Source organism: Micromys minutus, assembly GCF_963924665.1.
Source record: "Micromys minutus genome assembly, chromosome: 19".
Taxonomy (NCBI): Eukaryota; Metazoa; Chordata; class Mammalia; order Rodentia; family Muridae; genus Micromys; species Micromys minutus.
The window spans coordinates 6,466,442-6,538,530 of record NC_137954.1 but is presented as its reverse complement, the minus strand read 5'-3'; the positions used below and the strand labels follow the sequence as shown (position 1 = coordinate 6,538,530).

General features: G+C 40.5%; 1 protein-coding gene across 1 annotated transcript; it reads left to right on the top strand.

Moving 5' to 3' along the window:
- Positions 1 to 24,509: 24,509 nt before the first annotated feature.
- Positions 24,510 to 53,840, top strand: STK17B (serine/threonine kinase 17b). The gene is made up of 8 exons (XM_080932957.1): positions 24,510 to 24,635; positions 33,313 to 33,477; positions 38,018 to 38,230; positions 43,537 to 43,681; positions 45,400 to 45,526; positions 47,054 to 47,102; positions 48,278 to 48,457; positions 51,691 to 53,840. Exons 2-8 carry the CDS (start codon positions 33,356 to 33,358, stop codon positions 51,968 to 51,970), a joined length of 1,116 nt encoding a protein of 371 aa, XP_080789083.1. The 5' UTR covers positions 24,510 to 24,635; positions 33,313 to 33,355; the 3' UTR covers positions 51,971 to 53,840.
- The last annotated feature ends 18,249 nt before the right edge of the window (positions 53,841 to 72,089 follow it).

Here is a 72,089-nt window from a genome sequence, read left to right as displayed (position 1 = left end):
ATGAAGTCTGGAGACTTCCTTCAGTCTCTATGCTACAACCTGCATTCCATTTTCAGTGCGAAATGTCACAGTTCCTGAGCCCGAGCCACATATGGGATCACAGCATTTTCCTTGTGCACAGAATGAATGGAAGTCGTAGTTTTCTAGTCTATGTAGTATTTATAATTTAACGGCCTTTCTGTACTAAGTAGATGCAAAAGCCACCGTTGAACTAGAGAGGGGGTGCAGCTTGTGAAATGAAAGGATAGCACTTCCAGACACTCCCATTAAATTAGACTCCAGTCTTAAAAAAGAATGATGACTGAAATCTATTCGCCACTACCTCGAGGACAGTGCCTACAAAGGTGGGAGACATGGAGACCGAGTGCTTATTGCTGAGGAGTTTCACGGTGCTCCTCTGGGGAGAAGTATCAAGTCCTCCCTGGGCTCAGGCTGATTTCATGAGTAGCTGGTGAGATGATTCATGCTCTGTCGTCAAGATCCTCTTTAGTCTCAGGAAATATAGAGACTAATAATCGTGTCGATATACTCAGCTTTCCAATGTGCCGGTTTCCCAAATTCTTACTTTATTAAGCACCCTTCAAATGTGACACTCCTGCAGAGGGCACGGAGAAAGGAGCACATTCGTGGGAAAGGCTTCTCGCAGATGCATTGTTTCCGTTTGCTGCCTGTGGGAGGAATTTAAGACAAATCTAATTGTGGATTTGCACAGCACAGGAATTTGGCCCCCTTGGGGATTATGTAGAAGCAAGAGTATGAAAAAGACACCAACCAGCGGCCTGGCTTCCATTATTACTTTTTGATAGCTCCAAGTCTTCAGAGGCCTGGAAAGCTGAACCCCCATGATGTCGAGGGACCACAGCAGCTTCTGTTTTTCTTTGTCTTCCTAAGATTTGTTAAATGACCTTTATATCCTTTTTTTTTTTTTTTTTTTTTTTTTTTTTTTTTTTTTGCACACAGCTACTTCTAACAGGGCATACATCTTATAATGAAGAGTCTAGAATTTTATTCACTTGAACTTCATTCAGGAAATTCCAGGGGTGGGAAATGAGGCCATTTTATCATTAAAAGGCATCGTTAACTGCACATAAGAAGCAACATGCAATTGAAGAATTCGGCCCAACCTCCCAGGTTCAGTGAGATTCAGGCCAGCAGCTGAGGAGTGGTATCCTGAATCAGCTACCCTACTTCCACATGACCTGGCTTTATATTAATGGGAATGCCCCTTGGAAACATATCCCCATTGCCGGGAGATGTTTGCTTTGTAGTTCTGTTGGATTTCCAGGTAATTTGTCTCGTGCAGAAGCAAGGGAATGCCAGAGACATTAAAGGTTTCTGAGCTGTCACTTACGGTCAACTGTTACCATTACAGGGGTAATTAGAAATAAAAAGTACAAAAGTGGATGCCTGGAAATTGTACCATCTTGGTAATGTGATGCCAACTACTGTCAAGATTCAGGAGTAGCAACTGCATCCCAAGGAACTGGCCTTGTGGATACAATGATCGCCTTCTGCCCTGTAGGAGCAATCTGGCTTAGCAGTGAAGGCACTTTTACAGTCGCAGAGGAGCTAAGGGGACAATGAAACAATGGTACAAACATCACCAGACTTGGACCTTGCCGGTGGGAGAAGGAGCCTGTTCCATTTTGGTTTCTGAGTTTTGAGAACAATGTGTTTGTGTTTAGTGAAGGCGTTGACTGGCCATCGACCTGGTGGGAAATACCCTTGTTGTATGACTTCAGTTGGTTAGTATTTCCTGTTTAACAAAATGTCATTTAGTCCCAGAGTATTAAGGATAGCCATAGCTCAATCAGGAAGCCCAATAATTTGCATTAAGTTATTATAGTTTTTTTTTAAAAAGTTGAAAGTTATTGTTGTCACTATCAGACACTATCTGTGAAATAAAACGTAATCTTATTTTCACCCTGCTCAATTTGCTTTCATAGTTGACATCAGCATAGCTTTGGAGACATGCTCACACCATCGAATGCTGATTTAAACAATCCTACTTGATCTGGAAAGCAAAAATCCTAAGTGTGAGTTTACTAAATTGCAAAAGGAGGCCTAGCAAGGGTTTCATATTGAAGAAGTTAAACAAGACAGCAGACATGTTTGCTTAGATTTCGGTCTTCAAGGTACTTTAGTCTCATTTCATGATCAAACAACTCAACAGAAGAGGAGGGCTTTAGCTGTATCTGAGTTTTATGTCTAGTGACCTTGGGCAGGTGATATCTTCATATCCAATATTCTTTTAAGATATTGCAACCTTGAGGAGTGTTGGTAGGTATGATGTATGATTCAAACTGAATCAGCTATTACTGGTGTAAGAAAGCATCAGTAAATTCTGGTAATTATCACCTTCTGTAAAAAGGGATGTGTAATGTTCAAGAAACACCTTGGAAGGGTGAACCAGAGAATACACAGAACAGAATGTTCTTTAGGAACCTAATGCCCTAAAAGATGTGATTACAACTTATTTTTCTTTATGTGATATCGTAAGTAAGATACAGGGGCTTTTAGCACATCAGAAAGTGCATAAGATTATGTTTTTATAATAGGGATGCAGGCATTCCAAAAAAAAAAAAAAAAAAAATAGAAGAAAAACACATGCATCTCTCTTGCCTCTTACTGAAGTATTAATCTAATTTTATAATAATGCTTACTTTTTAATATTAAGGCTCTGTAAAAAACCATTTTATTTCTAAGATTTCAGTAGAGTACAGGTGATGCATTTTTAAGCCTTTCCACTTCTCTTCATCAGCCCCCCCACATTACATCAACTCTTCACCAGCCCCGCCCACACATTACATCAACTCTTCACCAGCCCCGCCCACACATTACATCAACTCTTCACCAGCCCCGCCCACACATTACATCAACTCTTCACCAGCGCCCCCCCCCATTACATCCACTGTACCATAGATCACAGTTAACAGGTATACTTCCGATTTTGTTGAGTTGATTCAAGCTTTGTATTTATTCAGTGTAACTTTTAGTAGACAAAAATAATGGGAGGTATTTGCTATTAGACTTAAGATTATACAGGCCTCATTTTACCACACATTTACATTTTTTAAGGCACATAACATACGTTGGTGATAGGCATCCTAGAAGTACTTCACGAGTGGTGTTACACACACTTAGGACTGGGTTATGGACCAGTTATTCATTTTCTGGGAAGTCTGCATTCTTATTCTCACCCGAGCCTCCAACTCTTGTGTTGTATTTTTTATGATTATGAAATGCTTTGATGGGAAGATATTTTAATGTGTACAATTTATTTTATTTTCATACTGATCTCTATTTTTGTTTAAAACCATGTTACATCATGAAATCACTTAATCAAAAATAAATCTTTTAAAAAATGAATTATGACTTTTCTGTTATAGTTTGGGGGAAGAATAAATTTGGAAACATAAATAAGATGAAATGCTTGGGATTAGTATACAGCTCTGCAGGTGTGTTAATTTCCCCTTTCATTGTATTTGTAATCAGGAATCTACTTTGTTTACCTTTACAAGGATATCTGATTCCCAATGGTACATCAATGGGCATTACAGGAATGAATTAATGCAAGTCTTAGTAATTTAACTCATATGACATATTGAATCTTTAATTCATAATCATATGAACATTACATCCACTACTATTACTCATATCAATTTAATGTGAGGGTCATTATTCACATCTGGGGAAAGCAGATGGGAAAAATATCTAAGTATGAGCAACAGAGACTAGCGGGGCTTTAAAATATTGTGTTCCATCAGACCCTGTCTGTATGAAATCCTGGCATTGAAAATCCATTGATTTATAGAGAGAAACTCAGAAATCTAAATGTTGGTACAATATTTCCATTTTTTATCTGTTGTGTAGATCAAACCCACCATGTCCACAGGTCTAATTTGCCTTCATAGGTCAAGAGTCTGGAACCCCACTCCCCATTTACTAAGTTAACCCTTTCTGTTTGACTTATCAGCAACATAAGTGAACTGCTTGAAGAAAGAAAATGCTAGCAGGACACAGCAGTTAAGAGGAGAAGCTGAGGAAAGGAGAAAAGTGAATATACAGTGTACTGGTCATCCATTAGTAACAAGGAAGAGGAGGCTCCATAGTGTGAAAGTGGCAAGTAGTCACTGATGTTTGCATTTGACAATGATCTCTCTACTGGGGTCTTTCTGAGAACCAGCTTGTGTAAGTTCTTAGGGTCCTTGTCAAGATGACGTGAGTCTTGAGTTGCTGTTAAACTCTTTAGTTGATATTCTAGATTGGAAATCCACACGAGCTGTGAAAACGGAAGAGTCCACTCTAACTTTGTGCTGTCTCGAAAAGACTAGTGGTTTCTACTGGCTTCTTCCATGTTGTAGTGCTTCCATGTTGAAGCCTTGGGCTTCACTGGGGGTTTGTCGTGATCAAGTCAGCTGCTTTCATCATGTGAAGCTTAAACCCACTATTTATAACAGCCACCATCCGCCACCCCAGGGAATAAATATGTCACACTGTTGTGGAGCTCTTTGTTTGGCTGGTTGGTTGGCCGTGGTGTTTTGTTTTCCCACTCGATGTGAAGGGATAAAGGTTTTCTCTTCGTCCTTTCTTTTCCTTATTCCTAAACGTCCACCTATGAGTTACTTAACCTTTTCTGATAGAAACTTCCCTTCTGCTATTCTTGTCAGTCAAGTAAAAGTTTGGAGTCACACAACAGATAGAGCCATGCTTGCTGAGATGCTTCCCATTCACTCTGTCTGCTGGACGTAAACAAGGTCCTCACACGATCTCAAAGATGCTCAGGCCAGGCTTTACACACAGGGAGTGCCAGAGACTTCCAGAGGACCACTGGAGCAGCGTACACTTTTTCATACTTTATAAAAGTGCTGTGGAGTGCCACCTCACTACACAACATACTTACAGTACTCACATCTCGGTTGGTGTCAGGCTCACAAGTCTGTGATCTTCAGTGCTGTCACAGTATTGTCAACCCCTACTCCCCAGCCTTTCGTGCCCACTCAAAGTTAAATCCTGAGGTTAAGTCCATAAAGGCCTGCCTCTCCTTACTGACATTTTTGTGTGTGTGTCTCAGTTTTCAAGTCAGTGTTTTGAGACTTTGACCAAACCCAATGGATGACATTTTAAATTAAGCAGACCGAGTCTAAAGAAACGCAGTGTGGTCTTACCATCTAATTGTGGTGCATAGCCAGGGGCAATGGCAATAGCCTGTGTTGTTTGGGGAGCCTCTGGGACTTTCCTGGTCGGTGCACATATGGAGGGTTCTTATACCCAGCATGGAGATTTTCATTTATAAACCATGGCATCTCAGAGAAGAACTATTCACTCATGCAGGGCACCTCCATGCAAACTCTTATTTTTAATTATCTATTTTGAAAAATACTAGGTTTCCGAATAGCTTCTTCATGTATCCTTGGTTTGGGTTCATCTTGTCTGCCTTCTCCTCATGCCCCTATCTTCACCCATTCAATACTTCCTCACCCTCAGTATTCCTGCCTCTGCTTTCCTTCACAAGTTCTCTGCTATTCCTAACCCTGTGGTGACCTTGTTCTCTCACCTAAGGCCCCTTTCTTGCTGCCATGTCTCTGCAGACATTTCAAGTTAAATGCATAAATTTAAGACTCAAAACTATAATGAACTCATGCAAGAGACACAAGATTCTTTGGCTCCAGGACACAGAAACCAAACTGGAACTGAGCTGGAATCTTCCACCTGCTGTTTAGCTTTCATAGTACTGGAAGGCGCTATGTAGGCAGCTGGAGGAGAAAGGCTATTAACGTCACAGTCATAATCAACTGTGGACTTGGCATAGAAGTGCATGCCTTTAAACCCAGGACTCAGGAGGTAGAGGCAAATGGATCTCTGCATTTGAGGCTAGCCTAGTTATAGAATGAGTTCAGGACAGCCAGGCTAACACTGAGAAGCCCAACAAAGTGCCAGACAAACAGACAGACAGAAGTAGGGCTTGAAAGACTTGATTAAGTTATGAATGCCATTAAAATAGATGTCCCAGAAGACTACTTAACTTCTTCAGGGTAAGGACATAGCTAAAAGAGAGCCTTGTGTGTCATGAAGCTGGCCTAACTTTATTTGGGCTTGCTAGTTTATAGAACTGTAAGAAATCAAGTTTTGTTGTTTATAAGCTACCATCTGTGAGACTCTGTTATGGAAACCCAAATGGATTGAGTTACCAAAAGAAACTAAAATGTTTCATTTGTCTCTTTCTTCCTAAGATCCATCCTAATTGTAGGGTCAGGCAATTCCAGGAAGAGGAGGCCAGCCAATAAAAAAATAAAGCAAAACAGATTTAAATTGCCACTCCAGGCCTGAAGAATTCAAGAGCCCAGTAGGCAGAGCTGGAACTGTCGGAACAGCACAGCTGAGTTAGACTATTAGAATATGAAGTCTGTGAGATGGCTCAGCAGGTAATGACAGTTGCCACCAAATCTGAGATCCACGTGGTGGAAGGGGAAAACTGGCTGTACACAGTTTTCCTCTGACCTTCACATGCATGTCACATGTGTCAAAACACATGATTTGTAAAAATGGGAAAAGTGAATTAAATATAACTGAAGTTTTAAAAATTATAACAAGTAATTATCAAGTAAATAAATACCTATAACTCCATACTGACCAATGGCTGAATAGCCAATGAAGCAAACCATTCCCCAAGCAGAAAGATCCGTACAGAATTTACACCGGCCTCGAGTGTGGGCTCCCATAATGATTTCCCTTCAGCGAGAACAGTAAGGAGGTTAAAGAAGAAATACTTTCTCTGTGCTCTCCAAAACTATCCAGGTCGTCAAAATCAAGAAGCTGAGAAATGGTTTCTTAGATAAGAGGAGGCTAAAAAACACCATAAATAAATAAAACACAGCAATCAGGATAGGTCCCTGGAAAAATATAACAAAATCTGAATGAAAGCATATAGTTCAATTCATAATGTATCAGTGTTGCTTTATGAGTTATAATTAATGTATTAGTGTATGTTTGCTTGGGAGTATGAGTCCTGTGGGAACTCTACTCCTTTCTCAACTTTTCTATAAATATGAAACCACTTAAAAATAAATTGAGAATAAATAGCTTCATTCATGTTAAAAAAATTAGAAGTGAAGCAAACTGATAAACCAATCCAAGGCAGATTAGATTATATTGAGTGCAGGTTTATTGGGAAGGTGCTCTTCAGTGAGTTCGCTGGCTCCAGGAAAGGAGGCCAGGGACATCACCAAGGGAAGGGAAGAGAGAGGAGACCAGAAGAGAAAGAAAGAAAGAAAGAAAGAAAGAAAGAAAGAAAGAAAGAAAGAAAGAAAGAAAGGAAGGAAGGAAGGAAGGAAGGAAGGAAGGAAGAAAGAGCATGTGCAGTAGGAAGGGGAAGGGCAGCCCAGTCTCCAGTTGGAAAAGCCAGGTAGGCACTGAGGGATGCTGGGAGAACCTGGAGGCCAGGTCTGCTTTGGTTCATAAAATATGCACCTCAGTCTCTTGTCTCAGGGTCTGAAACCAAACACCAGACCGTGTGACAAAACCAGAAAATCAGTGTAATGGTGGTTGTCACAAGCTGGCCACAGGCCAGTTCTTAAGTATAATTTGACAGCAACTATGAAAATGAATATAATTTGGACATGGTTCCCTGCCTTTGAGCCCAAGCATCACAAAGAGTACAGTGAGAGCAGAGTATCCGCTATGGAAACTGCTTTTGCTCTACGCAATCTATTATGCTACAAAGAGTAATCCTGATATTCTTATTAAAAGTAAATAGTTGGGGTTTATTTTGTTGTTGTTATTGTTGTTTTTCTTTTCTGTTTAAATACACAATAGACTCAAGGATGGACATATCTCAGTTGGTAGAGTGCTTTCCTTACATAAGGCCTGGATTCAGTCCCTGACATAAACCAGTCACAGTAGCACATGCCTGTCATTTGGACAGACAGGACATAGAAGCAGGAGAACCAGGAATTCAAAGTCACTTATATAGAGAATTTGAGCTATGTGGAGATTCAAGGGAAAAGGAAAAAAAAACTCCAAGCAGGCAAGAGAATTATAAATTATCAATTAATGCAAAACACTTCAGCAAGAGAGCCTAACTCTTGAAACACAAGAGGCTCCAAGCCAGTTCTGATGGTGCTGTGCCTGGAATGACTTTTATTATTCTACTTTTTACTTTCAAAACCACTATGTATTTTAAAACTTCCCAATTAAAAAAAAAATCATTGCAAGTAAGAATAAAATCACACACTGAAATTGACCAGACCCAAAGACTATAGAACTTAAATCTTCCATATAGTGAGAGTGGCCACTGGGAGTGCAAGCTTGGAGCGTCACTTTGGATTTCACACTTTCGTGATCAAATACATTTCTGTGAACTTATTTACCACCCAAAATGGAAAAAAACAAAGCATGACAGAATCAGAACGAAAGGAAGAATTCATTTTATATCCTCTTTCATAGCTCATTTCCATTACCTGCATTCAGTCCTTCTCCACCCTCAACAGTGAGCCTTTCTTGTTTTCTTCTCTACATGCTGTACTCATGTGTGCACTTGGATATATATGTGTATATATATAAAATGTATAATATTAAATACATATATAATATTACTTCCATGATATACATCATACTCATATTTGATTATAAAATATATGTTATATTTCTTTGGCAAGGTAAGGGAGAACATTGTCGAAATAGTTGGGATACCGTCTGTAGAATTAAATATTTATATTAATAAATCCCACCTCAGTGGTACAGGTTCCTGAATGAAAGACACACACTCAGCCTTTACATTTTAATATGACTCAAACAGCTGGGCCACCACCTAACCTCCGTGCAGTTAATCTGCCTCCCGCCGATAATCCCGAGTTATTACTCACTAATTCTGTGTTCTATCTTGGCTGCTCTGGACCCAGTCTGAGCTGGGCTCTCCCGGCTCCTTCCCACGGCAGCTACGCCTCTCTGTCCTGCACCCTTCTCAGGCATGGCGGATTGCCTCTCCTCCACATTCTCCTGATATGGCAGATCTTCCTGCTTCTCCTCTCAGTCTCTAGCCCAGGAATCCTAAAATCCCACCTCTGTCTGTCCTCCCCAGCCATTGGCTGTTGACATCTTTATTTACCATTCAGAACCACTTGGGATCAGGTTCTCAGAAGCTACATGCAGATGTAAGCAATTTGGGGCCGGGAGGGGGAATAATTAACATTTGTCATACAAGCAACTACAGAATGTGAGTTTTTCTTTCTTCAATTATGGGCCCTCACTTAATATTATACATTCTAAATCCATCCAGCTTCCTGAAATTTTAATGATTATTTTTCTTTAGAGATGAATAGTACTAACACACACACACACACACACACACACACACACACACACACTCCCATACACAAGTGCCTACCCCAAGTTTTCATTATCCATTCATTTGACAAGTGACAACTGGGTTGATTCTGATTCCTTCCTATAGTGAATGAAGCAGCAGTTGACAGAGGTGCAAGTACTTCTGCGGTACAGTAGAATTATATATGTGTGTGTATTTGTTTATGCAGAATCTATACTTAATTATATATACCTTAAAAGGGAGAAAAGTTTCTAATGGCCAAAGGGGAATAAGCTAGTGTTACAAATCTTGACCTTATGTGTGGATAAAAGAGCATTTCACCATCTAACTCTTATGATTATTACATACAAAGGAAAATATTTTAACACACACACAATGAATAGGAAAATTCTGACAAGAAATAGTTATTCTTCAAGTAAATTAATCTTCATTAATTAGCTTAGTAAAATTGGCTTTGGATTCTTAGTAAAATTGGTTTTGGATTCAGTTATTTAAAACCCAAAAGTCCTAACATCTTCATTCTGTAAAGCATGACTTACCCTGCCCAGCTAGCATGGAATAATTGCTCAAAAGTATACCTGAGCATTGATGGTCTAATAGCTCACCTGAGCAGCGATGGTCTAATAGCTCACCTCCTGCATAAGGCAGCCTCTGCTTCACCTAACCTCTAACCTCTTTTGTTGACAAGGCCATCTTTTTTCTGGAGGATTGATGTCTTTCTCTCTTTACCAGAAGTGAAGTCCTCCCTCAGCATTCTGGTCTGTTTACATCTAAATGGATCCACTTGCCTAGGTGACATATTCCAGCCATGTACAAGATGAAGCCTGCTGTTAGTCTGTTCTAGCCTTTGTTGGAGGTTCTGATGCTACCATTAGAAGATGGCCAGATGTGAGAGCCTTGTTTTTTTGAACCAGAAACCACGGAGTCAATTGCAATAGCTTTATTAAAAAAAACAGATGTGTTGTTTTGCCTATTCTGAGGACTCGTGATGCCTGCCAAGACACCACGGTTTAAGTCTATAAAACTAGGGACTTCTTACTGGAATGAGGACTGTGACATCCGCAGTGGGCAAGAGTGGAGAACAGTGAGCGTTGTCTCTACTGCCTAGTAGAGTGTAACTTGAAATATACAAGGCTCTCATAATTAAAGACACATGTAGTTGATATGCAGGTGAGGGCAGGCACAAGATAAGGCAAGGCCTGTGATTGGACATTGAAAAATGGGGAGAGAGTTTTGGAAAGACGAGAGAGATAGGAGAGGAGGGAGAAGAAGCCAAGATGGGAGGAGGAAGAAGATGATCCACCCCCATGTGACTTTAAATAGCCACAGGTAGCTTTAAGTATCTTATGAGGGATGGCTTATTGTATGACAAATTGTCTTACCTAGGTGGGCAGATATATCAATATCAATTGGTTCTGAGTTTATTGTGTGTCTGTTTTGTGGAGTGAGAATTTACTGATATAAATCTGATTGATAAATTGTAAGTTTCTAGAGTTTCTTTTTTTGTTTTTTGTTTTTTATCAGGCTAGTGGGAATTGTGACGATAACCACAGGGGGATGATTTCTGGGAATGTGAGCAGGGTCCACAGCAGAGAGACTGCCAGGGCAGAGAGCCAAGAAGGCTGCCGCTGCTGGTAACAGCAAGTCACAGGAAGGCAACAGACTGGGATGGAAATTGGGAACTTAGCAAGTCAGTGGAGATGTTTGGCAATTTGAGATGAAAATACCCTGCAGATGCCATGTGGCTCTGGCTCTATGGTGCTGGCCATAAGGAGTGTTAGTGGTTCTTCTTCTTCTTCTTCTTCTTCTTCTTCTTCTTCTTCTTCTTCTTCTTCTTCTTCTTCTTCTTCTTCTTCTTCTTCTTCTTCTTCTTCTAATATTTACTGCTGCAGATACACTTCTTTAAACTTTATCAATTCTATGCTTAAAATATGAACATATTTTACGTGTGTAAGAAAGAATAATCTAAAAGTGAAGTTTTAAAAATCATGGCCTTTGATAACAAATCTATATCCTAGTGCTGTCGTGTGTGTGTGTGTGTGTGTGTGTGTGTGATGGAGTGCATGCAAACATATGTAGAGACCACAAGGTGATGTTGAATGATATTCCTCGGGGCTGTCTACCTTTTTTGGAGATAGTATCACTCACTAACCTGGAACTTGCCAAGTAGACTCAGCTGGTTGACCAATAAGCCCCAGGGATTGGCTTGCTTCCCAAAGCACTGGAATTACATACCTCCCAAGTGCTGAGATATAAGTTCATGTTATTATACTGGCTTTTTTATTTGGGTTCTGGGGATCAACCTTGGGCTTTTAAGCATATTAGCCAGGCTAAGCCATCATCTCCCCCAAGTCCGTCATTTGTTATATAGCTTCAGGCAACCTCAGCAACCCAAGTCTCACATTTTTATTTGTCAAATATGGGTAATTCCTTTCTCCAATCTTGCTCTTTATATTAAGACAGCGCATATGTATTACAGTGCATCATGCTTGACAAATACTTTGTAGCTACTTTCTATCCCTCTCTGTCCCAACATACCAATCTCAGAGTTCCTGAATGTTGCCTTTGAGAGACTGTCTACCTCATTTCTATTTTAGGGATTAGTGATTGACTTACTCTAATGTAAAATGTGATCCATCTTATTCTAGATTATATGATGTATCTACCTACTTCCTCAGGTCCCCTTGGGAACTTCTAGAAGTGATCTGCCATCCATCCATCCATCCATCCATCCAATGAACATTTATTGAGTTGCCATTTTATGCAAATAGCATGCATGATAAATGCTTGGGAAACTGCTGAGTAAAGTAGTCATATGCTTACGTTGGGACTCCCTTCGGGGAGTTTATAGTCTCCCAAGGATGACAGACAATAACGAACTGTTCATATGATCACTAATTGTGATTTTTTTAAAGTGCTATAAAGAAAAGAGAGCAGCACTGGACAGAAGAAAAAAGAAACCACCTCTCAGAGGAGCAACATTTGGGATGGGGATGGAAGGGGGAGGATCAGAGGGAAAGCTTCTGCAGCACCCTATCATTGCCATCTCATAAACATCCACGATGATTACAGAGCACACATGAAAGGCAGAGTCTCTTCCAGGGAGCATCTTCTCATGAAGACTGAACAGAGTAACATCCATGCTGCTCCTCGGCGCTGTTTCCTCACCCCACCCCCGTGCCCGCCCCTTTTAGACCTGACACAACCAGTTCAGTAGCTCTTCACCACCATAATACAAGTCTTTTATGTAATGAGTTTGGAGATAGGACACAATGGGAAGGGAAAAGTGAGAACACATAACTTGTACTTAGTGCATACTCTAGAATGGGAAGGAGTTGAGATTGGAAGCCTGAAGTGAAAAACCTGTCTCCATTGACTGGCTCTGGCTCTGTTTGTCCAGACAGGTTAGTGGGCCTGAATTCCCCTATCTGAGGCTACTTCAAATCTATGCTCCAAGAATCAATAAAATGGCATATCTTGTGTGAGAAAGTACAGCATTTTTTAAATTGTATTACAAAAGTTTTTTTTTTAATTTAATATTACTGTAGAAATGCTAGTTTTTAAGAACAAGTAGATTCTTTTGCTGTAACTACATTCCTCTAACCTTGGCTGCTGGTTTACAATTCTCTTTTATGCTTAATATGACTGTTGCAAAGGTAGATCATTCTTGACCTTCCAAATTCTCCCTCATGAACTCTCAGGTGATCTGGGACAGGAGAGGGGAGTAAGTATGGCCTTACTAGTAGAGAATGTGTGACCAGTAAGGGGCCAAGGCTCAGGACTTCTGCTTCTACAGGAGCCAGCCAGCCACACCTTCTTCCTTTGCTTGCAGCTGCTGACAAATTATGTTTTTTTCTTTTCTTCTCTGCCTGTGGCTGATGTGTCGACTTCTCTGTATGATTCAGGGAAGGATGAGAGGGAAAGGAAAGCTGCTCAGACATTTTACCTCTGTCTGCCCCTCTCTTAGGTGTACCCCCCAAAGGACCTATGGTCTTCATCTGGAGACAGAACCCTAAGTTCTGATGGGCAGCCCACTTCTCATTCTCTTCCTCATCTGTGGAATGGGATGTTAGGATGCAATCATCCTAGAGACTCTGCCAAGGCCCTGCCATCAGAGGCTCAATCTATGGTAACTCTAAAATGTGAAGTAGATGCCAGGCGCTATTAATACTAATATATTCTATGCTGCATTCAGCGCATATGTGGCTGGCCTAGAAGCAGTTAGACCCTTTCAGGGCTCAGCTACTCAATGAGGATTTTTCTAGGTCAGTAAGTAATGGGAAATGTCTCAGAGGTACTGCCTATTTTTACGCTAATAGAACAGCCTTCTTTGAGGCCAGTTAATAGCACTGAGAACCCAAGGGCTAGAAGGATGAGCTAATTAAATACTAACCAAATAAGCCTATTCTGATCATTTATATAACACTGAAAAATACGTGTATGATGTTGCCTAGGTTAAACTGAAAAATGCTCACAAAAGTAATAAGAACAAACCAAAAATCATTATTTACTTATTTTTTGCCGTTTCCTGTTCTTCAGCGAGCAGAGGAGAAAGGCAGACATCCTGGGTGAGAGACAGGAAGAGGTAGAGACAAGTGATCTTTGCCCTAGCAGCTTCAGGTGCAAAGAGATAAGAAGCCACAAAGCGCTCCCATTTAGTGAGAAGCACCCATAACCTAAATTAGCAGGAAGCTGGTTATCGCTGGTCCCTATAAAAGCCTGCTTTTAAACATGTCAACCTGTTCTATCTCTCTGCTGTGTTGTGTGCTGTCTTCTGAGAACACAGGGATGGCCCCCAACCTCAAACCCAATAATCACAGTGTACCAGGTGAAAAGAAAGCAGTGTTCGCTTCGATCCCCGTGCTTTCTCTGAATAATTTTAAGACTTCAGAGAAGTGTTAGTTTGCAGTAGTATTTCAGTTTCAGGCAGTCCTTCTGCTTATAAAAGAGGATGGATGCCCTGTTCAGTCAAAATTAAATTTAAATCCCCAGCAATCTGAGTTAGGATGAGACGGAAACATCGAAGGACTTAAACAGGCCGCGTTCTCCTCACCCTTCATGTCTAGCAGGAAGGTAATTTGAATTAAAAAGGAAAACTTTAAAATATATTTGCACAATCAAAGAAGGCAGAACCATTCCAGGCCCAAGCAGTTCAAACAGTAGTATTATATTGTATATAACACATTAGATAGTAACCAGAAAGAAACCTAATAGAAGCCAGGTCTTGAATCCTTTCTGGGTAGTTCACTGCATTTAAAATCTAGTGTGGTTTTCATGGCTCTCATAAGCACTCTGTAAAATGACAGAGACTTTTTTCAAACGTGTTAGGACATCTCTGTTTTGATTGGCCCAGGAAGCCTGGAGGCTCTTGAAATGGTCTCTAACAAACTACACCCATGGCCCGGCATCACCGGCTCTCCTCAGAGCCTCTCTCATTTATAGAAACAGCACAGCTGACAAGTAACACAATGAAAACCGAAAACTGTTCTCTCTGCTGGATCAAAGTTGGATCCTGGTTCCAAAGCCTGGCTTAAACGTTTACTGCTGAATAATATGCCAGCTTTTTTTTTTTCAGCTCTTGAGAATGTAAATGTTTTAATTCGCTTAAACATTTTTTTGTTTTGTTTTGTTTTTCAGTCTTACTTATAGACTTGCAAAAAGACTGATTGATATAAAAGAGATCAAGACTGGTGATTACTGTTGTTTGTAGAATCAGTCCAGGTCCTTAGATGCAGTGCTTGAGCACCCCCGGATGGGTACTGGGATGGGGATTCGGTCAAGAGAGACACAATTGAGGTGAACGGCTATGAACAGTATCCAAAAGTCCTGTTTGCGGATGTTGACTCTACCATTACCAAACACAGGACTACAAGCTGCCGCCTGTGCCACAGATGCCACTCCCAGGGGATGCAGACGGTGGCCTGGGAACCTCTGCCCCTCGGGTTGGAGTCCTCTGCCACTCCTGTCTTCTCAGAGCTGCTCATGGCCCTATTTCCGCCCCGATTCAAAGGTCAAATGAACACACGTGGCTGGCAGGTCAAGCCCGCTGCAGGGAAGGCAGGGATTGGCCCTTTTGCTATTACTTTTATTTAGGCTCTAAAGGGGTCTCTAAACAACCGACCACTGTAATTAGAGCCCAGTTTTTCAATCATTTTGACTCTCATACTTGCTACCCTCAACAATTACTAAGTATCTTGAAGAATTTTTGTTTATATATGCTATGTTTATCGATACTAACCATGTTAAAAATGAAAAGATAGTTTAAAAATATCAAGTCATTTAAGATTATGTATTAGCATAAGTAATGTATGTTATGAAAATAGCTGTATGATCCAAAAGAAGGTGGTGATGTGCAAAAGGCTTCACAGAGAGCCGTGGTCGTTCGTGGAGGTGTTGTCTTAACTTATTATAATGTTGTATGTTCTGCAGTTTCTGGAAACACCACAATATGCTGAGAGATTAAGAATAAGAAGAGATCAATATCTTAGCATCATTATGAAAGTAACTTTGCCATCAGTGTCTCTGAAAAGGACTTCATGTCTCCTCCTAGTTCTAAAGCTGCTAGCTGAAATGTGCATTTTGTGAGCGGAATTAGATGGGGGGAGTCTATTAAATATAAGCACACACAGCTGTTTGAACATCTTTATTCATTCTCGACCAGTGTTTTTTTAATGGAGGTGGACAGGACTGAGTCTCCACCAAGTTATTAAAATGATCATGTTTTGAATAAGTAACAAAACCAACTACTGAACTCTTGGTTATTTGATTGAGCTTTTCCACTCTCTCCTTTACTCTTAGAGATCAGTTACTTCCACTAATTTCTGACTCTATAGTTCTTATATATGTCTTAAGAAATGGCATACAAAAAGATGTTTTAAACAAGCAATTTTAGAGTTACATAGTTCTAGAATTATTGCAAATGCAGTATAAAAGGTTCTGTGTGCTTGGGACCAAGTTCTGTTGTGCTCACATCTGGCACAATACAAATTCATGGTTGTTAACTACAGCATACTGTTTATTCAGAGTCCCTCGTGGTCCCATCTCATTCCCCCATCCCAGGACCCTGTGCAGAAGGTCAGTTAGTTCAGCCTGCTCAGCTCCTCAGCCTCTCCTTGCCAGTGACTATTTCTCAGATGTCCCCTGCTTCTGGTGGCTTTAACCATTCTGAGGACCATCACACGGGTGTATTACAAAACACTCACCAGCAGGGGCCGTGGAGTTTCAGGTGAAAGGTTGTAGAGGTGAGGGGTCGTTGTCATCATGTAATAAGGGTCACAGGTTATCACCCTCACTCCACAGGCGTTCTTGACCTTGACCATCACTTGCTTGACTTGAAGTGCTGTTATCGGTTTTCTCCACTGTTAATGCTGTACTGACTTCTCTCTTCCATCATGTCTCTCTGGAAGAAAGTCCCAGACAGGTCATAGCTAAAGAGTGACAGGCTACATTCCACTAGCCTGGAACTACGGTATCTACATATGTCACTCACAATTCTCCTGGCCGGAAGATACTGTTTCTCTTTTTCCATTTCTTTATCTATTTATTCATTTATATTAATATCAGCCCACAGAAATGTACCTTCTATTGGTCATGTTACTAAGATTTCCCCAGCTTCTACCACTCAGAACACTTTTGCTTAGCTCACAGGTGCCTTGAACACTTTCCACTATTGTGCAAGGACACTCATCTATCCATCCTTCCTAGACCATAATAGCTCAGTTTTATGCAGTTACCTCTGTCCTCTGTACAGAACCAGCCATACTCATCATGAGCTTTGGCTCTTATTGCTGGAGAACAGAATTAGAAGCCAAGACCTGAAAGCTGTTTCTTCTTGGGTATATTATTTTCAGGCATTGTTAGCTGACAGTCCAAGGAGAGACATGTGCATAACAATCCATTGGTCTATGAGTATCAACAAACATCTATAGAAGTGAACATCTACGTGGGCAACGATGAATTAATGCTTAAATGTGTCTGATCCATGCCACAGGGAATATTCTAACCCCTAGCCCCCTCTCTTTGCTTTTTATATAGTTGCGACATTATTTTAATGATGGAGCAGTCTGAGAAGGGTAGTAGTCAGAGCATAAGAAAAGCAGGGGCCCCAGGGATCCTTGTGAATTATTTATTTGCAGTGGTGGGGATGGAACCTAGAGTCCTGCATCTGTTAGGAGAGCACCGTACCACCAGCTACATTCACAGCACTAAGGAGAGCTCAATACCCCAGGAATTATACTATTTTTGTGTTAGTAGCTACTGTTAGCAGATGTCCACACAAAAAGGCTGTGCAGTAGTGATGAGAATGAATCCTAGATCCACGTTCTGCTACTTGAATCATGTGGGTAGAACAGAATCCTCCCATTCCTTATCTTCAAAGAAGTATAGGACTCTTGAGAACATGTGAGAGGCTCAGTGAATTAACACAGGCTACACATTTGGAATTGCCAGGCTCCTTGTTTGTGAGCTGTTGTGATACACACTACGGGGCAAGTGTATTATTATCTCCATTTTACAGATGAAAACACAGAGACACCAAAAGTTTTAATCTTGCTCAAGGTCTCCCAACTTGTAAATTAGAGAGCTGCTTTCCCATAAACTGTGACCTTTAAGGAGTTGGGGAACTTGTCTCAACTTAGTTCTCCTTCTATAAAGCTAACGTGATGATCTGCTGCTCTGTGTCTCAGAGTGGAATTCACCACTGAGACCATCTGGACATTCTTCATGCCACAGGTACCATGACAATGGCACCAAGGGACTCAGCATGTAGACTGCCTTCCTGGATGTCTGTGACATCGCCTTAGACCAGATGAGACAGAGGACACTCCTAAGAAGGAACTTGGTTAGAGGTAGCTTCAGCTCAGCTATACCTGTTACTGCTTATTGTATGAAAATGTATCCCATATGCAGCCACCAAACCCAGTCACTATTGCTGATGTCAAATAGTGCTTCCTGACAGGAGACTGACGGGGATGCCTCCTCAGAGGCTCGGCCAGAGCCATCATGCTGATACAGATGAGGATGCTTGCAGCTCACCATTGGACTGAGCACTGGGACCCCAATGGAGGAGCTAGAGAAAGGACTGAAGGAGCTGAAAGGGTCTGCAACCCCATGGGAAGAACAACAATATCAACCCTCCCCTCTCCCCCTCCCCCAGAGCTCCCAACCAATGAGTACACATGGAGGGACCCATGGCTTCAGCCACATATGTTGAAGAGGATGGTATATTCTGACATCAGTGGGAGGAGAGGCCTTTGGTCCAGGGAACGCTCATTTCCCCAGAGTAGGGGAATGCCAGGGCAATGAAGTGGGAGTGGGTGGTTAGGAGTGGGAGCATCTTCATGGAAGCAAGGGATTGGGAGAAGGGGGATGGGGGAGGGGGTAAGGGGATACCATTTAAAATGTAAATACATAGAATGTCTAATAAAATGATTTAAAAAAGGAACACACACACACACACACACACACACACACACAAAGGAAATGTAGTGAAGAAAGATTAATATTTCTTACCTGGTATTCACCCCAAGAAACAGGACACCACGCCATGGCACATGTGTCTAGCTGATGGAGTCTCTTGGGAAAGCAAAACAGAAGATCCGCTGGGGAAGGCTGCTAGGCGTGCTCTAGCTCCTCAAATCAGAACGATGACAGCTATACACTCCCCGTTCACAGCTCTGATCCACTCACACCCACTTCCCTTAAATCCCAGTCTAATTTCTTCAACGCACACGGCCCCTGGGCTTCACCATTTATTGAGTTTAGAGCTTCATTTTCAATATGGTACCTCAGTCAGGCAAACACTGAAAGCGAACCCCCTTGCCTGTCCCCTTCACTTCCCAGGGAGTCATTTCAGTGTGCGATTCTCTTGTCAGACCCCCATCCCCGCCCTGGTGATCAATCATTGCTAGATGTACAGTTACTTAGCCCCTTCTGTGTCTCCAGCGCACCAGGTACACACGGCCTTTCCCTGCAGGGAGCTGCCGGACCTTGTGGAAACTCTCAGGGGTGCCATGTTTAATCTTGTCAGGCAATGCGCTTCAGTCTTACAGAGGTAGCTAGCTGTTCCTTTCATTTCCATTTTACTAAGAAAACCGAGGACTTTCAGAAGTCATAGAGGAGTTGGCAGATGACGCCACACCCCGAGCCATGTCAAGGCTACATCCCCTTTCTTTCTCGCAGGTCTCCGAGGTAGGACCATGGGGTCCGATGCCTTTGTGGCTGGGATGGCAGCTCTTCGGCTGCTTTGCTGCAGTTTCTACTAAGTACTTTGGTTTGCAAAGGCTCTGGAGCATGACCTTAAACAAAGTGTGGCCGACAGCTGGGAAAGACAGCTGCGGAGAGAAAAATGTGGCCGGATGCTCTGAGGGTGGGTGGGATGCATGTGCAGTCAGGTGACTCCCAGAAGAGGAAGCAGTGACAGACGGGCTGAGGAAAGGGGAGCGGTGAGGCTCAGACACCCAAACCTCAGTGTGAGCAGGTACCTTTCGTGCTACACGCAGCAGTGACCTTTATCCAGCTATAAGAATGTGTTTAGGATATATACACGGCGTTCCTTTGCCCGCATTATTTGATCATTTGTCCAAAGAATTTTGATATTTTTCCCCCCTGAGGCATAGATCAGATAAAAGAAAGACAAAATATCCTGAGATTAAGAAGCAGAAGAAAATTAAAAAGAAAAAGAAGAAGAAGAAGAAGAAGAAGCAGGAGATATAGGACCAGTGTGTACAACTTGAGCATAGGGCTTGCACAAGGCTGAGTTTGATCTTTAAAGATACAGAAAACTATTATCTAAAAACTTGTTCGGGTATGTACAATTGGTGAATTTAGGGTTGAGTCTTTTCAAACCCATACCTTCTCTTGCTCCATTATTTTCTCTTTCTAAGCCAAGGAAAGTGGGCTGTTGAACTTAATTGAATTACAAACTTTTTCAGATACTATGACTTTTGAAAGTGTCTATTTCCTCTACTGCTAAATTAGACAATCTGAGGTATAGACCAATTTAAAAAGTGCATTTCCAACCTTGCAGACCTCTGCAGCCATCAGGTGTCTACAGAACATTGAGGCAAGGCCAGCATGACAGACCTTCCTCTGTTTGTCTCCTGATTCAAGTTTAAATAAAAAATGGGTTCTGTGGTATTTGTTTTAAAAATTAATATACTCAAAACAACTTATACATGTGAGTCCTTTTATTCCACAATAAATATTGTGAGCTATAAACACATTCAGTGGTTGAACTGGAAAATGCTATAGAGTATAAAATAAAGATAAAATAAAAACAAGAGCAAAAATAGTCATTCCATGTTGAAATGGCAACACTTTAGATCTACTAAATTTGAAGACTGTGTTATGGAAATTAACTGAATTTATTTGTTAAACACAGCCAGTCGAACACTTGGAACTACTAATGTGCATGGTATTCCTTTCAAATGGCTTTGGAGGTTCTCACCAATAAATTGTAGGTGGTTGGATTAGGATAATGGCTCTGGTTCATTATGAATTCTGTCACAGTTAGAGGAAGTCTCCTGAATCATTCTGAGTCACTTCTTAGCTAAAGAGACTTGCCCTAATTACTTTTGCTAACAGGGTATAGGAGAGCTGGGGGTAGGGGGGGGGTTTGAGGGGTTGACCCATTTGTGGTGTGCATAGAACTGTGGATAAAGGTGCTCTGATGTCTTCATCTGAGAGTGACATCCTGTCCTTCAGAGAAGATATGTCTTTCGAGGCCTGATCTCCATCCAGCGTGAGTCCCTCTGTTGGGAGGTTTATGTCACAGTCTACAAAAATGGTTGACTCTTCTTGAGTCTGGCTATCTTCAGTGTGGCTGAAAATGTCTGGAGTATTTGGCTGTAGACAGTTTTGCTAGCTAATTTCATGTTATCTTGACAAGAGCTAGAGTCATTATGGAGGAGAGAACCTCAATTGAGGAAAAAGCTCCCACCAGATTGGCCTATGGAACATCTCCTTGATTGATGATTGATGTGGGCATGCCCAGATCACCTTGAGTTGTGCCACCCTTGGTACATGTACTGTAATGTAATTACAGTAATGTAAGAGAGTAGGCTGAGCAAACCATGAGCGAGTAATCTAGCAAGAAGCATCCCTCACTGGCTTCTCCATCAGCTTCTGCTTCCAGGTTCCTGTATTGAGTTCCTGCCTTGACTTCCTTCAGTGGTAGATGATGGTATGGAAGTGTAAGATGGAATAAACCCTTTCCTCCCCAAGTTGCTTCTGCTCATGGTGTTTAATCACCTTGTAACAGTTAAGCTGTTTTTTTCCTCTTTCTGCATGGATTTAACTCTAAGCTCTTGGTATATAAATGCTGGTAGGCATTCTAGGCATTCTTTTTAAGGCAGCAGGAGCTTGAGTTTGCAGTCTTCTCTGTGAAGAACACCATCTTCCACTCCATCTGGAGGCATTTAACATGATAGGCCATGTCTCCAAATTCGGTCAGTATTGGCTGCTTTTGTGTGTTCACTTGACACAAGTTAAAGTCATCAGAGAGCAAGGAGCTTCAGTTGAGGAAATGCCTCCATGAGATCCAGTTGTAAGCATTTTCTCAATTAGAGATCAATGGGAAAAGGGCGCAGCCCATTGGGGTTGGTGCCATCCCTGGCCTAGGGTTCCTGGGTTCTATAAGAAAGCAGGTTAAGGAACCCACAGTAAGCAGCGCCCTCCATGACCTCTGCATCAGGTTCTGCCTCTGGGTTCCTGTCCCGACTTCCTCCAGTGGCGTACTGTGACCTGCAAGTATAAGTAGGATAAACCCTTTCCTCCCCAGTTTGCTTTTTGGTCATGGTGTTTCATCACAGCAATAAAACGTTGATGAAGACACAACTCTGTTTTAATGTTCATATAAGGTGCAAATAAACTGGCAGAATCCAATCACTCTTCTACCACGGTTTCTGTTCAGTGGCATTCGAGGATATCAGCTGGATAAAAAGGACAGAGGTCACGACAGCAGAATGGCCATCTCGCTACATGAGGATTTCCTCTTCGAGGAATAACAATAGGAATGGGCATGAGTTTGAGTGCACTGGATCCTGAGTTTCCTTGAGAGACCACACTGATACAGTGTTCTCCCCAGAATACGAAATTCCTTGTTGCATCAATCACAGTACCAGAGACCAAGCAAATTTGGTGGAATGTTTCTGGAAGGTTGTAAGTCTTGACACCAGGCACAAGGTGATAGGACAATCATAGTTAACTTTGTTCATTTGACCTAGCATCTCCTAAGATGTTAACAAGAGATTCTCTACACTGGGTTGGCCAGTGGACATGCCTGTGGGAATTACCTTACCATTAACAGATGTGGAATGCCAGACCACTGTGGGCAGCACTATCCCCTAGGCAGGGGTTCCCAAACTGCTTCAGAGCAGTGAGTGGAGCCTAAGCAAACAAGCGGGCATGTATGAGCTAGTTTCTTTCTGTTCATGGTAGTGGATGTGATATAACTAGCTGTTTGAAGTTCCTGCCTCGATTTCCTCGAAATGATGTGAACTGTCTATCTGGCATTATAAGTGAAATTAACCTCTTTCCTCCCTAAGTTGCTCGGGCAGTTGTCGGGATATTTTAGCACAGCAACAATGAATCTGGAACAGGAGCATTAAAGTAGCACATAGGTCAGTGTCTGTCATGCATCAGGGAACACCGGGGGAACATGCTGGAGCGGCCATGAGTTTGATTGCTGGGGAAGGCAACCTGCTTACAAAATTAAACGTAAAGTTAACTTAAATTAAAAATAAAATAAAATAGGCTTAAATCAAAATTAAATGACTGCTCAAAAGCCAGTGATGAGAAATTACTCATTGGTTGAGAGCACTTGCTGCTTTTGTAGGGAACCAGACAGTTTCTAGTGCCCACGTCAGGTAGCTGAAGACGCCTAACCCCAGCTCCAGCTGGGTGTTGGGGACAACACCCTCCACCTCTTCTGGCACACCCATGCACGGTGCCTGGCCCCGCTACTGAAAGCCCAGCGCTGGGAAGGCAGACACAGGTGGATGGATCCGTGGAGGTCAAGGTCAGCAGGCCAAGCTCAACTGGTGGACTACAGGTTCAGTGAGAGACTGTCATCTGAAAACTTAAGGGGGGAGGTAATGACACCTGACATTAACGTCTGGCCTCCACATGACATACACAGATGTACAGAACCCCACATAAACACACCCAACACACCATCCATACACAAACACTGGTAATCAAGGGATTGTTTAAATTATAAAGGTACAGTTACACACACATGTACACACCAAAAACCATCACAAGCAACCCCAAGAGCATACTGGCCCAGCCTTCCTGCTGAGGCTTTGGGGTGCAGCTGCTGCTTCCTGAAAAAAAAAAAATAATGGGAACAGTTTCATTAGCTTGTGGACACCAGACAAACGTATTTCAGGAGGCGTGTTTGTTTCCACCTGAACATTTATGTTTCGCTGGCAAAAAAGATGCAATATTCTCCGTTTGACAATGCTTAAAGAATCAATACATCGTACTGAGGTCTAAGCAACAGACAGACCTCATGAAATGGCTGTGATGTTTTAAATGCACGTGTCTTGGGACATACGCTGCTTGGAACAGCAAGCAGATGGCTTGAGGGAACCTTGGTTAAATGTGTCAGAGGAAATCAAAACTGTTGCTAAGATGTTTAAAAGCAAGAGGATTCCACTCAGTGTTTTCTTTCTCCCCCCATAGTTTCCCACACCTACTAAAAACGTACTACGGGAATCCTAGATTCTGTGTAAACACTACATATGAGTAACCTAGGATCCTGTTTGTATGTAAACCTACTAAGGCTAGCACGGGACTTTCAATTTTTAAACTGTCTTCAATAGGTAACACATGGGGGGGGGCTGAAGGTGGAACTTAGTGGTGGAACCCTTGCTTAGTATGTGAAAGGCCCTGGGTTCTAACACTGCTTAAGAAAAAAGTTAGACGTAATGCAGATGGAAAAGGTAGAAAAAGTCGCGCGAGGAAACCGCCTGCACCCTGTCCAGTCCTAGACTAAGGCCAGCAGCCAAGTCTTCAGGCGTCAGGCGGCCCCGCCCACTCCCCCGCTGCGGCCCCGCCCCACAGCACGCGCCGCCGGCCGGCGCCCCGCCCCGCGCCCCCACGTGACGACCCCACCTTCCACGAGCGCTGCGATTGGCTCTTCGGCACTAGCGGGCGGAGTCTCAGGAAGTACAGTGTCCCAGACGCGGCTGCACTTTTCAAACCTCAACTGTAAGAAGCGTCGGTCAGCGTCTGTGCGGTCGCCGCCGGGAGTCGCCTCACAGGGGCCTGGCTGACGGGGACCAGCCGCTGTGGGGACGAGTGTGAGGTGAGCCCGTGTAGCCGCGGCCCCGTCGGAGGGAGGGCAGAGCCTGCGGCCGCGTGGAGCTGCGGTGTGGGGGCGCGGGGACCCCGAGGCGAGCCCGAAGGCCGGAGCCGGCGTCTCCGGGTGGCCTCCCGGACTCGCGTGCCGTGGGCGCGGGGCGTCTTCACGTCGGGGCGGGTGGACGCTCCGGCCGGCAGCCCGGGAGAAACTTTGCGGCCATCGCGTGGGCCGCTGTCAGCCCAGGCGTGGGGGAGCCACAGCTGTTACCGTGACTCTCGGACTTTGCTTTAAAGGCGTGGGAATCCCTCTGTGCTGTGACCCATCCTCAGACCAGACAGCCACATCATGGCCACGGTTTGGATCTTTATCCTGGCCCGGCCTTACCGTGGGAAGAGCGCTTACTTTTTGCTTCCCCTCTCGGGATGCGGATGAGCCGAGGCAGAGTTGAAAGAAACTTTCACGGGCCAGCTGGTGGCTAGCGTCCGTGGCTTGTGCTGGAACTAGAGGCGCGCTGGCTTCAGCTTGCAAGTTGGAATTAGGAAATGACTTGTGAAAGCCTAGGAATTTCAATCATACTCGGCCATTAGCTCGGTGTATGACATTCACTGAGTGTTTGGCTGACGTCATGTTTACATCCAGGGCGCCGATAACACCCGAACCTTGCCAGCAGCTTTGATACCGCGTGGACTTTCTAAGTTTTCAAGTCTAGGAGAGAGACTGTCTTGGGCAGCGAGGTCTGCCAGAGATAACGAGGCAAGCGGAGGCATATGAAACATGGAATTTTGAGCTCAAGGAGCACAGTTTTATTACAGAGAGATAGAAACTCACTTTCTCGTTGGTAGTCTTCACGGGGAGATGCCCAGAAATGGTTTTCAACAATTTAATAAAAATAGAATCACATTGCTTTAAAATTGTGTATATTAAAAAAAAAAAAAAGTCCGTAGAAATAGTGACCAAATTTTAGACCTGTCTTTTTTCCCAATCTTTTTTGATATTTAATTTTTGGTAGTTTTAATATTTCAAGTAATCTTTTTTTTAGATACACCTACATTTTTTATAATTTTCTGGAACGAAGGTTTACTCTTAAAGTTCATTTACTTACATAACAGTATGTTTAAGTTAGAAAAGTAACATTTCTGCAATTTCAGAATCTTTTTTTGTATGTGGATAGAATGGTAATAGTTTTTCTTGGATTTTTTTAAAGTAAGAAATTAGTTTCAGGAGATGGCTCTGCTGGGACTTAAGGTTCTTGCCACCAACTCAAATGTCCTGATCCCCAGGACCTACATGGTAAAAGAGAAAACATGCTTACAGCTTACCATCTGACCCCTCAACCTTCATGCAATTAAATATTTTTTAAAATTACGTTTTGGTTAAGGTAGAAGTGACATTTTAGTAGAGATTTATAAATGAACATAATGTCTATAGACATTGTAGGTGTTTAATGGCAGACACTTTTGATTTCATTGTTAAGTTTGTATTGACAATGAACAGCTTATTGGTGTTAAGTGACCGTATGACCATGCTTTCAATGTTTTGTCGCTGCTTGACAATTATAAGGAAGGACTTCTGTGTCAGAATCACCCAGTTTGTTTTAGAGACTCAATTTAAAAATAAATTTTCTCAAGGTATGATATATTATAATGCTTATTTCCTGTGTCTAGAATTCTTACTCCTGCGTCTTGACATTTACTCTACTGTTGAGCCATATCTGAGTCTTGCTTACCAGTTTAAAGGATTTTTGTCTTTTTGCCTCACTGTATAGACTTAGCTGGCTTTGAACTCGAGATCTGCCTGGCTCTCTCTCCTGAGCACCACATTAAAGGCCCACACTACTGGCTCAATTTGGATCATTTGTTTATTTATATAGCAGTGTTGGGATTGACCTATGCCTCATGCTTGCAGGGTTGATATTCTACCAAAAGAGCTTTATACCATACAAAGTTATATTTTCTAAACCAGAGTATTTCGAAAAATACATGTTTTTGAACTGAGTTCAAGACAGAAATATGGGATGGAGCGATGGCTCAGCAGTTAAGAGCACTGACTACTCTTCCTGAGGTCCTGAGTTCAATTCCCAGCAACCACATGGTGGCTCACAACCATCTGTAATGGGATCTGATGCCCTCTTCTGGTGTGTCTGAAGACAGTCACAGTGTAATCATATACATAAATAAGTAATTCTTTAAAAAAAAAAAAAACCTACTTCTGGATTTAAAGACCGTAATCTGTCTTTAAACACTATTAACATGATAAATAGTAAGTACTTTCAATACCCCACTTTTTCCAATAGACAATTCATCTTACAAAAAATAAACAGAAAAACATCAGCATTAATTTGTCATATATCAAATGGACTTACTATCTAACAGTGTATTCTAGTCAGACACCAAAGAATACACATTTTATTCAGTAGCACATAGGAGCTTTTCTTCTGGTGTGTCTGAAGACAGCTACAGTGTACTCATACAAACATAAAATAAATAAATCTAAAAACAGAGAAATAATCTTTTCAATTATCTTGTTCATGTAAATGAGCCCCCTTTTCTAATATTTATACATGATATGTTTTGATTGATCATTTTGCTTTTCCAACTAGTCCAAAAGAGGATACTTTAAGCACTGAGAAATTTTAATAGTAAAATGGTAGTTCTTTTTTAACATTAGATTTTAGTTTACATTGTAACAGTTACTGAACAAACATTGTTTCAGAGGTGTTATTAGTAAAGGGTATGGTAATTTATTTTACAATAGAAACCCAATTTTCCATCTGATGAGTGATAGGCTCTGTGTAATCGTTGGCCCGCCATTATTTCCGTATGTCAACATCTTCTCATCCTACATTACAATTACAGGATCCATTTCTTTTTCTGAAGGTGGGAGGGGATGGCATCAGGCCTTACTGTTTTGGCCCAGTGTCAGGCTGAGGTTCTTTTTCTGGGACGTAACCCTGCTGTAACCTATACTTCAGTTGTTGGACTAGAGTCAGTTGGCTTCCTATTGTGATTTTCAGGGAATTAAATTACTGGATTTTGCTTGCTGCTCAGTATTTGAAAACAAACATAACAGTGCTGTGCTGTGAGTAGAGTACATAGAACATAGTAGTAATCTGTCAGCACTAATGCTGTCTTCCAGTCCCCGGCCAACTACAACACATCCTTCCTGAAGGTGCAGAGAGACCTTATTTCTTATAAATGCTAGATAAGTAAACCTTCAGTTTATCTGTTTCATAGATACAGCTCAGTCTTGTTGATGCCCATGTAGAAGAGAGAAGTTGCTTGGCTGCCATATTTATTCACATTTACTTCCTTCATGAAGTTCTAGATTTGTCAGTCTTTGGATAGTATGTGACTTTCAGGATGTTCTTAGCTAACACAGATATTTACATGAAAAGAAGTGGTCACCTAGTCTGGAACAACTAGAGCAGACTAAATGTTTTTTATTAAATTTTACATTATAGATGATAAAAGTAATTTTATTCACATTTCTGAATGATGGGACTGCCTTGTTTTAAAAGATGTTCTGTAAGAGCAGTTTTAAATACTTCTTATTTATCCAACTACTGAAATAAGCAGAGACTGTGTTGAAAGTTTTAGTACTCCAATTTCAAGATGAATCTCAGTTCAGCTAATCCCTTTAGATATACCTAAAAAGGCAATTTACTGTGTTTTATCATTTATAGCCATTGTTGAAACATTTTTTAATTCTTACTATGTACATCATGCTCAGTTGCTCAAGCTCAAGTAAAAGGTTATTGTCCTTTAGACGCAAAATATGATTGTAATTTAATGTTAAGTCTTCAGGTAAAGTGGTACGTCAGGAGTTCTCTTGTTTGAGGCGTAAAGAAAAGACATTTAAGTCAGTCTGTGGGTTTGAGGCAAGGCTTCCTGGGGCAGAGCATGAATGAGAAGTAGCCATTTAAGGGATGGTAGGAAGGATGTTGCAGGCAGAGCAGCAGAGATGAAATGTGAGATTGAACTGTGGTAGGGAATGAAGCTGTTGTGTGCTCTTCCGGCGTCTTTGTGCACCATGCTACAAAGATTTTAAGTTTTAGTTCCTGGGGCTAGAAAAGGAGTCAAAGCAGGCAGTTTACGTCTGCTTTCTTTATTGTACTCTGTAATTTCTACTTTCATAAGCCTTTTATTTGATAACCTTGAAAGATGTTTAATGTTCGTCATACATGCGCCCTCCATCCAATCAAAGGCATAGATCAAATGTGAGATTTTCTTCTCTTCCTTTATCAATCCATATCTGAATTCTTATTGTAGTTGTAATAGGAATTAATGGAAAATTGGAAAAAGTCTGATAGCATATTAGAGTAAGATTCAAGTCTTCCTTGTAGCTTCTGTCATGCATCCCTGCCTTCTATCAGTGTGTCTGTAACTGTTTACAAACACCGAGTCAGTGCATCCCTACGGTATTTTTATTGCTGTAGTCAGATAAAATAAGCAACATCAAATTAAGTAGATACGTTGGTAACTTGTGAATTTAGAATAAGTTATATTCTTGTTTAGAGTTGGCTATAACTATGAATTGTAGAAGAGAAATGGGAAGTACCTAGACTGACAACTCATTTAAGTGTAGTAAGTAGATAAAAGCCAACAAGAAACTGTGGATTCTTAAATGGCTTCTGATGCAGGCACATTAGCAATAGGTAGATGTGCCTAAGGTTTGGTTTCTTGAAATGTCTTCTTTCTAAGGCAAAGTTTGTATTTTGGAGATGCAGAGTCATAATGAAATGAGTTGTAACATCAAAACTCATTTTGAATTTAAATATATTTGAAAAATTTGAAATTGCTTACCATTGTTTTTGGACACATCTGTTGTCATACAAGTCCCCGTGGCATATTCATCCACATCATTGCCATCAGTTCATGTGTGTCATAGAATTTGTTAGGGTATGAAGTTAATCCATGGCAAAGCCCTAAGGAAAGTCCTTTAAGTGAGCTGATAAATGAGAACTGGTTTAGACTATTACTAATGCATTCCACTAACTCTTATTTAAAAAAAAATAAGTTCCTTCTCTCTTCATATAGCTAAATAACAGGCTTTGCCAAACTTAATTCTAAGTAGTATACCTGTGTACCACATATTAGACTTTTTTGGAAGGTTCCAGTGCAAATCTGAGTTTTTTTCTCAATACTCACTATGTACATACATATATACGTATGTGTGTGTGTGTATGATTAGTCTCTGAAAATGTATCTTAATCATATTTACTGCCTTCCGTCTTCCTCCATCTTCTTTTAGAACCCATTACATCTCCCTCCTAGCTTCATGTCCTCAATTATTTAATCTCCTGAGTCCAGACAGTGCTGCTCCGATATACTAGTGAGGTCATCCACGTGAGGACTCCGGCAGAGGCCACTCTCCCTCCTCCCTAATAGTCAGCAACTACTTAGAACTCTCCAGCTGGGGTGGGGCTATGGGAGCTCCTCCTCCATGCTGGAGCTTTAAGGTTTGATCTGTGAGCTGTTGTGCAAGGTCAGGTCTTCCCTAGAGGACGTCTCAGCGCTGCGCCCTGCTCCAGCTCTTGCTCTCTTCACTGTGTTCCCTGAGAAAAGTATTGAAGTTACTGCTTACTATTATGAGTTAAAACTAAGTTTATTAAAACATTCTAAGTATTTTTCTATGTAACCATAAACAATGTACTGATTTTAACTTAGGATATAGCCTGAAGTTGTATATGGTCTCTGCATGAGATCTGACATACAAGTTGGATAATTAACACCATCAGCTATATGAAAATGCAAAGAAAAATTTGAGGCCTTAAAAAATTTAACCAAAGATGGCTCTTGAATTTTAGGCAAAGGAAAGTGTATAGATTGATAGCCTTTGCTTTTGCAAGTGAGGAAGAGTTTGCATTTTTCTGGCCACATATTCACAGCCATGTTCTACTATAAGGAAGACGTTATCAGTTATTTTATTGTTTATTCATATTATTTTAGGTTTTAAGTATTCAGTCTCAGGAGATGACAGGACAGTAATCACAGCTGTCTTTATTGATTATTGAGGTATAATGCTTTAAGTTTAGATAAACTAGTAATAAGAAATTCTAATTACTGTAATCTCACTGGGGATGACTGCTGCTAATATTTTGCTATAATTTTCCAAGCTTCTGTTGGCTTTTATAGTCTACCCACTGATTTATCATACTATTTATAAACGTTTTATGTCTTTACTTTCATACTCAATGAGTTAATCTTTGAAAGCGCAACGTTTTTATTATATTAATATATTAGATTTTAGAGTTTATGAATCCAGCAGGCTTTTGAAGTGGTTTTAAATTTAAAAATCATACTTAATTAAAGATAAACCTTTGATACCATAGAAGGATCATATCTCCTCTAGATTGAGAATAGAAATGCTGATTTAAAAAATGTTTATAAGTTCCAGTATCTATGAGAGGCAAACACCATAGCATCTAAAATGTGTATGAGAGAGAAACTAAGAGCCGTGAGCTTGTCTCTGCAGTCAGCTGCAGTGTTCATTGTTGGTGAGGAGTGTTTGGAAGGAAGGCAGCCCAGTTCTATCCGGGATCAGCCTGTCCCTTCTCAAAATTCTAAAATCCAAAGGTCCTAACTGACTGACTGTAGAAATCGATATCCATATTGATTTTCCAAACAATACAATGTGACAAAGGAAACAATGTCTTCAGAACTAAGAAGGTATGAAACAGTTAACTAGCACAGGGTTATAGCATAGGCCTGTAATCCTAGCTCTTGAGAGATAGATTATAACCAGTTCAAGGTCAGCTTGGATTACACAGAGTTCTAGGACTGGACTTCATAGTGAGACCCTTAAAAAAATAGACAGCTATTGAAAATGTTTGACTATTTTTTGCCAATGTTTCACATGTCATCCATGTGTTTTTATGTCTCTCTTTTTCTTATAAGAACACCAGTCTTAGTGGATTAGGACCTTACTGTAATGGTCTCATTTTGACTTAGTCACTACCTTAAAAGCCCTTATCTGAAAAATCAGTTACAGTGTGAGGTATTGGGTTTAATATTTCACCTAACAGATACAAGGAAGATATAGTTTGGCCTATAATAATAGCTGCTAGGATTTGAATATTATTTTGTCTTCTAAACTTGTGGTGAATTCCCATGTGAATTGTGAAGTGCTTTGCTGTGTAGTCCTGGCAGACCTCATATGCATTCTGTATTCCAAGCTGGCCTCACACTCTTAGCAGTATAGCCTTAAGTCTTTCAACTGCTTTAACCTCCTGAGTCCTGGGATTATAGGTGTATGTGCCACCACACGCAGCCATTGTGAGCTGTTAAGAGGATGAGGACCTCAAGTCTGTGGTTCAAGCCCCTGGGAAGTGATGGGAATTAGGTAAGGGTCTCAGGTTAGAGCCCCTGTGGGGATGAAGCATTCTAGTGGCTTTGTGGAAGGAGGGTAAGGAACCAGTCTCTTACCATGTGATATTGTGATAAGCTGCAGCTACCATCATTTGAGGCTCCTTGTCCTTGTCCTCCTAGAACTGTGAGTCAATAAGCACATTTTCTTTATTAGTAGCCTGCCTTGGGAATTTCAATATAGTAACAGAAACCAGACTGATACAGTAGGGAACTTCAAACTCTGTGTATGGCCTCAGAGCTGTAATGAACAATAAATGTAATTCACACCCAGGAGCATTTCAGCTTAGTCCTCCCCTATCCCCCTACACTGTTGGTATTCTTAGACTCCTAGAGATGAATCCCAAGCTACCTAGAGAAGTGTTTTGCCCCAGGACCAAAGGTTATAGAGAAATAATTTACAGATTTGAAAATCAAACAAAATCTAGAACAGAAAACACTGTTTCCTAAGTAGAAGATTCTGGTTGGCATTTGAATGTAGCAAATTTAAAACAAACAAAAAGGTTGCTCTCTGCAGGAGTAGGAGTGGCAACAGAAACAGAGGGGTCATTATGGGAGATTCATAGCAGAATAATTCCTGATCTTTCTTAGGCAGATGTGTCTGAGAGTCCACCATAATTACACAAATTCGGTTAATATCAAATAGTGATTTGATAGTAAAACTGGTTACAGAAAGTACCAAAAGTTGCAGACTGTGAACTTCAGATATGGGTTTGACTCTGGGTGATAATGTATGGTCAGTCACTGGCCCAGAGAAACAGAGTTTTGTGAGTGGCATGCTGAGTACTGGGTTTTGCCAAGGGAAGAACTGGTAAGGCACAGGGGCTTCTGGGTTTAGTTTAAAAAGTAGCCAGTCCATGAGAAGTTCTATTTCTTGACTTACATGGGACAGAAATAAAATTCACAAAATGTGAATTTGCCAACAAGTTTGTGGACATAAAACAGTCATTGCATTACTATATTAAGTTCCACAGGCGTGTGGAAGCTGTAGCCTTAAGGAATAAAACATAAAACCAAATAAAAGGACGTCTCGTTCCACGTGCATCATGACTGTTTCATAGCAGTTTCTTTTTAAAATGAAGTCAGTAGCTTGCTTAGATGCCACAGAGAAGGGGATACCAATTTAGTCTGTATGTGCTTCTGGCATTTTCTGCTTGTGAATAGAGTAAGCTCCTTAAATCAGCATATCTGTCCTTTTGTCTTAATACTATATTTGGAGTTGTGTAAGTATAATGCACATCCTGCCTGAGATAGTGTCTCTTTTTCTCAGTTACATTTAAGTTCCATCTTCTCTCTTCTGTCTCTTCTTTAACTAGGTAAAAGTCAGTGCCTAGAGAAGCAGGCCTGGCAGTCATCGACATGTCTCGGAGGAGATTCGATTGCCGAAGTGTCTCGGGCTTGATAACTACAACCCCTCAAACACCAATGAAAACGGAGAATTTTAATAATTTCTATACGCTTACCCCGAAAGAACTTGGGAGGTAAGGAAACTTCAATATGTGTGCTGTCTAAATTCAAGTTTTGGTTTTTGGAACCGTTGTTAGCAATTAGAGAGAAAACCTTTCATCTCTATTTTCTTAGCTGAACAGAAAATCAAGTCTGTGGAGGAGTTGATATCAAATATCCCACCTAGTTCCAGATCTCCTTTCTCTCTGCATCTGTGTCTGTTAATGGGAAGGAACAGCTCAGACTGCCAAGCGCCTGACTAGGCTCTGCCACTGATTACTTGTGCAACTTCAGTTAAATTACACCTCTTAGCGCCAGTGTTCATCTGAAAAAAATGGGAATATTGCATTTAGTTTATGTAGATATTTTTAGGATTAAATTACTTAATATTTGTAAAGGGATTAATACAGTGGTAATATGTTTTGGTTTAATTCGTTTTTTTTTTTTTTTTCAATTTCTAGCTATGTTGTCTATCTAAAAGAGAAAGACATACTTCTTTATCCCACATGTACATACTCTCATAAATTAAGAATATTTAACTCATGTCTAATACCACAGTTTTAAATCACAAACAATTAGTGTTCTGCATTAGTAGAAGCCTGTATAAACTCTGCCTTGGCTTAATCAAGTGTGCATTTCTTATGGCCACGCAGCCCTTGCCATTGGGTGCTGCAGTCATTTTAGTACACATGAGACTCAGAAAGCCTGTGCCAAGTGACTGATCTGTTGTGTGTCTTCTTAGGTTTAAAGTAAGTATGGTTATGAAGAGTTAGGTGTGTGTGTGTGTGTGTGTGTGTGTGTGTGTGTGTGTGTGTGTGTAGGTAAATGTTTGACTTATGCCCCAGTGGTTTAAAAAGTGTTTTGTATTGATGGATGAACAAAGAAACCGAGCATGATTAGTTTTTACATTAAAATCTCAGTGTGGAATCTCAAACTGACTGGACTATGAAAGTTAATTCTTTGCTGTGTCTTATGTTTTAGGTAGAAGCAAGTCCTGGTTTTTCTCCTTTTATGAGAATCTTCATATAGCCCCTCTTTTATAACATAGAGATGAAACCATCTTACAGATATACAATATTTTGCTTTCTGCTCTACTAATCTCTTCATAAATAGACATGGTTTTCTTTTGGTAGCTACATTCAATATATACTTGGGTGACAGTTTTTCAGCTATTTAAACAAAGTTGAGCATCGCTGGTTTCCTTAAGCACATGTCATATGTCCAGATGGCTTTCCTCTGTTCAGTTACCCTCTTCTGGACCACTTTCTGCTTTTGGTTGTTTCTGTTAAAATGAGGGACTTAGTATTAAGTGCAGTATTGTTCATGGTCTTACTTTGTGAGAAGACTGCTGAAGCCATTAGGTGCCCTTGTGTCTCCTTTGACGTTTTCTTCCTCTCTCCTCTTCTCCCTTTCTTCTATCTGTTTTTATTGCTAGGGATGTCCAGTCTGTCATGTAGCATTATATTATTCTGACTAAGCTAGTTACTTGAGCTTCCTTTGCTCTGGATCAAAATTTGAGTGATGTTCTTAGTCATATACTCTTTTTATTTAGTTGAGAAGATAGACTAAATGTGTTCAAGTTGCCTTTCATTGTAAAATATTTAGAAATTGCTCTGAACAGACGCTTAGACAAAGACTTAAGCATTCTTACGTGTTTTTCTAGGTTACTATTTGGATGAGTAATTTTATTAGATTAACTGCAAAATAATAGATATGTAGGCTAAAGGGAGCTTTTCCCTTTTCCTTTGCAGAGGACTTGTGTGGAACACTGTTAGCTTTAAATTGCCCACAGGTGAGGTGATGTCATAAGGAACCAACCTGATCTGGAGTAAGTTTGCTTTGAAGCATTTTAAGGCAAAAGCTCATTAGAGGGTCTGATTAAAATAAAAGTCAGATTGCTAGTGCCCCAGCATCAGATACCTTCATGATGCTTCATCAAGACTTACATCACATCTTTAAATTGCTTTGGGTTAATGACTCACATGGTAAATATTGGTGCATTTAATTTTCGATATTGGCAATTAAAAATTTTAATTTTTAAAGTCTTCCACGAACCTTAAAATTCTGTCAGGCTCATAACCAGTCTTATGATTTACTTCTCTGATGAAGTAAAGTTGGGGTTGGTTCATGCTTTCTTTTTCTTCTGGAAGGCTTGCATATTTTGTAATTTGGAAACATAATTCTAGCATGTGGAAAACTACAAGTTATCTGTTTGTACCAGCTGGATTTAAAAATTATTTTAAAATGTCCTTTTAGCACCACAAAAGGAAATATATAATGTAAGTTCATTTTTTTACTATTTTCAAAAACTGCATTGTTCCTGTTTTTTAGAATGTTGGGTAAGTTTTTTTCCACCCCTCCCCCCGCTGAGGCGAAGTTTCATCGCCTTGTGGTTAGGGTGAGGCAGATTCAGAAATAAACGTCAGCTTCCTTTGTGGCTCACCCTCCCCATCCCTCGTGTTTTATTGTGTGTTCTCTGCAGAGGGTAGCAGCCAGACTTCTACTGCTGGGAAACCTTGTCAGCCTTGCCCTTTAAAGGTGTGCGTTGACAAGTGTTACTAAGGTCTTACCTTTTCTTGACGATTTCCCTTCAGGTGTTAGAGAAACATAATTTGAGATTATTGTTAGACTCCTAAACTACAACTGGCATCTTAGGATGTAAAGCAGATACTTGGTTTTTTTTCTTAAAGCCTCTGATAATAATGGTAAAATATCTATCTTGTTTCACTGTGTTCATATGAATATATGCATATGTAATTGTGTGTAAATATATTGATATAACTTTCTCAAATGTTTAAAAATGCCAGTGTGGACCAGGCAGTGGTGGTGCACACCCAGCACTCTGAGCACTCCGGAGGCAGAGGCAGCTTGGTCCAGGACGGCCAGGGTTGGTCCTGAAAACAGCACAATGTGTGGAAATATTATAATAGATATTCAGACTCTAGTTTTTCTTCAGAAGCATTTCAGGAGATACTATGTGTTAGTTAGCTAAATATAGATTTTTAAAAATCGACTTGATTAATTAGATCAGGCATGTTTCCTGTCTTCATAGAGCTTTTCCTTAGCCATGAACACTGTGAGAAAAACCATCACCCTTGACATTTGGTCAACTTCGTTTGAGTTCATGATATAGAAGTAGTTTAAGAGCATCTTAGGAAGCTGCAATAGTGACGTAAAAACAGACAAAACTTGTTAATCTTGCTACTTGTTTTTGAAGAAATCTGGTTCATAGATGCCGTCAGATAACTGAGTGAGGGATGCCATCACGACCGGAGATGGCCTGTCGTTCAGATGTGTCATGTCCTGGGCTTACTAGCTTGTTTCCTAAATTTTAAAGTGGGGGGTTTTTCTAAAACCTCTGATCTCTTTTTTGTTTTAGACAAGTTTTCACTTCTATAACTAAGTAAGAATTGGTAGGTGTTAAACTTAATAAACAAATTTATTTTAAGGGAAGAAATTGTTCTATAGTTGTGAGACAGGAAAGTTAGAAGTTCTTGGTGCTTAACGATAGAGGATCAGGTTTGTGTAGACAGTACGTTTTAATGAATGTAGGTGTCATAGGGTGTATATATTATTTTTAGGTATGAGCTACATGTTTTAGATTATTGACACTGATTTTGAGGTAATTGGGAAATAATGAGGAGGAATCTGTAGTTCTGTTTCTTGGGAATAATAAATAAAATCCAGGCAACAGTTTCTTCTTCGAACCCCCTCCCAGGGGCTTAAATCACATGCGTGAGGTGATTGACCTGCTGTCAGCTGACCGTCTAGGTTAGAAGTTTATTTCTGAGAGGAACTGCAGCAATGGAGTTAGAATACTAGTTTCTGGAGATTTATTTGTACCTGAGTTAGTATCAAAAGCTAGAATATGGTTTATTCTCAGTTATTAAATTGGGCTATTTTAGACAAAAGCCTAGCAGGTTTATGGTAGGCTTTAATCTGAAAATCCTTTGGAATTGAATGTAAACCTTTCTGTTTGAGGGCATGTTGCCTTTTTTTTTTTTTTTTTTTTTTGGAGTATGCAAATCAATAGTTTGATAGTTCTGAGAATAATCTTAGATTCAAAATAGCTTTATTTCCTTGTAAAACTAAATGCTTATAACAATACGTGCATATACCAGGATGTAATCTTTGTGCTCTTAAGTTTGGGTAAGATGCCAAGCACTTCACTTAAAGAGATAAAAACACACATACTTTCCTAACACGATAGACATGGCATTACTGGTGTGTTTATACCAAACTCTTGATTACCCTTAATTTCTGAGTTGATCATAAAATACATTTGAATACTCTCCATAAGACCCATATCTATTGTGTATCTGTTAGAGGCATAGAGTTGGAAGGCAAAAGGTATCATCAGATATAGTCAAAATGTGCTATAATACATTTTTATAATAGTTTATTCCACTATGATGGTCATCTGTACTTATATGGTGACACTGTAGACTTAATAAAAGAGCATATACTATTTGGGTCAGCTTGTACAAAAAAGAAACTTTCCTAATGGTACAGATTCATGGAAAACTTCACCTTAAGTTGGAGTTATGAAATTGCTCTATTTTTTTTTCTTTCTAGAGGAAAGTTTGCGGTGGTTAGACAATGTATATCAAAATCAACTGGACAGGAGTATGCTGCCAAATTCCTGAAAAAGAGGAGAAGAGGGCAGGACTGCCGGGCAGAGATTCTTCATGAGATGGCGGTGCTGGAGCTGGCCAGGTCTTGTCCCCACGTGATTAATCTGCATGAGGCCTATGAAAATGCAACCGAAATCATTTTGGTGTTAGAATAGTAAGTATGTGATTTCATACATTTAAGGTGTTTATTTTAATTGGTGGAATATGGTATGAAATGTCAGAGATAAATGTCAGAGATAGCATGACAACATTTATAAGGATGCCTGTTGATAAAATATTAGAGAGACATAGTTTATATTTGTACATTTTTGACAAGGCTAAATAAACAACCTCAAACATCTAGACCAAAATTCATCAACAGCAAGCAGCAAACATAGACAGCACGATAATTCGGGAATATAGTTGCAAGAGTTTAATTCCATATTAATAGTACATAAGTTGAGGTTTTCTTCTAGAAATAATCTAATGAGAAATAAAATAGAAGCCATGTTTTTTTGGTTTTTTTTTTTTGTTTTTAATCTGCTTAGTAAAACATGCCCAAGAAGTGATTCAAGAAGCGGTCTTTACAAAAAGATGTCTACTACATTGTTAAGACATTTATAGTACATATGGTTTAAAAAGCAATGCCAGCAACTGTAGACAAAAGAGAAAAACATATGTCTGGCTAGTGAAAAATTGAAAACCCTAAAATACTCAGTAACGGACGGTTGCAGCGCCCGCGGCGTGCTCACTGATACCAACATCCACTACGGGAACTTCTGTTTGAAGGGCAGCATTTGAAAGAGAATAGTGAATTAATACTGAGTTCACCTCCTGTTTTGATAAGCTTTTTAAAAAATAATTTTTTATCTATTTATTTATGTGAGTACACTTGCTGTCCTCAGACACACCAGAAGAGGGCGTCAGATCCCATTACAGATGGTTGTGAGCCACCACGTGGTTGCTGGGAATTGAACTCAGGACCTCTGGAAGAGCAGTCAGTGCTCTAACCACTGAGCCGTCTCTCCAGGCCTTGGTAGACTTTACTAAAGTAAATCTGCTTCAGCACAAACTAAAAACGATAAGTACTGCTTATTATGAAAGTAATGCTGCAAATTATAGTAAATCTTTTTACCAGCCAATGTGTACAATGCATTGCCCTTTGAATGTAAAAGTGTATTTGTCCTCTTTTTATTTTATTTGTACATGTATATGTGTGTGTGGAGTATGAGTGACGTATATGATCTGTCTATAATGCACCAGAGATAGACTTTAGGTATCTTCTCAGTTGATCTTCAACATTTATATGGAGACAGGGTCTTTCAGTGAACCTGGGGTGTGCCCTTTCTTCAGTCTGGCGGGCCTGCTGGCTCCTTAGATTCTCTGTCCCTATGTCCTGTGCATTAGGGTTGTAGGTGGGCCCACCACACCTGCTTAGTGAGCAGAACTTGCTCTTTATACTTGCTGAGTCACCTCCCTGTCACCTATGAGTTCTGTTTTAGGATTTAGATTGTAAGGAAGTAGAGATTTGTTCATGTAATTTTTAAAAATCAATTGCTTTATGCAAGGAAATAGATTTGACTAAAATTAATTTGTGAATGGAAATGATGATTTTTAAAAGGTTAAACTAACATGTTTACTGAGCAATGAGTAGTCTATACATGTCTCAGAACAAGATACATGTGAAAGTGTGTTCTAGAACCTTCAGAGTCAGTTAGCACAGCAGGAAAGGTAACGATATTACCAATGCCATTTCATTGTTCACCAGCTGCCTCTGCCCTGGTTCCTTTCCTATAAACTATGGGGAAAGTAGCTAACATTGGAAACAGTTAGTGAAATACTAGGTAGAGATGAATGTGACTAATAAAAATTCTGATTGGAGGTCATCTGAAGAGCTACAACAAAATTCCTCAGAATCACGTATTTTATGCATAGGTCATGTTCACAGTCTGAGAATAGGTCCAGGTACCCTAGCTAACAATTAGAACTGACTGATCTCAGCACCTCGGCTAGTGTGGGGTGGATCAGTAGACTGGTCCCTACAGTGACCACGACTCAAGGAATTGCTGGGTGGCAGTGTCACACTGGGTATTCTTGTTTAATCCTAACAATTTGGCCAGAAAGATGGTGAATAAAATAGTGTAATGTTTTAAATTTCTACCTCAAACTATCCATGAACTCATTTTTACTTGACAAAATTTCAAATCTACAAAAACTTGGAAAAATAATACAGTTGACATGAATAACTCTTCAGTTCACCAGTTGACATTTGATGGCTTCCCTGAACCGTTTGAAGATTGCATGTGCAATTTCTTCTTTGCATACTATAGGATTTATTCTCAGGAACGGGGTGTCCTACGTCACCAGCATGAGCATCAGATGTAAAGTCAGCACACGTTAAGTAGAATTCTCTTCACTGTCTCCAAATATTTATATGAACATTTCTTCAACACAAGATCAAATCAAGATACATATAGGTATATTTAGTTGTAAAGTCTATTTAATTGTTTTTTTTTTAATGACATGGACTTTTGGGGGTAGTGAATGTGATCACTTGTTGCAGGAAATGTTGTGTATCTAGATTTGTCTGACTGTCCCTGTCATTAGACTGTAACTGGCAAGAATAATGGTCCTTGTGGGTGATGGTGTGTGTTTCTCAATGCATTACATAGCTGGCTTTAATGTCAGCTGGGGCTGGTTTGCTTTTTTTTTTTTTTTAGACAGGGTTTCTTTTTGTAGCCCTGGTTGTTCTGGAACTCACTCTGTAGACCAGGCTGGCCTGGAACTCAGAGATCTGCCTGCCCCTGGCTCCCAACCTTTGGGATTAAGGCATGTGCTACCACTGCCCCTCACTGTCAGCTGGTTTTGTTAAATTTGAAGATGAGTATATCTTCAATCTGAAGAAACAACCCTTTGTAGTTAATAACTAACCTGTGTTGTAACCTAGTAAATGCCCTTCTCTTTGACAGAAATTTCCATAACCATTGACATGCTTGTATGAATTAGCATCTACAGTGAATGTCAGAAAATGGTTCTAATTCCATTATTTATTCTACATTTATTAAAATGGTGTTCTTCTGATAAAAGTGTTTTTCTTTTTTCTCCTATTTTACCGTCACTATGTATTCATGGGTTTGTTAAAACTGTTGAATAGAATTAATTAAAAACAACCTATTATGATCAAATTAGTAGGCCCTAGTCATTTTTTCTATTATTTTTCTTTCATACCAAATTTGTTCTGAATTTATCAAAGGTAAAATTTGTCAAGTAGGCTTTAAGTTTCCATTCTATATCCTTCTGGTGTGGTTGAATTAGTGTTTGCAGACGTCCTGGCTCTGCATACCAAGGTTTCCTTGAATCTTTCCTGGCAAACCTGGTCAGCCAGCTCTCCATGACACTCTGGCTTCAGTAGGGTGGCATATGTCAGTTCCGCAGAAACCCTCTAATCCACTATGTCGTATAGTCACAGTCAGAGATACAGAGGTTGGCTAAATCCATTTGCTTCTGTTTATGTTCTGGGTTAGGATCTCATTTTTAGAAACTCTTTAAAAATAAGTTCTAACTATTAAAAAAAGATCCGTATGATTTAGAACTCAAAGGCATGTAAAAAGTTTGGCCTGTGTTCTGTGTATGTGTGTGCGCGCACATGTGTGCCTTATGGAAACTGAACCCAGACCCTCATTCATTATAAGCAGATAGGCATACATGCTATACCACTGTGCTGTGCCCCAGACCCCACATATGACTAAGTTCCAGAGAACTCCATGTATGGCTTTGTTTTTTGTTTGTTTTTAATTATTTATTATTCAGCCTGTGATACATAGGTGGAGCTTCAGGGTAAGTTCCTGGAAGTTATTGCAAGCTCAAAGAGTAAATGTGTGTCCAACTATATACAATGTCTGAATTTGTTTTGAGTTAAAGTCAAATTGTTTACTTTTATAAATTAAACTGAAGTTCTTGTCATTACCTCGTACAAATATCTTTTTATTCTTATTAGAAATATAGCTCACACAAAAGTATATGTAACGCTTCCATGACTATTTTAGTCCTTTCTTTGGCTATTTGAATAAGTAAATGCTACTTTCTAGAAGGTGCTATTGTTACATCGTTTTATGAATTGAGGAGATGTTGAGACTAGTCCAGTCACTGTATCTCTACTTGGTGAAGACCTTGTCCACACTAAGTACTTTAGAAGCATATGCAAGTAATTAAAGAAAACATCTAAAAAAAGAAAACTGAAGAGAATATGTTTTCTAAATAAGTATATGAAGTTTTTAATAACGCTGAATTTTGAGCAAACTAAGATTAATTAAGGCATACACTTTTTAACTTTTTGAAGACAATATGACAAAAGCTTCCCTTGAAACAGTAGCTTGTAAGGGGAACTTGCCTGTAATTTACAAGTGATGACGATTATGTACGATACCCTTTTTTGTTAGGAAATTACAAAGTTCTGCTGGTTAAATATGTCATTGTAGAGGACATTTTAAAAGTCCATATGCTAGCTAATTTAGCAGTGGCCAGAATGAATTCTTGTTTCTCTGTCACTCCTGTGAGCATCCTGCTGACCTGTGTCTTGATTTCTATGATTTCTCAGTTCATGGTGTATTCTGTGCCTTGTGAAGTACCTAGCAGACAAGTTTCTGAAACCGAATGTATCATCTTTTTATTTCTTTCTTAGAATTGTATTTGCAGTATTATAATTGCTAATCTTATCTTGGCATCATTGCAGAAATGTAGTTAAACCACTCTATTTTTGAGTGGGATTTTTAGTTACAGTAAATGGTGTTAACTAAAAAGGGAGGGGTAAAGGCATATTGCCAGCCAACACCGTGGACTCCACTCCTTCCTTAAGACACCCCAGGGAAGGGTGTGGGAAGAAAACACGGATGCACAGATAAAGTGGCCAGAATACTAAATATTCATGAAGATACATTTATTTCTTTTTCAGATTGCAGTCTTCCTATGGTCTGATTTTGTAGTTTTCTAATATAAATGCAGTAGCTACTAATATAAATTTAATAGTGATGTGAAATTTCTGGCTCTTAGACTGCCTCATCCTGATATTTGAAGTCAAATAATAAAGTTAGTTTATCATGAATTTCTAGGTTTTGGATGAGTGGGGTAGGACTGAAGCGAAGTGTGTCATTAGCGCCTTCAGACATGTATTCCTTACCAGCAGATAGTTTTTCCTGTGTTGTCATAAACCAGTGTCAATAGCAAACCCGCATGGCTTTCTTTGGCATATTCTATACAGATTAATCAGTGACAGCTTACAGCTCCATTGGTGCTTGGAACATTCAGCTTGAGTTTGGACCACTGAATCTTTTTACATGTTTCTTAGTCTTAACAGCTGCTGAGATGGTAAACACACAGTGATATTTATGTGGCTGTGTGGTTTTTACTTAATAGTTATGCAGCATGTAAAGGTTATTTTTAGGTAAATGATTTTTAAAAGGTTCCATTTGAATTTTCTTTCAGTGCTGCAGGTGGAGAGATTTTCAACCTGTGTTTACCTGAGTTGTCTGAAATGGTTTCTGAAAATGATGTTATCAGACTCATTAAACAAATCCTTGAAGGAGTTCATTATCTACATCAGAATAACATTGTTCACCTTGATTTAAAGGTATGGTATGACTTAACCTAACACAACATTAGTGTTCCTTCTGTGTTCTCTGAAGTTCAGTGTTACAGTGCTGTTGATACATACACGTTGTGTTGTGGTCCTCTAGACTGCAGCGGCTGTGTTTCGAGGTGTGAGCTGCATTGCTCTTTGTCTGCAGACGGGAGAAGCTGCACGTGTGATGGGCTTGGAGTTAATCACTTAAAACCCATCACCCTGAGCCTAGGCCAGCTCTCATGCTGCTCACCCTGCTCCTAGAGGCCATTAACCTGACCTTTCCTAGTACCGCCCCCTTTGAAGTGATGGTGCTGATTGCTGTCCAGTGCACTCTCTGCTCCTCTTCCCTCTGCTCCACACAGCACACATCTTTCTGTAAGGGCTTTGTCTCTGTAGATCAGTTAAAGTCCTTACCCTAGTCACCAGAACCATGGCGATGCTGTCTCTCTTATCTTTTCTCCACAATTACTCACAGTCGGAAGGAACCTGTCTTGGTTTTATTAATCAATGGATTCTGCTTTTCCTATACAGCTTGTCTGTAGGAGCCTCTGGGTTCCCTTGCCACTTTCATAACATAATTCCAAAATCACTGCATGTCTTATCCCAGGCCTATCTCTGATTTCCAACTGTGGATTCATTTTGAATTCATTTGAAAGTTCTGTAAATACTTTAAAATGTACCATGTCCAGCTGTTTTGAAAACAGCTTAAGAAAACTTAAGAAAACAAAACCAAAACCAAACACACCAAAACCCACCAACAACAAACAGCCCCATCTGCATTTGTCTGGAGAGGAAGGGAATTTTTCCGGTCTAGCCTCCCACCGCCTCCTGTAATCACACGGTTGGGAAAGAGTAAGTGACAGAGTGATTGTCTCTGACCAGCAACACTTGCTCTTTGTCCTGATGAAGGCAGTGACTCAATCCAGCACTTGAGGTAGCGACAGCCCAAAAGCCTGGTTTAATACCATAACCATGAAGCTGGCAACAGAAGTGACGTCTCTTCTAATAGTCTGTTGTAGTTTAACATTCAGCATGTGTTTGCCACCCAGTTAAGAGATGGTTAGGATTTCTCTCACAGACTTTGAGCAGCACTTGTACACAAATGCTGGGCTCTAAGAGGGCACTTTGTCAGAGTCTGAACCTGCAACAGTAAAGTCAGGTCCTGTGTCTCCAGGAGACAGTGGAGGATACACACATCTTACTGTCTGAGCTGTACACCGTGGGACAGTGGGGCCCAGCGCACCGAGAACTACTTCCTCCTCTGCATGGGGTCTGTGTTAATTCTGTCATGCTTACTCTGCTATCATCAGACCTTTTTAATTTTCCTATAAAGACAGCTTGAGCATCATCTCTACTGCAGAGACTTCATGGACTTGGGCAGCTCTCTCTCTGTCTCTCTCTCCCTCTCTGTCTCTCCCTCTCTGTCTCTCTCTCTCTCTCTCTCTCTCTCTCTCTGTGTGTGTGTGTGTGTGTGCTTGCCACTTGAAATTTTCATGAGCAAAATTTAGTGCATCTTAAAAACTAAAAGTCCCTCTTGACTGCTTCTTAATTTCTTCATCATGAAATATGTGTTCCTCCTAATTGGGAGTTCAGTGAATATTGAGATGAAGTATCTAAGAATGTGTAAGTCCTAAGCAACAGGTTCTACTCTATTTAGCATTAATTTAGGATAAATAACCTCCTTCATTGTCTATTACTTATCACCTTTTCTGTGCTTTATTTAGCCACAAAATATACTTTTGAGCAGTATATACCCACTTGGGGACATAAAAATTGTAGATTTTGGAATGTCTCGAAAAATTGGGAACGCATGTGAGCTTCGGGAAATTATGGGAACACCTGAATACTTAGGTAAGAATTTCATCTTATTTTTTATACCATTTTGAAATTTATAAAGATACTTCTTTAAAAGTATATTTTATGATAGAGGTATAGCTCATGAGGTAGCGTGCTTGCTCAGTACCAGAAACAAACAGGAAAGTCCACACACATTTTAGTTACACAGTACCAGGACTCATTTGACTAAGAAGGACATATTTGATTTTGACTCATTCGATGACTTATAGTGAATACAGGACTATGTAAGCATTTGGAACAACTTAAAGGATATTGGCTAAGTGGAAAAGTATAGTCCATGCTATACTGGTGTTGTGTGTAAGGAGAAGAGGAAAGCATAAGAGGGAAATCAGTAGCAAACAGGTAAAAGACAGACAGAAGAGAAACGGAACAAGTGGTCCACGAGCCCCTGAGGCCAGCTGCAATAGCTCTCGTGTCTGCTCCTGACCGCTCCGGGCCCGCGCTGTGCGCAATGCAGCCTTTGGGTGCACAGGCGCCACTCATTCTTGCTGTCGTTTTCAAATGTGAGGGTCTTTAATAGTAAAGAGGATTCTGGGTGAAAAGGTACCAGAGAAGATGATGAGGTAATCTAGAATAATGTACTTACTTTACAAATTTGATTACTCATTCAAAACGTTCTTAAGATGTATGGAAAGCATATAAGCATCAAATATTGTGAGATAGCTATCCTTATTTTTACCTTTGTTGTTGTTTAGATGGATGTTTCCACTGAAAAGCTAAAGGCAAACTGAGCAGGTCTCATGAGCTAGGTAGGCAGTTACCTCCTGGAAATGAAAATGACTAACTCTCAAATGCTAACGTAGTGTCAGGTACTACAAAGTTACAGTTAGTAATAACGTAGTCACAAAAGTATGCAAAAACGTCATAGGTAGCTTGGTGACGCTGACAGCATATATAATTCAAAGGTATCAGTCATGAGAAAGTTAGACATGAGAAAGGTCTTTTTGAAGAGTTCATAAAGTCATATTGAGAAACAGTTTTTAGCCATAAATACTATTTAGAGGCTTTACTAAGGAAATTCACTGTAAGGTTCAGGAACTATAGACAATTTATGTTACAATTTGGAGGGACGAGCAAAGAGACCTGCTTAGGAAATTAGGATTTTGATAATTTAATATTATTTAATCTGCTTGAAAAATCTTAGCATTCATAAGACTTTTTCTTACGTCATAAGAACATGATCTAATAAAAGCAGTAAAGTTACCCTTGTGAAGATTGTGCTCCTGCCCCCTCACTTCCCCAGCACGTCCCCAGTCATCTGTAATGCCCTTGCCCCCTGCCTGCAGCTTTAAGCTCCTCTAGCACAGCACTGGGTTCGCCCACTGCACACTTCTTCGTATGATTTTCAAATATTAGATATGTCTTAGTGTCAGATTTCAAAGTGATTAAAACCTCACTTAACTTCTGTTGAGTTTATATTATTCTGCCCTTCATAACAAATCAAGTTCCAATTTAATGCAAGGTAAGTATCATATTTTAAAGTTTGCCTATATTGACTCTTAATTTAATTTTCTCTTTCAGCTCCAGAAATCCTCAACTATGATCCCATTACCACAGCAACAGATATGTGGTGAGACTCTCCTGGTGACCTAAATAACCATCTTTCAGAGTTGGATAATATAGATTTGGGTTTCTAAAAGCAGCTTTAACAGTAAAAATAAAGCTTTTAGGATATTTTTATTGATTCTTTGTAAATTGCACACCATGCACCCTAGTCCTGCTCATCTCCCATCCCCTCATATCCACCCATCCCTTACAACCTCACACACACCACTCACAGAGAGTACAGATGTCGGAGTGAGCCAATTCAGACAGTTGGCCAGCCCACCAACTCTCCTAAGCTTTCTTTCAAAAATGTTATTCAAAAGATACCATTGAAGAATTTCTGCTCACTTTTTAGTAAGTGCTTGAGCCAGAGGCATAGCAATAGAAACCCCTTCCTATTGATCATCTCAGTTGAGTAAGAGTGAACCAGCCTGCATCAGTGACACACACTCTAGTCAAGTGACTTGCTCAAGAAGCTGGGACGACACATGAGTCCAAGCATGAGGCCCTACCTTGCTGTGGGATCTAGAAGAGTTTAGCACGGGCTGAGCAGAATGAGGTCAGAGGCACACAGGCTCGTGTTTGTAAGAGTTCACCTGTAGAGCGTCTTCACAGGGAGCAGCGCCGGGGCTGGTCCTGGGACTTCTGTTGAGACCAGCTGACTTTGTCGTCCAAGCGGAGAGTTTAGCCTTCTTGTCCTGGGGTTTTGAAACTAGTGGGTTTGCAAGGGTACAAAAGGTCTGATGGCTGAGTCCGTGTATCAAGCCTGCTGTGCTGACTTGTACATCCTGGCCGACCTTGCCCTTTACATAATTAAGCTTTGAGAAATTCTACCCATCCAGCTTTGTTTTGCCAGACTTGCAGCCTTTTTCACAGAGCCCTGGTTACACCTCAGCTCATTATTGTCATGGAGCAGACCAACAAGTGTCTGTACTGAAGGCTGTACATGAAGTTATGTTTTCACTGGGTTATGTTGAAGTGATATGTAACATATATGCGGACTCCCTGTTCTCTTGGTGAGGCAAATGTAAAATGTAACTATTTTAGTTTTTATGGTATAGTAAGTAATCTCTAGCTTAAAAAGCACTTTAAGTATTTTTAAAATGGTACCAGATTTGTGGACTATTAATTGTACTGTCTATAAATACTGTTAAATTAATGTGCGTTTTAAGTTTCTTTCTCCCTCTTTTGTTTCTTCAGGAATATTGGCGTAATCGCATATATGTTGTTAACTCACACATCACCGTTTGTAGGAGAAGATAACCAAGAAACATATCTGAATATTTCTCAAGTGAATGTAGATTATTCGGAAGAAATGTTTTCATCAGTTTCACAGCTGGCCACAGACTTCATCCAGAGCCTTCTAGTAAAGAATCCAGAGTAAGTAATGACCTTAATGACTGTTACAAAACAAGTAGCATGTGCCTGCTAAGGGCCCATCTATACAAAATGTTAGCACTGTATGTTTTGTCTTATTTGAAAACCGTGGGGAACTGGCAGGAAGGTTGAGGGAACTGCTAGGAAAGAGGGTGGGGTTGCGGGGCGGGGGGAGCTCAATAATAAAACCTATATGTGCATGTATAGAAGTATTGCAGTGAAATCTATTTTATACAATTTTTAAAATGCCTGTAAAATAAAATTACCATTAAAGTCACAAGAAAGGTAAATTCTACAGTTATATAAAATGATACACATTGGTAAAATGTAAGGAGAGTTGATATGAAAGTCCACTAAATAACAAATAGGTAACTCTAAGCCAAAAGAAAGTTTAGAATGAAGGTACAACTTGAGGTACTGTTTTCTCAACCAACTGCTATCCCTGGCCTATTGCCATGGAACTTTAGTGTGACTAATTTCTAGTTAAATTGGTCTCACACATAACAGGCAGAAATTACCAATTGCCAAATCTTGAAGGAGTAAATGTTCAGTGAGGGCTCACTTGCCCAGTGTTGGAGAACGCTAGGGTGCCGAGGAGGAGAGTGGTTGGGAGAGGGAGCACCTTCATGGAGGCAGCGGGAGGGGATAGCGTCTGAAATGTAAATGCAGAGGATGTCTATAGACTTTCACCCTGGCATCATGGTATTTGCTGAAGAAAGGACTTGACCCTAACAGGCCGTCGATTATTGGCAGTTTCAAGGCAAGGAGAGGCACAGTCCTTGGTGCAGACGCTGTAGAGCTGTAACCCGAGACGGGTGGCCTCACTCTAGATTCCAGGTTTGACAGATAGTCTCCTAGAGAGCCCAGTTTTCTTATAAAGAAAAAATAATAGGTTTCCAAATATTTTGTTGGATTAATTTGATTCTAGACAACTTTTTAAAGATGTATTGGATGTATATACCTATGTTATGTAAAGAGTAATGTTACGGTTTCTGTTTCTAGGACATTTTTGCTTTCTGAAATAGGCTTTGCCTATATCCTAAATTTTCTGTAATAAGCACATTACTACTTTAATTATAAAAAGACTACACATAAAAAAAAGACTAGAAATACTGTCTACCAAATGATTGCTGTTTAATCTTTGAGTTTATAGATGTTTTCCCTTCTTTTGAATGACAGAAAATAATCTTAAAATTTAAAGGTAAGATATCATTGAAGACTATTATTTCAAGTTTAAGTTACTGTTTTAATGCTGAAAATAAATGACTAATTTATAGTTTCTCCAAAGGTTTTCCAAATTGAAAGAATCTGAAAATATAGTGAGTGTTCATTCTGTAACAAAGGGATCTGAAAATCAGGCGCAGCTCCCATTGCTCTGTAGACATGACAGGCAGTCCTGGTCACTGGCTGGTGCTTTTCCAGTTGTGCTTCCAAGAAGATATTTCTGGCAATAGTTACCTTTTCTGTCTCACTTTACTCAGTATGAAGTCTGTGGGCTGAGGTTGAAGCTAAGTGGCAGAGTTTTCTTCACTTGTGTGAAGACCTGGGATTGATTCCCAGCACTGAAAACTACTTTGTATAACAGAGATTAAGGAAGAAAGGTCAAAATTCAAAAGGTGCTTCCTGAATACTATAAAAAGTTAATTATTTTCTGTAATATTCTAGAAGATCCTGGAACTATTGTATATTAGAGGTAATTAGGAGGGGACCTAATGCCGTGTTTCAGAATTCATTAGATCAGTTTATAACATCAGGATTTTGGAAGTGCCAATAGGTATCAGGTTAGACAGATTGTGGTACACTAGCATGGAAGAGTGATGAATAAAATACCTTTAATTCTGCACTCATATAGAAAGGAAATTAAGATGTATTGTCTACTTTGAGCTACCACCTCACCAGTCAGAGCTGCTATCATTTAGAAATCAGATAACCCTTGTTGAAAAGGATGTAGGGAAAGAGGAATCCTTATTCAGTGCTCGTGAGAGTGCAAATTAATACAGTAATTGTGAAAGTCAACTTGTGGGTTCTCTAAGAATTCAAAATAAAATATGACTCAGCTATTTCATATCTGGACATAGGCCCAGAGGAACTCTATATTCTACCATAGAGATATTTGTACCAAGGAAATAGAACTAATAGAAATGTTCATCAGTAGATGAATAGATAACGAAAATTTACATATACAGAATGAAATATTATTTAGTTGTAAAGAAAATTTACAGGAAAATGGATGAACTTGGAGAGGAGAACACTGAGTGAGGCGCCTCAGACTAAAGGAAAAAACCTGTATGTTCTGCCTTGTATGCAGATCGTAGGTCACAATATATACATGTGTATATGTGCAGAGCTCAGAGTGCAGGTATAGTATGCCGTCTAGAGAGGGAACAGGACAAGGTGGTGTTGAGTGGTGAGGAACGGCAGCGTGCAGGCCAAAGACACGAGTCATGGAAGAGCACGTGAAGTTCACTGTTCATCTAGTCTCACCCGTCCCAGTTTTCTCTTTCCTTTCTGTGTGTGTGTGTGTGTGTGTGTGTGTGTGTGTGTGTGTGTGTGTGTGGAGTGCCAGAGTGTAGCTGACAGTCAAAGCGTAAGCCGTAGGTGAAGCTCCACGGCTTCAGCATGCCATTCTAACTGTGAATGTTCACTGAGGTGAGTAGTTTGTGACTGGGCAAATGGTTGTTTGAATGGCCACTTAATCTAGCTGCATAATGTCTTTATTTGTGATCTCACTGCAGTAAAATGGCTTTGTTTAATAATAGTAAAATGATGTATTATTAGGTGGGCAAAACAAGCAGTGAGGTAAGGGGAGCGCACCTTGAGGAGGTGATGGGACCTGGCTCTAACTGCCCTCAGTAAGCCCTATCTGAAAGGTCCCACCACCTTCCAACAATGCCACAGGCTGGTCGGCCATTGCCTTTAACACAGGCCCCTTGGGGGAACTAAAGTCAGTATCCACACTGCGGCATGTTACACTGACAGCTTGGGAAATTTGCTTCAAACCAAATCTTGGTATATCTTCCTCCAACGACCTGTTTAAATGCCAGCAGTGGTACCCATTTCTTAGGTTTCTTGTGATTACTAAATAAAATATAAGCGTTTAATAAAAGTTAGCTCTGTCTACCATTCTGTTTGGACTTGAGTACACATGCTGTCTTCGTGTTCAATTTCAAGTGTACTTGGAAGACAAGCTCAGTTTGCCTCGAGCACTTACCTTCCCTCTCTGCTTTCTGCCTAAGGAAAAGGCCAACAGCAGAGTCCTGCCTTTCCCACTCATGGCTGCAGCAATGGGACTTTGGAAGCTTGTTTCATCCCGAGGAAACTTCAGGATCCTCTCAGGTTCAGGATCTGACCCTGAGGTCCTCTGAAGATAAGACCCCCAAGTCCTGTAATGGAAGCTGTGGAGACCGAGAGGACAAGGAGAACATCCCCGAGGATGACAGCTTAGTTTCTAAAAGATTTCGGTTTGACGACTCCTTGCCCAGCCCCCACGAACTTGTTCCAGATTTGTTCTGTTAGCGTTTCTCTCTGGGAATTATATGGACTGATTCAGAAATTTGAAATCTTCTGTGGTGTCAGATTGTGTTTGTAGCTTCATATATAATGTTTATATTATAAATGCACTTTTGTTTAGAAGAACATAAGGACCAGTTTAAATGCTAGCCTTCTGTTAGCTAGTATATCATTTCCTGTTCTGAAATTGTTCTACAGAGAAAAATATTTAAATACATGACAAAAAACATAAACTAAGCATGTGAGTACACATGCAGCTGAAAGAATTCAAGTTTAGTGGAACTTAGAAAATTGGCTGTGTTATGGCTAGTAAAGATTGAACAAAATGAAAACAGGAATTTAGTAGGTTCTCTTTAAGGTAAACCCTATACCAGAACTCTATTAACAGAGAATTTGTTTGGGGAAATGCTGTCAAGGGTAAACCACAATATGTACTGCTTTATACTCCAGAGACACTTTATAATTGAAAATGCTTCCCAGTTTTCAATGGCTTGAAACTGGTTTTCTTTGTGTAGTATGTGCTTGAGAGGGCAGTCAACCAGAGCAGGGAGGAAGCCAGCTTGATCCAGGCTGTTTCTCTGTAAGCTGAGTCACAGCATGACATCATTCCAACCCATGTATTTTATACATGCATCATATGTCAGAGCTAGTGAGGTCTGGAAGATGGATACGCATGGTATGCAAATAAAAGAGGCCTCCAGCCACTAGGAGTATTAGAGTAGAGGAGAATTGGGTAGTACCAGCTGTGTTCTCATTTCAGTCACACATATTCATAAAGGGAAGTGGTAAGTCCAGACAGCTGTCTCAGTGTTGGGTGTCTAAGTCTCAGGATGCAAGCCCATGGTTTAGAGCATAGGCACTCTGGAGTTCTTGTGTGAGGAGACATGCTGTGCAGCCGTCTTCAGGCTCCCTGTGTGTGTGTTCTCCTGGAAGCAACACACGAGAGTTCAGTGTTGTCCGTGGTCAGTATCTATGTTCAGTCCTGATGGGAGGGGCCTAGGGACTGCTTTGGAGTTTTCCCACTAGCGTCCACTTTAAATTGTAATTACATCATGTTAAGATAGCAGATCTCACAAATATGCTACTATATCCAACTCCATTGCCAAAACAAATTAAGAACAGTATTTCCACATTGAAGTGGGTGTTAGTCTAATAATCTGTAAATTCTTGAAATTGTTAATAAAATTCCAAATTCTTTAGATAACTTTAAATGATTTATATTGAGCACTGGCATCTTTGTTTGACTAAACATTGAGTTCCTTTTACATCTTTGTTCTTTTTAAAGGAAGAAGTGTTTGCCTTTTGTATATGTGTGTGCATATGTGTATGTGTACAGGTATATGTATATATGTATAGATAGATCAAATATAGCCTTTAAACAACTTCACGTTAGATACTCTTTCCTTGTGTATTATGCTCAACTCAGGTGCCAAAGGAACGCTCCTCCCTGGATCATAAGTATGCAATACATTCTTTAAGAAGAAGCTTGTTGGACCAAAAAGCCAAGCTCGGAAGTGTAAACTTAACTCTGTTTCTGAATTGAGGAGCTGTTGGTAAATGACTGACTGCGCACCTTCCAGAAGTGCTAATTCAGGTGGTGCTGTCATTAGGAATGTGGCTACTTTCCCAAACAGGGACATTTCATTGTAAAACTAAAAAGTATTACGCCAGATGCCAAAAGTAAGCAGTTGAAATTTTAATTTTAAGTCACTTGTTTAAAACCACTTGTTATATTTTTTTCTGAGGAATCTTGAGATACTTTGTTCCCCTTGGTTAATGGGATGCCAAGTTGTGAATTCCTGTACCTTTCTTTGGAACATTTATTCTTGTAAAACAGTAGCTAGTGCTTACACACAATAAAAAACAGTCTTTCCATAGAGGCAGATTTACAAATTTCCCATGTTGAAATGTGGAAATAAATGTCTTTTTGAGAGAATTAATCTGAAGCTGCCTTAATTTTTACTCTTCTGACAAGGTTGAAGAACAAGTTTATCAAGGTTTGTCATTTGACCTGACTCTGGAGAGCCCCTTACCTGAAGTGTGATAGCCCACAAAACTCAAGTTGCTGTTTTGGATGGATCTGCATGGGTGGGATTAGAACATGTAGTTCATAGAAGGCAGTGGGATTGCCCTTTTAGTTACTTCCCACTGAGTTTAACCTGTTAACAGTGGGACTCTAACCACACTGGAGATTAAACCAGCAGCGCTGGCTCATATCAGTCTGTAAGGACTTAGAAGGAGTCAGCGTTTCTCCCTGTGGAAAATGTCATCTGAACCAGGTGTCTGGTGATAGATTTTCATGGTCACAGTCCCTCGGATTTAGATGGGTCACGAACGGTTCACAAGTTGGAGCTTGTGAAATTGTACCTCAATTTCACATTGTGCTAAGATTATCTGACTTACAGTTGGAAGGGCATTACCAACTTAAAGATTTATCAAATAATTTTGAATAATAATTGTAAAGCTCACATAAAATGATTGCTCCACTATCCTAATTTTACTTAAATATGCTGTTTAAAGTATGTCACAAATGTTAGGAGCATTACAGATCAAAACCCCCAAAGGCTGCATATTGTCAGCTTAATGGTCCTTGTTGCTAAGAAAAAGCGTGTTTTTTAAACATATACCTTGTGTTTTAAAGCAATTAAAAATCTGCTGGTCTCAAATCCTTCACTGGAAGCTCTGGCTTTGAACACAGGCGGCTTTCAGCTCTCTTTCCAGTTCAGCTGTGTGTACTTGCCCCTGTCCATTGGAAAAGCTGTGCGAGTCTGAAAACACAGGCCTGTCCCCAGTAGTACTAAGATGTCAGTTCATAATGCCGTGTAGTGCACTGCAGAAAAGGCAAGCATTTGAGAGCTGCATCTGTGACCAAGGTAGCGCTGTTAACAGTTAATACTCACTTAAACGTATTGCTGTTTCAAGACAGTATAATCTATATTTCCAGGTTATTAACTTTAAACTGGATGGAAATAGTAGTCTGTGCCTGTAATGGCAGCACTGGAGAAACAGGTAGAAGGATCTACACATTCAAGGCCAGCCTGGTCACTATAGTGAGTTCCAGACTAGTTGGACTACCTATGGAGACCCTGTCTCATAAAATGGAAAACAAAGCCCTCTGGTCACCATTGGTGCTGAACTCATGGCTACAAGTATCAACTCCCGCAACTCGTCTAACTCTACATGCCACATCACAGTTCTCTAGTGTACGGACTAAGCACAAGGCACAGCACCTCAGTATGACGGCATCATGTTGAACTGAAATCAGTAAAGGTGTGTTTCTTGAGATAGTAAAAGTTCTGTGAAAGTGTACCGCTTAACATAGGAGATTTACCTCCGCTGAGATCAAGTTCTGTAAGGTGGATTTTTCTTTGAGAAATTGTCAAAACAAGATCATGGCAGAAGCCACAAATTATTTTTCTGGCAATTTTAGACTCAGGCTTCTCTGAGATCAGCTGTTTGTGAACCGTGTAAGTCAAAGTCAGCAAGACTCTGAAACTGCAGACAGCACACGTGGCCAGCAGGAGAGAGAAGGCTTCCGTTTCCCTTTCGAAGGTCTGCCTGCATAAAGGGAGGAGAGGTGGATTTTTGTGGGAAATGCTTTATTTAACTTTAAAAATCCATCACGTGTACTCTTCTACACGAGGAAATCAAACCAAAGTGACACTAATTTCACAACATCATCTATATTTAGCATCTTCACTCAAAAGAAATTTTAGCACATGCATCACCAAAAAAAATCTCAAGACAAAACCCAACTCTACCCTGACCCCCCAAAATGAAAAAAATAAAACAAAACCCCAAACTTTTAATTTATTTATTCATTTTATGTTCTGCTTGCTGCCCCTCCCAGTCACCTCCACCCACAATCCTTCCCTGTGCCCCCTCCCCTTCTCCTCTGAGTGGGGGGGCCTGGGTATCCCCCCACACCAAGTCTCTGTGAGGCAAGCACTTCCTCTCCCACTGAGGCCAGACAAGGCATCCCAGCTGGAAGGACACATCCCAGATGCAGCAGTCACTTTTGGGACAGCCCCTGCTCTGGTTGTCCTGACCCACATGAAGACCAAGCTGCAAGTCTGCTACACATGGACCCAGCGGGGGAACTGGGTCCAGCCTGTGTATGTTCTTAGGTTGGTAAACCAAAAACTTTAAGGTTCATTTATCGGCACTGAAAAAAATAAGACCAGTTTTCTCCTCGGGAAGTATTTAGCAAAATCAGCGGCAATTTTAAGTACAAGAAAGGGCATGTTCATTCCGACACACAGAGAGGCCTCTTTCCCTGGTGGGAGCAGCAGGGGCAGAGGCTGAGGAGCTGGAGGCGGGAGAAAGTCCTTCAAGTCAACCAAAGAGCAGGGAGCCTGTAGGATCCAAACTTGGCTTGCTTCTGTTTTGATCACATACAGTATTCTGCAAATGCCCACTAGGCACCAGGAGTGTGTTGCATTGGGAGAAACAAATTTAAACAAGTCAAAGAATCCTGAAGCCCACTGTATATGATACACTGAAATGTGCTGGAAAAGTGATGTATGAGAATGGGCAGTTCCATCTGTGGTAAGGAAAAGTACATATGGGGCTACTCTGAAATGGCATGCCTTGTCTTGCAAGCTCCAGGCTTCATTGTCTTGTTCTGGCACATGAATAGTTTCAGGTTTTTCTTTTTAGCTCAGATTTTCCTTCTGGGCATTAAGTCGTAGGTATCATTTCTATTGGGTATAATCTAAGCATCCCCAAATATGTCATATTCCCTAAGAAAAGCATATCACCCCCATATTCCCTCCACATCTAGGCCCTTAGCTCTGTACTGTCCCTTGCCTGAGATAGCGTCACTTACCTGTGTTTCTTCACACCTAGGTGTCATTCCAATTTTCCTAGTTCCCTACTGCACCCTTTCAACTTATAATTCATGGCTCCTTACTGCATCTTGTATCAACTCTTGATGTTGACCACCCAGTTTTCAGTCAAGATCTAGATTGTCTAGACCATATAAGAGTCAGCAACGTTTTTCTCTAAGAGGCCAGCTGCAGGAGCTGGAGCGCTGACTCAGCGGTGTTTCTTTGCGGGTCCTGCCCACCTGAGTCTGGTTTCCAGCACTCCTCAGGTGGCACACAACTAACCCCAGCTCCAGGGCATCCAACATGGTCTTGTGACCTCCACAGGCACAGGCACACACATGTACATTCTAGCACATAGACACACTCACAAATTGACATAATTAAAAAATTTTAAAAATTATTTAAAGGCTAGTTGTTAAAAGTTTCGAGTTTAATAAGCCAAACAGCTTCCACTTAACTACTAAACTATCATCACAAAGGCAACTGTCAACAGTATGAATTATTAATTTATCAATTAAAATGTATTAAGATAGACAAAGGGACATTTAGTCAACCCCAATCTATATGTTCAATACACTGATGTCTTGCTTGTTCTCCTGGCTCTAATTGATTAAGATGGGAGGAGAGGTCAAAAAGAGACAGGGCTGTGACTGAAGAGATGGCTCAGCAGTCAAGAGCAGCTCTTGCAGAGGACCAGACCCAACATCAAGCTGCTTGGAGGTCTTTGATCCACTTGAACTTGAGCGTTGTACAAGGAGATAAGAAAGGGTCAATTTGCATTCTCCTACATGCTGAGTGCCAGTTGAACCAGCACCATTTGTTGAAGATGCTGTCCTTTTTCCATTGAATGTTTTTAGCTCCTTTGTTAAAGATCAAGTGACCATAGGTGTGTGGGTTCATTTCTGGGTCTTCCATTCTGTTCCATTGGTCTACCTGCCTGTCTCTGTACCAGTACCATATGTTCTTTTATCACTACTGATCTGCAACACAGCATGAGGTCAGGGATGGTGATTCCCCCAGAAGCTCTTTTATTGTTGAGAATAGTTTTCCCTAGCCTGGGTTTTTTGTTTTTTCAAATGAATTTGCCAATTGCTCTTTCTAACTCTATGAAGAATTGAGTTGGAATTTTGATGGAGATTGAATTGAATTTGTAGATTATTTTGGGCAAGATGATCAGTTTTACTATACTAATCCTGCCAATCCATGAGCATGGGAGATCTTTCCATCTTCTGAGATCTTCTTCAATTTCTTTCTTCAGAGATTTTAAGTTCTTGTCATACAGATCTTTCACTTGCTTAATTAGATTCACACCAAGGTATTTTATATTATTTGGGACTATTGTGAAGGTTGTCATTTCTCGAATTTCTTTCTCAGTCTGTTTATCCTTTGAGTAGAGGAAGGCTACTGAGTTGTTTGAAATAATTTGAGTTTACTTTGTCCAACAAGTAATCCTCTTGGAAGATTCAGAAACACTCATCAGACCTATCAATATTGACACAATGGAGAGTTTACAAGTAATTAACCAAAGAGGGAGAAAGTAATGGTCATAGGTAGAGATCATTTTTTTTCCAAGAAATCTGAAGCAAGAGAGTAAAAGTTGGAAGTGTTTAAGCCATGCTTTTTGGATGGAGAGAGCTTGAAGGGTGTTTGTGGGAGGGAAAGCACCCAATACCTAGGATTGTAAGATGCTTGGTGATGAAAACATGCCAGCAAAAGAGGTGACACCATCATCACAGATAGAGGGGTCAGAGTGAAGGAGGTGGGGAGGACTGTAATTTGAAGAGTGAAACTTAAGCAAAATGGACAACAGAAGAGTTTGTTCTTAAAAACAATTTTATTCTTTCAAATTATTTTCCTTCTATCTACCTATCCAACTTTAAGTTCTTTCTAAAACAAAACAAAAAACCAAACTCACAACACACCCTCAAAAGTAAAAACACAATAAAATCATATCCAAAAATATAAAAAAACAACCCCCCACTAAACTCTGACCAAACAAAATCTCAAGCGTGCATGTGAGCACACACACACATCAAAAAACACTGGAGTGCCTTATATATTGATCAACTTCTCCTGAACATGAGGCCTGTTCTAGAATGGTTCATATGCCCAGTGTCAGTCTATTGGAGAAAACTGATTTTCCCTCTCCTAGCAGGTATAAGTAATAGTTTAGTTGTTAGCCTTTTAGTTTAAATTCATTCATTCATTTTTAAAAAAGTAAAACAAAATAAAATATAAGGTAACAGGGAAAATAACACATCAAAGTTGGACAGCACAAACCAAGAAAAGGAGAAGGGTCCGAGAATTCTTGAGTCAGATGGTTAGAACTTATGGTCTATCATCAACACTGAGAATCCTAGTCTGTGATTAAATAGTTTTCTAGAATGTGACTAAGCAATCTTCATAGTGCAAATTTATGATGTCAGCCAGTGTTTTTATTTAATCTCATATTACAAGATTTCTTCTGCATTCTAGAGGGGAGATCACTGATGTCTTCCATTGGAAATTTTATTTGTAAATATCTGAGCATATTGTGGGAAGTGGGAAAGGAAACAAGGAGAGAGATATTTACATGTTAGAGTAAGCCCTTGCCCAGTTCCCTAATTTAAGAAGAAAACCTCAGGATCTTGTAGACAATGGTCCATTGGGAGCTTCTAGGGCAAAACAGGACCTATAGGGTTATGTGGGGTAGCTATGGCTTTTTGATTGAGGAATACAAGGCAGAAGGGAGAAGGGAGAGAACACTGATTTAACGGGAGTCAATGGACCATGCTGGGCATTACTTTTTACTGTGGAAAGACCTCATGAACAGAGATGTTGCTTTTATAGAAAAATAAATTTCATGTAACCAGGTCTAACGACGCAGAAGTCACTAGCATAAGATTGCGGTGTAAGTTCTTAAAGGTAAATGTTGAGAATACTATTTATTGGCTACCCTGTCAGCCATAGTTGAGCCCCTCTCCCTTCCCTCTCTCCAACACAGTGTCTATTCCAGCTCCTGTGGAATCGGAGATGAACTGGAAGTCTGTTAGTTGGTCTCTGGATTATTATGAAAAGCCAGAAATGATGCCGAGGGCTCCCGTCATCTCGTGTGGACTACCTCCATCTCACTCTAACTTTGAAACGAGGGATGAAGAAACCTGGGAACTGCTAGTGATGTCACTGAAGTTCTACAGTCTCCTTATCTTGCTGGTATGCAGTAGAAATAAAGCTCTATTTAGTTAAACCGATTTATCTGAGGCTTTCTGACATTAGCAATTAAGAGAATTTTAATTTACTTTATTCTGGCCAAAGTGTGGGGCATGGTATTCTGCTCCCGTGTCCATTTTGCAAGCACACATTCCCATGTATTTCTACTGCCATCTTTCTCAGTGACTTTAATTTACCCAGGGGAATCACCAAGTGAGATATCTAATATACACTACATTTCATAATCACTTTGGCAAAGCTAACATCTCTTTGGACATCATCTATGGCCACTTGTAACGTAGCGCCAGATGGCAAAGCAATGTAGCTCAATGGTGTTCAAAATTTTGCTTTTCCAAGGATGGAATGCAAATCATTGTGTGCATGCACAGTTACTTGCTGCTGTGACAAAATGCCAGACAAGAAGCAATTTAGGAGAGGAAGGGTTTGGTTAGCCTTGACAGCTCATCGAGGCGGGGAGGCATATGACAGGAGTATGAGACAGCTGGTCATGTCTCAGCCATAGACAGAAAGCAGAGATGGACAGGAAGTGTGCACAGTTTAAGAGCCTCAAGGACCACCCTCCAGCAGTTCACTTCTTACAACAACTTTCCAGGACTGCCACTAGCTTGGGACCAAGTGTCCAAGCAGGCAAGCCTGAGAACGTGTTTTATAGAAAGGAACGAGAAGGCATTGGAGGAAACCACACTCGCCACTCCGCTCATCTGCTCTGTGTGCTTCATATCCCTGTGAGGAATCATGTAAAGAACCAGTAGCAGATTATGGTACAACATGTTCTGGCTCTCATGGTCCCAAGATATTTCAAAGACCTTTCCTAGAGAGAAAGTCATTGTCATGAAGTTTTACTGAAGACTCAGCTTGGCCATACCTGGGCTTCCAGAACTTTCACCCTATTAGTATCTCCTCCACTAACACGTTACCACAGTTATCTCTACCAAGACCCTGCTGGGAAAGAACTGGTCCCCCAGTAGTGCTGACACACAGGCTTACAGGAGGGTCAAGCAACTATCAGAATCAGCAACAACAGCTAACACCAGAGATAAACAGATAGCAAGAGACAAGTCCAAGAACTTAAACAACAGAAACTAAGGCCATATGGCAAAATCAAAACTCAGTTCCCCCACTACAGCAAGTCCTGAATACTCTAACAAACCGGAAAAGCAAGATTCTGATTTAAAAATCACAACTCATGATGATATTAAAGGACTTTAAGAAGGTCATAAATAACTCCCTTAAAGAACTACAGGACAAAACAAGTAAACAGATAGAAGGCCTGAAGGAGGAAAAGCAAAAAACCACAAAAATCCTTTAGAAAATTACAGAAAATCATGAGCAAACAGATGAAGGGATTGAACAAAACCATTAGGATCTAAACATGGAAATAGAAACAATAAAGAAATCACAAAGGGAGACACTTGCAGATAGAAAACCTAGGAAAGAGATCAGGAGTCACAGATGCAAGCATCACCAACAAAATACAAGAGATGGAAGAAAGAATCTCAGGGGCAGAAGATACCATAGAAAACATTGACATAATTGTCAAAGAAAATGCAAAAAAATCCTAACACAAACATCCAGGAAATCCAGGACACAATGAAGAAAATCAAACCTGAGGATAATAGGTATAGAAGAGACTGAATATTTCTAACTTAAAGAATCAATAAATATTTTCCACAAAATTATAGAAGAAAACTTCCCTAACCTAAATAAAGATATGCCCATAAATATACAAGAAGCCTACAGAACCTCAAATAGATTGGACAAGAAAAGAAATTCTTCATATAATATTCAAAACATCAAATGCACAAAACAAAGAAAGAATACTAAAAGCAGTAAGAGGAAAAGATCAAATAACATATAAAGGCAGACCTATCAGAATCACATCAGACTTCTTAACAGAGACTATGAAAGCTAGAGGATCATGGGCAGACTTCATACAAATTCTAAGAGAGCAAAAATGCCATCCCAGGCTACTATACCAGTAAAACTCTCAATTAACATAGACAGAGACACTGAGATATTCCACAACAAAACCAAATTTACACAATATCTTTCCACAAATCCAGCCCTACAAAAAATAAGAAATGGAAAACTCCAAAACAAGGAGGAAAACTATACTCTTAAAAAAAGCAAGACAGTAATCTTTTAACTAACCCAAAAGAGGACAGCCACACAAACATAATTCCACCTCTAACTACAAAAGTAATAGGAAACAACCATTACTGGTCCCTAATATCTCTCAACATAGACTAACAGACTGCATATGTAAAGAGGATTCAGCATTTTGTTGCATACAGGAAACGAACCTCAGTGAAAAAGACAGACACTATCTCAGAGTAAAAGGCTGGAAAACAATTTTTCAAGCAAATGGTTTCAAGAAATAAGCTAGAATAGTCATGCGAATATCAAATAAAATCCACTTTCAACAAAAAGTTATCAACACCTTCATAGAATGGGATCAGGGGATCTGGAGGGGAATCCAGGAAAGGGGATAACATTTGAAATGTAAATAAAATATATCCAATAAAATCAGTAAAAAGATAAAGAAAAAAGAAGAAAAGAAAAACTACTTGTGGCCAGAATGAAATGAATAATCCTTCACATGTAGGTCTATGCCAACCTACGCTGTAGTCCACCCTTAGAATAAGAGAAAAAAAGGGATTATTTTATAATTAGTTCAGAGGATTCCACCCTCTGGGGTTCACCACGAGAATTTAAATTCAGTGATTATAATACCCTTTGAAAGACGAGAGGAAAGACATATGCTAATTATCTCGATATTTCTGGCCAGATTGTAAAATGCAACTGGGTCACCAATTATGCAGTTGCAAGTGTACAATCAGCCCGGTTATGCAGAATTACAAACAAATATAAAATATATTGGTGGAACTTATATGACAGACTTACTGACCAATAAGACACAGACGCTACTGTGTAATTTATATCCCAACCTCTTTCATCTGTAAATCAATAATTACATACAAGCCTATAAGACTTTTTGTTTTTCTCTGGTTTCACCCTTGAAACCCTGTTTATCCCATAACTAAACTTCATAATTTGTATAACTGAATTTAACTGCTTATACTGTCTTGCTCAAAGTCAAATTTTCTGGATGAAATATTATGGTCTATTTCTGCCTTTGAAGTCAGTTGTTAGCCCAATTGAATGGAAACGTGATTAGCTTCTAAACTGAGAAGTGCACAAAAAGGCCTCTGGAGTAAATGAATATTTAAGTAATCGAAGACTAAAGAGCATTGAAAACAAGTTTAAAGGGAGAGAGAGCGCCTGGCCATTTACTGAGAGGCCTTCTTGGCTGCTGTAACCTGTGTGAACATCAACTGCTTCTTTCTCTTCCAGAAACAGCAGTCATCAGCTGTTTGCTTCTTTGATTCGTTCTGGTCCTAATTCATTTAACACTAATGATTAAGCAGGAGACACTGTAAATGAACCTGTCCCCTTTCTTCCCAGAAGTTGAGTGATTACCCTGGCCAATGGCTGGGACTTTTATATTACTAAATTTGTTAGAGATTTAATTACTTTGGCTTTGCTCCAGTCTTCCTGCACAAACATGACAAACAGTCCCTCAATATTGGATCTAAATAGTCAGCCTCATTCCGAGCTCTCTTTGCAGGCTGTGTTGCTGCCGAGTGGGTGTTTGTATGTCTATGTGAAAAGTATTGCCTGGGGCTATCTATGTCTGTGTTCTGAGATGTGTAATATGTAATGGGGAAAAGAATAGTGTGGTAAAGAACCTGCCAGGAGTCAGGAGTTAGATGTGTCTCTAGTACTCTTTCATGTACTTTACATGGTCCATCTGCAAAGGAAACACCATTCTCCTTGTGCAGGCAAAGAAGCAAAGACTCAGGCGACCTTCCAAAGGTATCTAAGGAGCAGATGCTGGGATTTGCCAGCACCCAGATTCTCCTGACTTCTAATGCACGTCTTCCGGTCACCCCCACCCCACCCCCATTTCCTCCATCCTGCCTTGTTAGTAAACTAAATAATGCGTTCAAAAAAGATATTTGACACATATTCTTTGTCCTTTCGATCATACCAAAATGGAACTAAGTTTTCCAGGAATCATTTTTAAAACTAGAGAAAAGTGTGGCGCTTGATCATTCTTTGAAAGTGGATACATTTTCATTTTTTTGCATGGTTGAAAACTAAAAATACACCGCAAAAATCAGTGAAATGAGTGGTATAATGTTCTGAATTGCAGTGTATGTTGTAGTACACAGTACGGTAAGTGCTCAGCGTGAAGACGTGCACATGTCTCCATATGCTCTGCCATCTTTACTGTAAACATACAGGTCTTGTACTGGCTACTGCTATCCACATGTGACCTGTTACACAGAGTATAGTTAGCATTGGCCTCCTTTAACCACAGTGTGTGAGAGTGTCAGGAAGCATGGCTCTCACTGGAAGAACTCCTCCAGGTGATAGCATTTCCTCAGGCAAGAAATGCCTGACTCATCAAGGAACTGAGAATCTCCTGGAGAGTCACCTCCAGAAAGAGGTGAAGGGAGAGGAGAACCGTGGGGACAGGGACCGACTTAAGCTTAGTTTCCCACTCGGGGACAAAGGGCTCCTCTTCAAAGAGTTTCAAGGTTGGCTTTGACATACTCATATTTCATGTTTTAAAGATCGTCTTATGAGCATATTGTGGAAGACAGGTTGATAAAGATTACATCTAAGAAATGCCACGTCGGAACATGGTTCCAAGGATCCTGGCATGAAGACAGGGCTGTGGGGTTGAGAGAAGAATCTGACAGACTGAACTGATAAAGTCTGGTTATTTGGGTATGCCCCATGGGGGAAACGTGTGCAGGATCATGTTCAGGGCTTCCCTTTAAAGTGAAATTCAGTGGTGGCCAATGTAGTAACACAGAGTCCAGGACGGAGGCGCAGGCTACGGACAGGACAGTTTCGTCTGTCTCGTGCTGTTGGAATGCTGGCTTTAAAAAGATGGTTTGGGAAGCGTGAAAACATGAACATAGGTGTTGTCTGCAAGAGAACGTTGACGAGCTCATATTAAGGAAGAACTGATCTGGAAACAGGGTTCAGGCCTGAATTTCAGTCATATTGATACCATTCCCTCCACGCGGAGGGAGACAGGGTAGAAGGAAGTGACTGGAGGAACTATGAGAAGCGCATGAATCCATTCCCATGGAACGTCTGCCATTTCTACCCAGAGAGGAAACGCTACTTCCCTGGGTGTGTGAGGTATGCGCTGGCATAGAAGGGCTGATGGTTCATGGGGTGCCTCTCTCCGCTGCTGTTCATGCAACCTTCTCCTCATGAAGTCTTAGTAGCCAGTTCTTTCCTGTTATGAAAATCCCTATAGACTAAGGTACATTCATATAAAAGTGAAAATGACTAAGTGTAAACTATCCCCAGAATCAGTGACCTTTCCCACAGAAGCACTGGAGATCTCTCACACTCACACACAGCCTTACCTCGCTCTTCCTGCAACCCTCGTCCCCATCTCAATGACACTGGCCGTGGAGGGGCTAGATTACGTAAGACTATGATGGCAGGATTCCTATGTAGGTGGCAATGGGAAGGCTACCAGTGCAGGGAAAGACTTTTTACTGTGGCTTTGCATGTGTGTGTATGTGTGTATGTGTGCATGTGTGTGCATATGTGTGTGCATGTGTGTATGTGTGTGTGCATATGTGTGCATGCATGTGTCTGTATGTGTCTGTATGTGTGTGCATGCATGTGTGTATGTGTGTGTGCATATGTGTGCATGCATGTGTCTGTATGTGTGTATATGTGTGTGTGCATATGTATGTGTGTGTGTGTGAGAAAGAATGTGTGTGAGTGTGTGTGTGTGAATGTATGAGTGTGTGTGAGTGTATGTATGAGTGTGTATGTGAGTGTGTGTGTGTGAGAGAGAGAGAGAGAGAAAATGTGAGTGTATGTGTGTGTGAATGTGTGAATGTGTGTGAGTATATGTATGAGTATGTATGTGAGTGTGTGTGTGAGTGTATGTGATTGTGTGTGTGTGTGAGTGTGTATATGTGAGTGTGTGTGTGTGTGAGTATATATATGAGTGTGTATGTGTGTGTGAATGTGTGAGTGTGTGTGCTCTCTCTATGTGTGTATGTGTGTGTGTGAGAGAGAGACAGAGAGAGAGAGAATGTGTGTGTGAATGTATGTATGAGTGTGTATGTGAGTGTGTGTGTGAGTGTGAGATGATGCCTTTATGGTACAGTTTGTTTATAGTTTAGCAGAAAAAGCTACTCATCACTTGCAAAACCAAAGCATCTTAAAAATGTGAAGCTACGCAAAATATAGATGCCATTCGGCAAATTCTGACATATTCTTGCAGGAAGTGCCATTGTCTTCATCATGAACAGGGTGCACTGTCTCCTCAACCTTGGGTGTCAGTATCAGTGGGAAAAGCTCACGTGCGTGATGCAGTTTCCCCTGCATCTACAAACACATACAGCCCAGTATAAAAAGATGCATTTATGCTGTGCTTGAAGAATGTCCCCATTAAAAGCTTGGTCACCAGCCTGTGACACTATCAGGAGGAGGCAGAATAGTGGGAAGAAGTTGGGTCACTGGGGACACAGGCCTAGCCCCTTGCTCAGTTTTTACCACTTGCTCTCATAAAGCAACAGGCATGCTTGGCAACATGTCACCAGATACCCCAAGTGCAGGGACAAGGGACAGTACATTGAAGCTCTGAATTCTAGGCCGAGACATACCTTCCTAAATTGTAAGCTGATTATGTCAGGGATTTTCCCACAGGAGCAGAAAGCTGACTCTCTGATCCAGTTTTCTGTTTCTGTCACAAATTCTTAGGAGAAAGAACTTAAGCAGTCAGGGAGGCAGCCTTTGTGTGTGGTTTCAGTGTGCGGAGCGCTGGCTGGGTGGCTAGAGGCCTGAACAAGACAGAGTATGACAATAACATGAATGGGGAGGCATTGGCTCCTCTAGTGATGCTCAGAAAACAGAAAGAGGGAACAGAGGATGATTCTAGGGACAGAAAATGACTGCCAAATGCACACGTCCTAGAGCACACTTCCTCCGATGAGGACACTTCTGATCTACTTCTTCCTAATAATGCCGTTGGATTAGGAATCTAGCAGTGGACTGATTCATTGAAGATAGAACTCTGTGACCCCATCAATTCCCCAAAGCCCCACATCTAAACACTGCTGCATTAGGGACTGTCACACACCCTCCTCCTGGAGAGACAATCCCCCCACCCCCAGATACAGCTTCAACCCAAACCAAAGAAACCATCGCACCCAACTAGAGGAGAATGAACCAACGATTTTAACTGGGGTTTCTTCCAGGGGTAACGTGTGTGAAATTATTTATGGGAGCATGAGCAGTGTACAGGAGGCTGTACCACTGAAGGAAATGTACAGGTTTGTGAACGGGTCTCATGGGGCATTTCATATGCAGACCAGAACACAGAAGAGAGCTCAGGGCATTTCCTCAGGCATACAACCTGGATTCCACTGTGTGGATCTTTTTCTCAGGCTTTACAATTATCTGTGGTGAACATGCATTTTCTTTTATAATCAGGCATTTTACTAGAGACGTGGGAAAGCATTACCTCAGCAGGAGCATAAAAACTGTAAAATTAAAACAATAGATTATCTTTAAAGATCTGTGATGGTTTGGGGAGTCTGGGATGTTTCATGACACCGTATTTTAACTTCTAAATTAAAGTCATCTTTCCTCTGTAGTCGTGTGTCCTGGACTGCATGTCTTCAGGTGTTTAAGTTGCCTTTTGGCCGGGGGGGGGGGGGTTAGCTCAGAAAACCGAGGTGCATCTCCTTGTTCAGAAACAATACTTTGTGGGATTGGAACAGCCCGTACATTTTCCAAGATCTGGAAAATCCTGATCAAAGGCCAGTTAGTTTTTTTTTTACTGTTTTTCTTGCTTCATGTATCTTTGAAAGAGAGGCTCATAAGTCTTTGAAAACATTTTTTGTGCCATAAAATTTCCTGTACCATGTTTTTCTGAGGCTGAGGATATTCCCATGAAGCGGGCAAGAATGGATCTTTGGCTGCCGTTTTTGCAATTGCTGTCATTTCGAGACAAACCACTAATTTTGGAGGAATTCACTCAGAGCTAAAAAAGATGTCTTTGCAGGAGACTCCTTGAGTCTTCTCTCAGATTTCCCCTGTTCGGAATGCTCCTCAGACACTGGAGGCCTCCCCTGCTCTCTGTGTGAATGTATTTTGAGACAAAGCTACTTCTGAAAAACAGAATGTTCTGGTGGCTTTGGCTCCATGACACCACAGAGCTGCTGGCACTGGGACGCAGACGTGAGTCCAGAAGTGGTGTTTTCGATTGTGATAGCAATCTGACTAAAAATAGGGCCTTTTTTCCTTCTTTTTTCTTTTTCTTTTCTGCTGTTCAGAGAGGTGTGGGTAGAGGACAGGCTGCCGCTGTCCTCCCGTCTCCTGAAGGCCTTTCATTTCCTGTTGGGTGTTGATGTTTCAAAGCCTCCACATGAATTATGGGAATGTCTATAAATATTTTTTTTCACTTCAGTTTTTTGTTCCTTGCAGAGAGTATTGTCTGTAGTTATCCTTTTTCTAAATTATATCCTTTTAAAGTCTGAAACATGAACTTATTTTTTTTTTTTTCTTTTAGGACAGTCGATCTTTTTCCCTTTGTTGTTTAAGGCTGAGGAATTCTGTGGAGTGAGCCTACCTACACACCTCGTTCTAGTTCTCACTGACGAGCTCTATTCTAAGATGACCTGATCCCAAGGGTTTTCCTTCTGAGTGAATTTTCCTGTATTTTTTTCATTCATTGTTCCAGCTGGTAGATTATTTTACTACATAGAAAGAAAACTGTTCCCTTTGCACAGTACAACAAACATGTCTACTTGTTCTTTGTGTTCTGACAGCTCACCTCTGGGATGAGGAAGTGTTTAGAAATTTGGGGTGGAGATTTTCACTCAACTTGAAGAGACTATGGTGATGTTGGCAGAGTTTTAAGGATAAGAGGGGCATCAGGCCAATCGAAGTGGTTCACCTATGGCCCAGGCCTTGTTGGATGCTGCGCTCCCCAAGGCTTTATGGAGTCACGTAAAACAACCAAACTTCTGCATGTTGTGAGTTAACTTGGTTACAAGAAGAGGGCACAAGCAGAAAGGCTTAAACACTAAAAATTGACTTTCCTCGGTTCTGGAGGATGAATGTCCGCGACCAACGCCAACTCAGTTCCTGATTTTTAGCCAGATGTCTTCGTATTGTATCCTTACATGGTGGAGAGTGGGACATCTTTGTCATCCCAAGGAGGTTTTGTCTTTATTACCTGCAAAGGCCCACAACTCCAAATGCCATCACCGGAGACTTGAACCCATGAATTCTGAGACAAACAGAATATTCAGCCAACAGAGAGCGGATGTGTCACAAGGCTCCCTGAATACCAGAGCTACTGCCAGGTCCTTCATGACTCACTCACCCGTATGTCTGCAGTTCCCAACCTTCCCTCCATCTTTCCCTGGAGCAAGCTTCACAGCTCTCTTCCCTTGTGCAGTCCCTACTTCTCCCATCTACAGGGAAGCAATGGGAGCCTGCGCTTTCACAGCGCTGTCAACAAGCACCACATTTGCTCTTATACTTGTACTGATAAAAATCAAAAGAATGCCTTTTCTAACCAAAATATTCTATTATTGATAAGGTGGATTATCATATCTGTTTAACAGCATTTAGGCATTTACATTTAAGAAACATATTTTATGGATTTCTTACTGAAAACATTCTGTTTCACTTTATTGTTTTAAATTAAAGTAGAAAAGGCACTTATCGTAGAAAGGGGAAAAAACAAAAGAAAAAATAGAACCTCAGTTGAAACCTCTATAAGGGCTCCGTGCAGCTTTAATCAGTTCATTGCAAAAAGGATCCTTGCCATAAATGTCTGAGCACTCATTATTTTTAGTGAGTCCATCACCCAGTGCTTTGTGAGTATCTCATCTTTTATTACAGCAGTTCTCTCACCTTCGGACAACTCATCCTAAAACTATTCTTTATTGACGACAAGGCAGCCATCGTCATTAAGGGTGGGTCTTTTCATATATCCACAGTTGTTTTCTTACGGTGATTTCTTGAGTGTACAATGTCAAGGTCAGAGAATTTGCAATTTTTTCTTCTTTTAGAAACTGATATTTTAAGGTCCAACAGCTGAGTTCCCATTTTTATTTTACATTTTATAGAATAATAGTACTTTTAAATATTTTACCTTTTGGTCTTTTGTGTGCCTTTCATTTTCTTTTTATTGCATTTTGAGAAACTAGATTTTAAAATGATTTTGGCTCAGTGTAAATAATACCAAATCCCAATGACAGATTGAAAACTGAGTTTTAGACCTTTCTTCCCAAGGCCTTTGGAAATAGAAAGTGTGATGCCTTCACCAGTGTGTGGGCTGTCCACCATGAATGGGCACACATGTTGGTCACTGCATGAACTTGTGAAGAATGGGCCACAGACAAAGACTATGACAAACAGCCTTTTCTCACTTAACTCCAAATCTTACTACCCAGTAGTCACATTATCTGTGGCCACAAGGTTTTTATTGGCAGGTGGTTTAGGGCTATCAAATTCAGCTCCATCTGTAACCGAATCAGAGACCCACATTCTCTTCTCCCAGAGGACTGATGGCCAAGCTCGTCTTTGATAATGATCAAAGTTTCTTTTTATGGAAAATGTCAATGATGATCAGCATGAAAAAAAAACAGTAATATCTTTATTTTCTGTCTAACTTAATAATCAAACATGAAAGTGAGAAAATTTCTGCCAAAAACTGTTTAGGAGAAATATTCTGGGCTGGGAAGCTGGAGGACGTCTGTGGAACTTTCAGCGAGTTAAACACAGGTCAAACTTTTATGACATAGACAATTGAAGCTAGAAAATGGAAATATGTGTGTATCTTCGTTAAAAGGAGAGGGACATGTTACTGAATAATTAGCGTTAATGCCAGCTATTTTCTGGTAGTGGTTGGTGGATTTTTCCAAAGTTTGAAAGCTGCCGTTTACAGTTGAGGTAGCCACTTCCTTGTCTTGTCTCTAACTCTACATGTGTGTACAAATTCATGGGTGCACGTGGATGCATAAGTATGTGTATGCATGTGTGATCACTTGCACATGTATGCATGCAGGGGCACACAACACCCACCTATACGCACACTGATTCTCTGTGTTACACATCTACTTTTCTCGGGCTTCAGGTCCGTCCTCTGCTTTATTACTCAAGAGATCCCCGTTTCAAGGCCTTGAGTGTGGAAATCCAGGGATCTAGGCCGCAGAGCTCTTGGGATAGAAGCCAGGATAGAAACCTAATCAGCTCCCAATACTGGACTGCTCCACCTCCTTGTTTCTTTGGCTTCTGTGCATCTCCAGCCTGTCTCCGGATGCCACCATGCAGTGATCTCCCTTACTTGTGGTTTTAAGAGTCAGACTCTTCCCATCTGTGCTAAACCATCATTACCTTTGTTCCCAGTCCCCTCATCTGTCAAGTTCTACAGATACCAGGGACTGTCCTGTATTCATGGTGAACATGGAGTCTGACCATGGATAGGAAATACCAAGCCTGACACCCAAGAGAAAGCAAGTCTAATTAATTGCTAAGTCAATGTTAGCAGTGATATGATAAAATGTAACACTGAGATTGCTATAGAACCCAGTTAGATCAGGTTCTCTGAGAGGGATCTGAATTACCAGGACTAAGAATCTAAAGTCAAGCCTGGATAATACAACCATATTAGAGGGAAAAATATCAGGGCACAGTCACAATCAAGGCAAAATCAAACTCTAACTGCCCAATGTCTGGGATCCACTCACAAACTTCTGGGTTCCTCCAAGAGCTTGGGTCACTTCTCCAGCTCTGCCCTTTGTAGCACACACCTTGTCTTCTGCGCTCCAGCTGCCTGTTCTCCACTGCTGCTGCTGTTCTTGGTGGTCATCTCATGGTACTGGCATCTCCAAAACACTGCTGTCATTCCTGGGGCACTAATTGCAACTGAGGCTGCACCTTCACCAATGGCCTTCCAAGGCCTCTCACACTGACGAGCCTCAGCTGCTCTCCATGACCCCTTCATTCCTTCAAAACCA

Excerpts from the sequence above, each read along its gene's own strand:
- STK17B (XM_080932957.1), top strand. The coding sequence starts at position 33,356 with ATGTCTCGGAGGAGATTCGATTGCCGAAGTGTCTCGGGCTTGATAACT. Across the intron at positions 38,231-43,536 it reads ATCATTTTGGTGTTAGAATA|TGCTGCAGGTGGAGAGATTT; the intron begins GTAAGTATGTGA and ends ATTTTCTTTCAG. Across the intron at positions 43,682-45,399 it reads TTGTTCACCTTGATTTAAAG|CCACAAAATATACTTTTGAG; the intron begins GTATGGTATGAC and ends TGCTTTATTTAG.